Below are 72,089 nucleotides of genomic sequence, written 5' to 3'. Positions count from 1 at the left end.
ATGTCATCCCTGACTTGCCTCGGGACAGCAAGTTGAGGGCCCTCATTGGCTCTCCATCTCTCTGCCTCCAGTGAGTTGCCCCACTGTTTCTCACCAGCCATCAGGTGACTATTAACACCTTCCCCCTTCAAATCAAGTTTATAGCCCTATCAATGAGCCCTGCCAATTCCTGCCCCAGGATTCTTTTCCCCCTCTGGCACAAGTGCATCCCAATAGTTGTTTGTAGCTCTAGTGCCTTATAAACTGAGCTGTGGTTGTAGAATCCAAACCCCTGTTGATGACACCAGCCCCAGATCCATGAATTGAGCTGTTGGCTCTTCCTGTGTGTTTCCTTGTCCATCAATGATGTTAGAGGGATAGAGGAGAACACAACTTGCACTCCTGATCCATTTAGCAGCTGTCCTAAGGTCCTGAAGTCTCTTTTAATTCATTGTGAGCCTGTCATTGTTGTATCATAGCTACTCACTTGAAAGACCAGAAGGTAGTAGTCTGAAGGACTCATGAGGTTGGGAATTTTACTTGCAATGTCTCTTACCTGGGCATCAGGAAGGCAGCAGACCCCTCTATGAAATGGGTTCAGTCTGCATATTGGGCCCTCTGCTCCCTTCAGTAGAGAGTCTCCTATAACAATGACCCTTCGAAGTTTGTTTTTAGGATTGGTTTTGATGGCTGGTCTGAGGCAACCTGTCTTTGCTGCAGTTTCTGGGCTTTTGAGTCCTCAGTCTTCCTGACCACCTGTTCCTCCTGCAGAGCATCATATCTATTCTGCAAATAAACTGTAGGCAGCGTGCTGCTAAAAATAGCATGCATGCTCCATTTGCATTTGTTCCATTGGGCAGACACCCTTTCCCATTGATCCTGCTCATGGGGGTTACTACATGGACGCTGAGAGACTTGCCCACTGTTTCTCTACTGGCCTTTGCCTGAGTAGAAACCATGACTTTCAGTAACTTCCCCATCCTCCTCACCGTCTGTGTTTTGTTTTTGTTGTTTTGTTTTGTTCCCTTCCCCCGCCTCTCAGTGAGAAGATGCCACACTGCCACTGCCTCCTCTCTTCACAGCCATGCGCCGGGTTCTGTTTGGTTGTTCCATGGTTTCTGCGGCAGCCCCTCCCCCTGCTACGTCACTGCGCTCATGCATGTTTGCAACCTGAGCACCCCCCCTCTCCTCTCAAGAGCTCTGGAGCGGGTAGCCCGTTGTAGCCTGAAAAGAAGGGAAAGAAAAGCCAAAAACAAGTGCCCCGAGCCGAGCTGGACGCCGCTGCGTCCTCTCTTCACAGCCACGCATCGAGTTCTCAACATGGAGACTCGTGATTGCTTGAAATATTACTTGAAATTCAAATAAACCCAGTGTGTGCTGGTCCACAAACTGGTCTTTTTCCTGTGCAGAACAGACTGGTTTAATAAACTCTAGTGGTGGACCTCATGGCACTATGGTACACAGCTGTGAGGATATGCACAGCCACAAAGTTTAAAAAAATTATATATAGAGAGGAGCTGAAGATACTGAGGGTCATGAATGTTAAACAGTCAAGAGTCAGAAGGGACTCAGTGATCACAGTATTCATCCTTCTGCTCTCCATGCAGAAGTTTTCTCTTTAAACTTTATTCCTGCCTACTGTCTCTCCTCATCTTAAAGAGGACCTCCAATGCTGCAAACCTCAATCTCTGCACAAGCAAGGCAAATTCTTCATTGTCCTGTTTATTAGAATGTTTCTTCCTATGCCTTGTGTGATCCACTTGCTGCAATTTAAAGTGGTTACTTCTTGTCCTGTTCTTTGGAGATGTTTTTGTGTGTGTAAACTCACCTTTTCTTCCTTCAATACTTTAGAATGAGAACCACCAGTGCTCTGGTCCCATGTATCCAGATAACTAATCATCATCATCACTGCTGTCTGGTGTTTTATTATTGTCAGAATCCTTTGTGATGTGCAGTGCTCAACAGTGGAAACAATTCTTTAAGATCTTGCCAGTACTGAGCAGGACTGATGTCATTTGACAAAGATGATTCTACTTACATCCTGTTATGCCATTTTTCTTTCTGATAACTAGCCAAAACTATTCACTCGTGTGGCTACCTGCTTTGTAGAAAGTTTGATATGTAAGTTCCTGCAAACTTATTCACTTCATTTATGGATAGGCCTCTACTAACTGCAGCACAGAACTTCACTGGAGCAGAACTTCCATTTTATGTTTGTACCAGTAGCCTGGATTTTTTTATTCTTTAATTCCATTTGAAATAAACTGCAAAGTGAATTGAGCAGGACTGGTATCAGGTGGTCATAGCTATGGGGAGATATATTTTTATCTGTTACGTAAATGTAAAAACAATTTTTTTCCCTAGATTTATGATAGTGCAAGAATAGAGATAAATGAAGATATTTCAAATGAAACAACCACATTTTGAACTAATATTTGTGAACTAAAGTACCCTACCTGTTCCAAAGGAATTACAGATAGGAGCGTGTGTCCTAGGAGATAGAATGTAACTATTTGTTCCTGAGATGGCAAGACAATTTTCCCCCAGCCATATGAATCCAATGATATATTTTTATTACAGTTGATTTTTTTTTTTACTTTATTTTATTTTGTTTTAATTTGGATAGCAGTGATCAGTCTCTATTTAAACTGAAAAGCAACATTGACAAACCACAAAAAGAAATTAAACAAAAGACATTAATTAACAAGTTAGCATTAAACTGAACATTAGACATGATAGAAATTGAAAAATCCTTCTCGTGCTGAATGTTGAAGCTGAAACCTCATCAACATTCAAACCTAAAAATTTGCAGAGCATCTTCTAATCTCTACTCGCCAATGGTCAATACAATATGCAAGTTAAAACAGAATCTTGTGCTTTATGAATTTTCAGTTTCAAGTACAGAAAAGAAATGATAAAAGGAGTAATGAACTAAGGAAGAGCTGGGAAGAATTTAGATTAAAAGATAAATCTGCCTTCTGCTAAACTACGACTGATTCACAAGGAAGAAAATTTAGTGTTTTGTAAATGATAATACAACACTGAACAAAACTTTTGTGAAGGCGTTTTACTTAAATAATTATTTGTTACCAAATAGTGTGGGAGTTGGGTGATTGGAGGATTTAATGAGACATTTTCATGTGACTGTCTTTAACCATATGTGACAGATTGTGCAAATCATTTCAGTAATGCACATTGTAAGCTAATAACAGACAATGCTACTCTCAAATTAAGGTCACAATTTCTGTTAAACTGGCAGATAATATCAGGGCTGAAAGTCTGAAGTGTTGTGCTAGTTTGAAGCAGGCTAGAATGTTTTGGTACAAGAACTAGATAACGGGCAGTGAAATGAAAACAATTGATGTCAACTTCTCTCACAGTCTCGCTGAGAACTCTGGGAAGAAGAAAGACTTTTTCTCCATTTTGTTTACTCACTCTTGCTTTTGCCTTAGACCTGGTCACATCTCATTAACCCTGCTCCCACTAACCTTGCTCCCTAACCTCTTGGCTGCACCTCTCTTCTTCCTGAGAACTGGGGTAAGGTTGAGAGGGCCGGGGGGAGGTGTTGGGGTGGTTTGAGAGTCCCTCCCGGGGACTCAGGTTTCTGGGAGGGGAGTTGTGCTTTTGTTTTGTTTATCCTTTGTATATTTCTGTATATAATTGTATATAACTGTATATATTGTAAATAGCTGCTTGTAAATTCTGCTAGCTGTAAATAAATTGCTTCATCTATATTCCCAGGGTCCGTCTGAGTTAGCTGGGGCAAATTCAAAAGTGTGGGGGGGCGGGGTAACCCCCAAACCATCATATTTTTTTAATTGGCGCCCAACGTGGGGCTGAAGATTTTTTTGAGTGATTAGCTCTGGGAATTAAGATGAAGCTAATCAAGCAGCTATTGTATTTGGTTGGTGCATTGCTCTGGTCTGGTTTTGTTTTCTTGGCATTTAGTTGGTTAAAAGGTCAAATTGTTGCTTATTTCATTGATGTGGCTTATAATAAGGCTAAAGCTAAGGTTTCAGATATGTTCTGGAGCTGGGGTGATTTTATTCTTGGTTATGCTGGTTTTAATATCTCTGAGAATATTACCAAGGACATTACAGGAGCTCTGGTCAATAATGTGACAATTAATGGAAATTCTGCTTTAAATATGGCTCTAATGAGAGTTATTCAGCCTAAGACAGGAATTCCAACTGTTTGTTTAGGTACATGCTCGTGTAAAACTGTTTTTCTTCTCACAGTTTTTAATATTTGCCTCATGATTTTGATATTCATATTAATTTTGGCATTATTGGTGAAAAATTCAAAACCAGCTTCTGTAAGAACTAGGAAAAATTCTGTGTCTCAGAAGCAGTCTCTTTCACAGCAAAACAAGGGAACACAGTTATCGGCTTCCGCCTTGCCAGCCTCTGCCCCTCCTTCTCCAAGTGCTGGGAACATGGCCAATGTTCCCGCCGGTAACATAAACAATAACGATAATGGGCAGAGTTCGGCAGGAGCCCTAGGAGGACAGGCAGGTACCCAAAATCAGAATGTCCCTAGCAAAAATGATAACACAGCAGGGTTGGAAGGCATCCCAGGAGGACAGGCAAATAATCCCACTAATGATAATTCCACTAATGCTGGTAACACTAGCCCAGTCAGTCCAAATCCTAATGACACCAGCTCAGCCAATTCGAACCCCCAGCCAGCAGACCAGAACCAAAATCCTCCTGTTAAAAGCAAGGCAGATTTGTACTCACAAGCTCCAGGTCAGACCCCCAGTAATACAAATGCTCCAAGTCAGACCTCCAATAATTCAAATGCTCCAGGTCAGACTCCTAAGGATTCAAACCCTCCAGGTCAGACACCTAAAGATTCAAATCCTCCAGCAGACACATCCAAGTCTGTTGCTGCTCAGGCCCTTCTGGCACCTGCTAAGGCAAAAGCTAAGACAAAGAGTGGTTCACAGGAGGATGTAAGACAGGGGACCTCTGGTGATCAGCAGCAAGAGGAGGAGGAGGAGATAGTTAGTCTGCGAGACCTTGTAGATGTGCTGAGACAACAATACTCAAGTGAGAGGAGTGCTGTGAGGTTAGCTGCCAAGAGAGAGGATGGTTCTAATGAGTTTAAGAGTGCTATGAGGAAGGTTCTGTTAGGCCCAGTACCACCAGATCAACAACAGGAGGAAGAGGAGGAAGATGACATCCAAGGCTCCAAGGATCCACTCAGAGAGGTCAGGGAAGTTAGGAAGGAATACACAAGAGAATCAGGTGAGCCAATCCTAAGCTGGCTAGTGAGATGCCGTGGCATTGGTGCTAATGCCCTGCAGGTAGGAGACAAGTCTGCCAAGCAGCTGGGACCACTCACTAAGGAGAGTGGAGTGGACAAACACCTAGCAAGTCCTCTTGGTAGGGTTAGCTTGTGGACACGCCTTTTGTTGGCTGTGGCTATGAGATATCCTTCCTGAGATGATTTGCCATGGGCTGCCAAGAAGTGGAACACCGTTGAGCAGGGAATTAAGCTTCTGAAGGAGTTTGCTGTGAAGGAAGTACTTTATGGAGATCATGGTACTCATGAGCCTGATGATATTCCTTTGGGAACAGGTCTCATGAAGAAGCTTCTTAAGCTTGCTCCTTCATCCTATGCTAACATCTTGGCCAGTAAGTTTCTAGCAAGGAGTGATAATGGAAGGTCTTTCACTGTTGGTGAATTCACTGATCAGCTCAGGCAGATAGAGGACAGCTTGTCACATTCTGACCTAGTCTCTGCCATACAAACTATGACCACAGAGATTAAAGATACCATGAAAGAACTAAAGGAGGATCTCAAAAACATTACCAATCTGGTAAAGGATACCATTCCTGCATCATCTGAATGGGTGCATGTTTCAGCCATCAGGAACAGATGCCCACCTCCTGCAAGGCAATTCCAGCCCAGGAGGAGACAAATTCCACCTAGACAGCAGCAATCATGTGCATCACTGTGGATACTTCTGTGTGACACATACGGGGAGAACATGAACAAATGGGATGGTAAACCTACTTCAGCTCTTTCAAAGAGGGTCAGGGAACTGCAGAGTGACAGAAACAGAGGCAATAATGCCAGGAAAGTAGCTGTCACTTCTTCAGCTCCCGAGAGCAACTGCAATTGTTCCAACAGTTGCAGTTCCTGTCACAACAACACCAATCACTGTGTACACCCCACATGCCATGTTCAGCATTAGGGGTGCCCTGCCTCCAGCCAGGAGGAGGAAAGGGATAGTGGAGAGAATCGAATCTATTGGAATGTATTCATTAGGTGGCCTGGCAGTTCAAAAGTTGGGAAATACAGGGCTTTAGTTGACACAGGTGCTCAGTGTACTTTATTGCCATCAAATTGCAAAGGGACAGAGTCCATTTCTATTTTTGGAATCACTGGTGGATCTCAAGAGTTAACTAAGATACAGGCTGAGATCAGTTTAACTAGTAAAGAGTGGAAGACACATACTATTGTAACTGGTCCTGATGCGCCTTGCATTTTGGGAATTGACTTTTTGAGACAAGGTTGTTCCAAAGATCCTAAGGGTCACAAATGGGCTTTTGGAATAGCATCTGTAGAGATTGAGGATGTTAAATTGAAATTGTCTATTAGACCTGAACTTTCAGATGAATCTGCAGTTGTGGGACATCATGACATAGAGGACCTGGAAGTGCCAATTGCAACTCAAACTGTTCATCATAGGCAGTACAGAACTAACCGTGACTCTTTGTTGCCCATTCATCAGCTGATTCGTCAATTGGAGAGTCAGGCTGTCATCGAGAAAGCTCATTCACCTTTCAACAGTCCCATCTGGCCTGTGCGCAAACCTACGGCCGACTGGAGACTCACAGTTGACTTTCGTGCCCTCAACGAGGTGACGCCACCCATGAGTGCAGCTGTGCCGGACATGCTGGAACTCCAGTACGAGCTGGAATCGAAGGAGGCTAAGTGGTATGCAACCATAGACATTGCTAATGCTTTCTTCTCTATTCCTATAGCATAGGAGTGCAGGCCTCAGTTTGCATTCCCCTGGAGAGGAATCCAGTACCAGTTCAATCGTTTGCCTCAGGGGTGGAAACACAGCTCAACCATCTGTCACTCAGTCATCCACAATGCACTGGAGAAAGGTAAAGCTCCAGAGCACATCCAGTACATCGACGACATCATTGTGTGGGGCCAAACTGCTGAGGAAGTCTTCAAGAAAGGTAACAAAATCATTGACATTCTGTTGCAAGCAGGTTTTGCCATTAAGAGAGACAAGGTCAAAGGACCTGCCAGAGAAATTCAGTTTCTGGGAGTGCGGTGGCAGGATGGTCGCCGTTACATTCCTCAGGATGTGATCAACAAAGTCTCTACTATGGCAGTTCCCACCAGTAAGAAGGACACACTTTCTTTTCTTGGTGTGGTGGGATTTTTGAGACTACACATTCCTGGTTTCAGTCAGATTGTCAAACCTCTGCATGATGTGACTCGTAAGAGAAACAATTTCGAGTGAGGACCTGAACAACAAGCAGCCTTTGATCAGATCAAGCGAGAAATAGTCCATGCAGTGGGCCTGGGACCTGTGAGATCTGGTCCGGACATTAAAAACATTCTGTACACGGCTGCCAGTGACAATGCTCCAACTTGGAGTCTTTGGCAGAGAGCTCCAAATGAGACATGTGGTCTTCCACTTGGTTTCTGGGGACGTTGTTACAGAGGTTCAGAGACAAATTACACTGCAACTGAGAAAGAGATTCTAGCAGCCTATGAGGGAGTGAAAGCAGCTTCTGAAGTGATTGGAACTGAGTCACAATTGCTTTTATCTCCTAGACTGCCAGTTCTTAATTGGATGTTCAAGGGCAAAGGTTCATCACCACATCATGCCACAGATGCAACCTGGTCTAAATGGATGGCTTTGATAACCCAACGAGCGCGAATGGGTAATCTTGACCAACCTGGTCTGGTAGAGGTGATCACCAACTGGCCGGAAGGCACAGACTGTTCCAAACCTCCAGAGGAGAAAATAACTCGTGCTGAGGAAGCTCCTCCCTATGGTGATCTTTCTGATCAGGAAAAGAACTATGCTTTGTTCACAGATGGTTCCTGTCGTCTTGTTGGGAACAAGCGAAGATGGAAGTCAGCAGTTTGGAGTCCTACCAGGAGAGTTACCGAAACGAAAGATGGAGAAGGAGAATCCAGTCAGTTTGCTGAGGTAAAAGCTGTTCAACTTGCTCTTGATGTGGCTGAACGTGAAAATTGGCCTATCCTTTACCTCTACACCGACTCATGGATGGTAGCCAATGCTCTATGGGGTTGGCTAAGGGACTGGAAGAAGAATGGTTGGCAGAGGAAAGGAAAGCCTATTTGATGTGCTGATCTATGGCAGGACATTGATGCACGGCTGGAGAAAATTCCAGTGAAGGTGCGGCACGTAGATGCACACATGCCTAAGAGCAGAGCGGCTGAGGAACACCAACATAACCAAGCTGCTAAGATTGCTCAAGTTGATACCAACTCTGAACTTGACATTGACCTTGATTGGAAACACCGAGGTGAGCTGTTCTTAGCTCGGTGGGCCCATGACTCATCTGGACATCAAGGCAGAGATGGATCATACCGATGGGCTCGTGATAGGTCAATTGACTTGTCCATGGATGCTATCACCCAAGTCATCTATGACTGCGACATTTGTGCTGCTATTAAGCAGGCTAAGCGAATGAAACCCTTGTGGTATGGTGAGAGATGGTCAAAGTACAAGTATGGTGAAGCCTGGCAGATTGACTACATCACTTTACCTCGATCTCGTTCTGGCAAGCACTATGTGCTGACGATGGTAGAAGCCAGCACTGGATGGTTGGAAACCTATCCAGTTCCACATGCTACTGCACGTAACACCATTGTTGGTTTGGAGAGACAAATATTGTGGAGACATGGAACTCCGGAGAGAATCGAGTCAGACAATGGTACTCATTTCAAGAAGAATCTTGTGAAAGACTGGGCCAAAGAGCATGGTATTGAATGGATCTATCACATACCCTACTATGCACCAGCTTCAGGGAAGATTGAACGCTACAATGGTTTGCTGAAAACCACCCTAAAAGCCATGGGGGGTGGAACTCTGAAAAACTGGGACAAACATTTAGCACAAGCTACTTGGTTGGTAAATAGTTGAGGTTCAGTAAACAGAGCAGGACCTGCACAGTCAGATTTGGTCCAAACAGTAGACGGTGATAAAGTTCCTGTTGTACGTGAGAAGAATCTGTTAGGGAAAACTGTTTGGGTATTTTCTCCTTCGTGTGAAGGGAAACCTGTCCGAGGGGTGGTATCTGCTGAAGGTCCTGGTCATACCTACTGGGTAATGCAGGAGAATGTTGAAATCCAGTGTATTCCACAGAGAAATTTAACTTTAGCTGAGAGAGTTTAAATTCAAGCTGTTAGGAGTTTTCTGTTCTAGGTAACATCGGCGCCCAACACTGAGAGAATCTATGATAGAATCTACAGTACATGAGCACGAACCCAACATCAGCTGGGAGTCCCTGTTCTGAGCTTTTGAATCACCTACATCTGATTGAAGTGTGAACTGAACTTGTATATATTGTTTTAGTGTAAATATTGGTTTAGATTAGATTCGATAATTCTCAGCGATACTCTGAGGGAAGTAGGCGGGGGGTGGATTGTGCTAGTTTGAAGCAGGCTAGAATGTTTTGGTACAAGAACTAGATAATGGGCAGTGAAATGAAAACAATTGATGTCAACTTCTCTCACAGTCTCGCTGAGAACTCTGGGAAGAAGAAAGACTTTTTCTCCATTTTTGTTTACTCACTCTTGCTTTTGCCTTAGACCTGGTCACATCTCATTAACCTTGCTCCTACTAACCTTGCTCCCTAACCTCTTGGCTGCACCTCTCTTCTTCCTGAGAACTGGGGTAAGGTTGAGAGGGCCGGGGGGAGGTGTTGGGGTGGTTTGAGAGTCCCTCCCGGGGACTCAGGTTTCTGGGAGGGGAGTTGTGCTTTTGTATTGTTTATCCTTTGTATATTTCTGTATATAATTGTATATAACTGTATATATTGTAAATAGCTGCTTGTAAATTCTGCTAGCTGTAAATAAATTGCTTCATCTATATTCCCAGGGTCCGTCTGAGTTAGCTGGGGCAAATTCAAAAGTGTGGGGGGGCGGGGTAACCCCCAAACCATCACAAGTGTTAAGGTGATGGAGGGAAATGCTCTTTAATGCAGAGGTTGTGCATCACTGATAAATCATTGAGTTACAGTGGAAGATTTAGGGTGCACAAGCTTATTAATGTGGAGTCCAGCCTTGCCCCCAGAGCTGGATTAATTTACCATTTGTAGGGAACTCTCATGCTTGTGTCCTGACAAGAAAACAAAGCTGTTGGACAGACACATTAGCCTTGTTAAGGAGGAGATTAGGTTTGAACCTGGGTTTGGGGTGATATGCAATGAGGCCAATGTAAAAGTTATTAAATATTTTATTAAAATATACAGAGAAAACTTCCCCAGACTTATTTACAATTAACCCACACAAATTCTACGATGTGGTCGGTAGAACTGTTTTTGCAGAATGCCTATATAGAATCAAATTATGCAATTTGGAAGAGGTTTTTGGAAATGTTTCTAATTAGAGAATCTTACAGCATAAACTGCCACTGGTAGGGTTAATCCAATTCTTTTAACAAGTTGAATAAAGAAAGTTCAGAGACTCACTGGTCAGAAGTCTTAATATCTGCATTCCAAAAGCATACACAGGAATATATATATATATATATATATATATATATATATATATATATATATATATATATATGGTGAAAGCTGTGTGACTGAGGCTTCATGTGTGTGGCTGCTGCGATGTGGCTTGTTGCCAGTTCAGTCCAAATTGGGGCACACTGTCTGAGGGTGGTTCACAGGCACAAGAGGGACCTTCTGTGGCTCTCAGGAGGTCGTCAGATAGTCAGCTGGCTAGGCAAAAGTAGGGTTCAGGCTCGCAGGCTGGAAATAATCTGACGGGATGCTGTGTAGCAGGGAGTTTGGCAGCTCCCAGGCTGTCATGAAGGGCCCATAGGCCCAAAATAGGCTTATACATGCCTATTCTTGCCTGGACATGTTTTTCTGCTCACACGAGGGGTAAACACATAAAGGAAACACAATAGACCTGGTGCCATAAAGTCTGGCCTGCCTAGGGCCCGTGTTGTGTAACGTGGTTGTGTAAGATGCACACACTTGACTTGTGCCTGCCTACTGCAAGACCTGTGCAAGGCCTGTGGATTTTGCCTATTATGGTATGCTTTGGTTAACTACCAAGCTGATTGGTCATTCTAGTGGCCAAGGGGACATTAATCTCAACCCACATTTGATAAATAGGAAGTACACAGGTAAACAAAGTGCTTTTGCTTGTGCTTGCCAGTTTATGCCTACCTGCCTGTGTGCCTGCTTGCTTGGCTGTTATTTGCCTGTGCTGTCTACTTTTCTCTACAGAGACAGAGTCTCCCATGAGCTCCCAGGCAGCTATGCACACCTACACACCACTGCGGTGAGTTACCAGGACTATAACCTGTATTGCCTGCCTCTACGGAGCTCAGTCTCCTGTGCAGCTGTGCACCCCATTGCACGCTCACTGCCTTATTATTGCCTGGTAAACTCCACTGCCACAGAGTTACCAGGAGTAGACCCTGGATTGTCTGCACAAGATCAGCCTGTGTGGTTAGTGTGACACTGTGCTGAGACTGCATGCCATCCTGCCTCTGCACCCGAAGGTCCTGCCTGAGAATCTCTGGACAGAGCATCCAGAAGAAGCCAGGAGAACAAGGTCAGAGACTGTCCTTTCCCCAGATGCTGGGAAGATTCTCCTTTCCCCTGAAGCTGGGAGGATCCACAGCCTTACTGTCCACAGGCAAAGTTTCCATGAAGATTAGACACTTGTATAGCGTATAGGGTTAACACTCCTGGGGGAGTAACCCTGAACCTGACCCTAGGGGTCTTGGCCCCTCCCCAGGGGTGGGCCACACTCCAGATGATGGTTAGCCCACTCCCCCCACTTCCTGTCCTGTAAAACAGAGGAGCTTCCTGCTCCTCTTCCTCTCTTTCCTTCGCTCCCTCTCGACACACACACTCACACTGCATGCCAGTACATCACGTGGCAGCCACGAGGCAGAGACACCATCACATTGCTCAGGTTGTATCCATCCCTTTTTGTATTTTGCTGTTTTTTCCCTTCCTTATCCTTTGTAAACTCCCCTACCTCCAATACCTTTTCTAAGTTATTGTTAAACTTTTCCTTTTTTTTAACTTCCAAATTGAGTGAAATTGATTTATTTGGGTGTGCTTACCTCTTTCCCTCTCCCTATCTTTGGGAAAGGGAGGGGGAAGAGGGGAGGGCACTCTATAAATTCTATAAATTGTCATTGGGTGTATTAAATTTATTAGAGTCTCTGAGAACCTGCATTTGAACCCAAGACATATAGGCTGTGATGTAGCTCCGGAGAGTGATTGATAATTAATAAGAATGTGTGAGTAAATGCTTTAATGCCTCTGTAATTCTCTACTGCCTTCTGCCATCGAGCAGAAAGAGCTTGGGCCCATCTACTGGACAAATGGCATATTGACCCCAGGTGGCATTTGTCCACAGGGAAATTCCTCTCTCTATTTATTGTTTGAATGTTTGCTAGTTATTAACAAGTTACTGTTTGGTGTTATTCCTAGAATGTCTTCCATAACCATGTAAGAACAAATATTAATATTAAAATTCAGTGGTTGGGGGTGGCAAGAGTTCAGAATATTAAAATTAATAAATTATATATTTTTATAGAATATCTCTCTCTCACGAACTACTTTTCCCCCCTCCGCCATACAGGCCGGCAAGGCAGGCTGGAGCAGCGGGCTGGCTAGGAACACATGATTTGATCGTCCACTGGATCATTACCTGTATTCAGGCCCAATTGTGGTGCAAAGTGTCATAGCACACAGAGCACATAAAGCCATAGCAGCGGCAAGCAAACAAAGATAACAGCAGTAGTCAGTGAACAAGCAGGGGGAGGTGATCACCTTGTTTACCTGTGTTCTTCTATTTATCAGATGAAGGCCAAGATTAATGGTCCTTTGGCAACGATATTATCCAATCGGCTTTGGCAGTTGGCCAAAACATACCAAATTAGGAAGGGTCCGCCGGCCTGGCTCCCCCAAATATGGGAAGAGCATGGCCTTGCACCTGGTAGGCCATAAGCTAGGCATGTGGGCTTACATAACAGCATTACACAACCTGGGCCCTGGGCAGGCCATACTTTATGGTGCCAGGTCCTTTGTGTCCCTTTGTGTCCATTTCCCATGCTTACCTCTGGTATGGCAGATAGGTAAGTATGTCCAGGCAAGGCAGAGCATGTATAAGCCTATTTTGGGCCTGTGGGCCCTCCACGACAAGCCTATCTATAGACTCACAGAATCAAAGAATCATTTCAGTTGAAAAAGACCGTCCAGGTCATCATAGAATCATTTTGGTTGGAAAAGATCATTCAGTCCAATCGTTATCTACTAAAGCTGGTCTTTAACCATATATGTGGTAAAGACAGATCAAGCATAGATAAAATCTACTGCACATGATGAGTACTTGAGTCCTGTCTTTTCCTGAACACTGATAATGCTTCAGCTGGGACTGTTTTGCCTAACTTCAAATGTCTTAATTTAAAGTAGTCTTTTTATATGAACACAGGGAAATAGAATTTGTGAGGATTTAAGAGTCTGTTTTAGGATGGGATAAATACCTTCACTTTAGGTGGTGTCAGAATGAAGGTGCCAGCCTCTTTTCAGCTGTGCCCAGTAACAGGACAAGAAACAACAGGTAGAAACTAGCACACAGGAGGTTCCACCTCAACATGAGGAGACACTTCTTTACATTGAGGGTGACAGCGCACTGGAACAGGCTGCCCAGATGCTCTTTATCTGGAAACTTTCAAAACCTGCCTGTTCCTGTGTGGCCTGGCCCGGGTGATCCTTCTTTTGCAGAGGAGTTGGACTTGATGATCTCTGAAGGTCCCTTCCAACCCCTAACATTCTGTGATCTACACTTAATCTTGTACTTTGATCATGAGGTATAAAAGCAGGCCATAGTCAGGAACTCAGTTGAAAATTGTGTGGGTTTGACACAACAAAACTTGTTCTATCTCTTGCCATATAGTGTTGTCTTAATGGCTGAAAGCCTGAAAGCATAGTCCAAATCCTTGCTGGGTTAAAGCGCAGACTGCAGTCCATGGCTATGGGAAATAGACACAGTATTTCACCAGGATTGCTAAGAAAATGACACCCAAGGTACTGGTCTGCTCTCACATGTAAACTTGCTATTAGCAAAATGAGAGTAAAATTGATAACTCAGTAAATCTTCTCATTGCTGAGTGATGAAGCAGCTCGCTACAGTCTACTTTTTTTACCCGTTTGTTCATTTTATCAGATAAACTGACAGAGATATTGCAACAAACCAGCAATATTTTGAACATGAGAAATGAACACATACCAAGATAGATTTGGTCCTTCTTTCATAAGTGTTGCACTTAATGTTCCGTGATTTTTCTCTCTTTAAGCAGTGCAACACCTATCATCCCACTATTGTACTTGAGTGTTAACTCCAATGCATGTTACAGCAAGTGGTGCTTGGTCTGATGATATTAACTAGCTATTACTATGCTGGGTTTAGCATGCTGAAACAGGAAATCTGATTTCCAATCTCTTAGAAAATATTTACTATGACATTTCTTTGAGTCACATCCTGATTTTTGGTCTCCTTTTTGAGATTCACTGATTACATTTGCTGTTACTGTAGGTGTCAAAAATAGAACTTCATGTGAGCTCACTTCAAGACTCCCTGTACTGATTATGTCACACATTTGTGCACTCTACTTAGAGCAAGTCAGCTGGATAAACTGAGTTGTATCCCAGGCAGAAGTCATTCAAAGTTTTATTGAAATAAAAATTGAATATGAAAACTAAAGAACCAGCCCCAGGTTAATAACAGCAGGGCTAACTAGTCTTCAGTGGACTTAAACTTAAATTTTCTTAGTTCAAACCTTTGCCAAAGAACTACACTCAGTGATCTTTAGTTATATGAGAAGACTTCTCCTTGAATTATTTTAAACTAAAATAAGAGTAACATAAATGATTAAAGCAATGGGTATTTATGAGCTGCTAGTATTCAAAGAAACCATGTCTCTGCTATCTAGCTACATTTTAGAGGCTTTCTAAATGCTCTACTTGTATTGACTATAATGAATTTTCAGGCAAAAATAATCTAGTAGATGAGACAAAAAATGAAGCTATCAATGAAAGGCTGTTGCAAACATAGATGGAAAATGATTGTTTCAGAGAAAGGTTCAAGAAACTTGAAACATATCTATGCTGTAATTGTTCTCAAGGGAAATTATAAATGCTATGAGCACTTTTGACTTCAGAATTAAATTAGAGAGACTGAATTAAAGTAGAGTAGATAAAGGGACTGTCTTTGCTTTGCCATAGTACTGCAGCTCATCAGTTTTGCTCTATACTCTCCACACAATGTACTACTAACTTCCATTAAAGCATGGTGGCAGCTTTAAATTAATTTTAAGAAGCTGTCCACCAAAGAACATGGAGAGCCTATCTAGCCCAATATCATCTCTCCAGGAATGGTGTAAGGGGATACATAGAGGTTCGTAGAGCATAGGATAAACCTGTATGATATATATATGATATTCTGCCATCTTTTTAAGAGTTTGGGATTGTTTGAGCCTCTTGTGATTGGACTGTTCCATAACTCTGAATGGATGTATCTCTTAACTACGTGCCCAGTCTCTCCTTGAAATTCTTCGAACTTGAGGCTTCATCTTTTTTTTATAAAGGAGTTTTCTAGTTCTAGAATTCTCTGAGTGAAAACTAATATAATTTCCTGTCTTATTGTATATTTTCATAGGTGTGAACATTAGAACTGCACACACACTATTAAAAGACTGGCCAAACTGTGGATTTATAGATTTAGAGTCCCATTTTCTTTTTTGCTTATTATTCTCATCTTAACAATGCTTAACACTTGATTTGTTTTTTCCAGCACCTGAACCGATGTTTTCATGAGACTACTTGTCATAACTTCAAGGTATCACTGCTGAATTCTAATGGCCAGGTTCAGAAATTTTTATGTGGTGAGGATTGTTATTCCTTATATGCAACATTATGAATTCTAAAAATATTTATTTACATTGACTTTTACCTACCATTTTAGTATTCAGCCACCTAATTTTCTAAAGTTCCTCTGTAATTTTCCACAATCTATTCCCTTCCCTGCTACCTTGGATAACTCATGTCATCAACAATCTTTTGTTATTTCATGTTTGTCTCATTTTCCACACAATATATGCATACGTTTACCAGCACATCTCTTAGCACAGATTTTTGTTGAAATCTAATGATGACTTTGACCCCTTGTGAGAATTACTCACTTGCTACTGCATTTTATGTCTATTTTTAAAAAAACACTTGTTTTGCCTTCACACACACCCCCCACACCCCACCCCCCCCCCCAGCCCCCAGCGCACACACACTTTTGCTCTTACATTGCTTAGTGTTCCTGTTCCTTGTAAATATGACCATGTAGGGTAGCTGTGATGAACCCCATCCTAATCTTTAAAAGTCAGTATCATCAAATGGTGGAAAATTACCAATTTTAAGAAAGGTCAAAGCTGCTCTCTCTCCCTATTCTATTTAAATTTGTAAGAAAATTAGATTCTACGAGGTACTAAACAATTAAGAATATTTTTATTCAACAGGAAACTGCTTTCTGAACATTTGAAATGAAGATATTTGCTTTTAGAGGAAATACAGGTGTCTCTTGTGGATTCATTCTTGCATTTTTGCCAGTGTTTGTTGATCTGGTTTGTAGATGAAAACACTGGATCTTTTATCTTTAAACCAAAACTTTTTTCCTTATAAATTATGATTGAAATAAGTTCTAAGTATGAAGATGGCAGACAGGTTTCATATACATTTTTCCAGGGGAGCAGAAAGTGAGAAGCAACTTTCTTAAATCTGTAAGTTAAAGAATGTGTATCAATATTCTATTCATTTAGTACTATTTTCACTGACTGCACTAGTCCTTGTGCTCTGTTTCTTTTTGCTTCTTACAGGAGTCAGAGGCATATGTTGGCCACCTGTGATAACAAAGAAAATACATTTCCAAATACAATAATGATTTTGAAAGGAAAAATTGAAAATTCACTGAAGTAGATGTATTTCTGTATAAATAGAAATCATGTATGACATTTCAACTTCAACTTGTTTGAGAGGGTAACTAATAGGGAAAGAAAGCAGGGAACTTGTAAATCAGTGGATTTCAACAACTATTTGCAAAGCTCTGTAGGGTACTGAGGAAATTGATTTCCATTAACAGTCACAAATATTGGTCATTCGTTTCCAAGAGACAGTTAGGGGAGTCTCAGCCCTACCGTAAAGTGTGACATTGTAAATATTTATCTGACTATATCATTAGCCCTTTATAGTCAGAGGATTTAGAGAAGGCCTCTGAAGAGTGATTAAAAGGCTGGAGGATTTAATGCCTCATAGCAATATTAAGGACTATCAAAGCATCTCTGAGTGCTCTGTGCAATAGAGCAGAACTGTTGTGTCAGACCATCTTTGGGAGGAAAGATGGTCAAATCTCTTTGTAGGGAAGTGGAGCAGACTCTGTTTGGATTATACACAGCAGGAGATAGTTTAGATCCTTTCTACAGAGGAATTTTAGAATATTTCATCTGGGAACCATCTTAGAAAACATCAAATTATGGTTGAGGACAATTAACTTCTAAGGAGAAGCATGTGGAGTTTATGCTTAGTTTATGCTTCTTCATCTGGGGTGTGTGTGTCTTCTGTACTCTCTCTTGTCAGATTGCGTTAGCTTGGATTACAGTAAACTTAAACAGTCCATGCAAACAAAAGGCAATTACTTGTACTCGAAGAGCAGCAAATTCAAAAGGACATTCCTAAGTATGCTTTCATTATTTGTCTGGTACCTGCCAAATGTGTTGCCCGTGTCTGTTAGAGAAATATTGGAGTAACAGCCAAGCCATGTTAAGAACTTTAAATAAATACAAAGATTTTTCAGATTAAATGAGCAGTTTAATAAAGCATGTGTGGGACAGCAGCATGATTGCTGTAACAAAATGGAAAGCCAGGTTGAGACTATTCTAAGTTAATTGTGCACTCTCAGGATCTCTGCACCTTCAGTTTAGGTCGTCCTTCCATTCTCTAGAACAATTACTCTGTCTTCCTGAAAAACTCACTGCAGTGTAGTAAAAGTGGATGAAAATGACATATATTTCTCTTCACACACTCTCTTTCCACTTTTAAGTGCCTAAGACAAGTGAATGAGCAGTCAACCTCAGGGGTCAGTAATGGGACAAGCACTGTTTAACATCTTTGTTAGTGGCACAGAATCTGTGCTAGTTTGAATCAGGCTAGAATGTTTTGGTGAGAAGAACTAGGTTACAGGCTGTGAAAGGAAAACAATGGTGATGTCTGCTTCCCTCATAGGCTTGCTGAGATGTATGGGAACAAGAAATAAAAACATAGATAATCACTTCTCCTCTGTTGCTGGTGAGCTCTGAGCTGAATCTCACTCTCTAACCTCACCCTCCTTTTTTTTTTTCTAATCCACTTTGCTTCCTAACCTCCTGGCCAAACCTCCATTCTTCCTTGAGACTGGGGTAAGGTTGAGACAGGTAGGGGGAAGGTGAAGGGGTGGTTGAGAGACCCTCCTGGGGACTCAGGTTTCTGGGAGGGGAGTTGTGTTTCTGTATTACCTTTTATCTTGTGTATTTCTCTATGACTTTATATACTGTAAATATCTGCTTGTATATTGTGCTAGCTGTAAATAAATAGCTTCCTTCATATTTCCAGAGCCATCTGAGTCTAGTCGGGGTGATTTCCAAAGAGGTGGGGGGCGAGTAACACCCAAACCATCACAGAATCATAGAATGTTAGAGGCTGGGAGAGACCATGAAAGATCATCTAGTTCAGCTACCCTGCCAAAGCAGGAACTCCTATACCAGATCACACAGGAACACATCCAGGTGTGTCTTGAATATCTCCAGAGAGGAAGACCCCACAACCTCCTATGGCAGCCTGTTCCAGTGTTCTGTCACTATAAAGTGAAAAAAAAAATTCCTCATGTTGACATGGAGCTTCCTATGTCTTGACTTCCACCCATTGTCCCTTGTCCTGCCATCAGGCATCATTGAGAAGAGACTGGCTCCATCCTCTTGGCACTCACCCTTTACACATTTTTAAACATTAATGAGGTCATCCCTCAGTCTCCTTCTCTCCAAACTAAAGAGTCCCAGCTCCCTCAGTCTCTACTCATAAGGAAGATGTTCCACTCAACCACTTTTCTGGTTCTCCTCTGGACTCTTTCAAGCAGTTTCCACAGACAGTGGGATTGAGTGTGCCTTCAGCAGGTTTACCAACAACACCAAGCTGTGTGGTATGATCAATATACCGGAGAGAAGGGATGCCATTCAGAGGGACCGTGACAGACCTGGCAGGTGGACCTCTACCAGCCTCATAAATTCAACAAAGCCAAGTATAAGATTCTGCACCTGGGCTAGGACAATCCCAACCACAAACATGAACTGGAAGGGGAATGAATAAAGAGTAGTCCTGAGGAGAAGGAATTGGGAATGCTGGTTGATGAGAACCTTAACATGAACAAGCAGCGTGCGCTTGCAGCCCAGGAAGTCAAGCATATCCTGGACTGCATCAAAAGAAATGTGGTCATCAGCTTGAGGCAGGTGATTCTGATTCTCTTCTCTGCTTTTGTAAGACCACATCTGGAGTGCTGTATCCAGCTCTGGAGCTTCCAAGACAAGAAGAACATGGAATTTTTAGAACAGATCCAGAGGGCCATGAAGATGATCAGAGGGCTGGAACCCCTCTCCCATGAAGATAGGCTGAGGGAGTTGAAGTTGTTCAGCCTGGAGATGAGAAGACTCCAGGGAGACCTTACTGAAGCCATCCAGTGTTGAAGGGTGTGGTGGAAGGTACTAATTATATCTAGAATACATATGCATCACATGCCCTAAACACCTGCCTGCATACCCACCTTGGCCCCCCTTCCCTCTTCTTCTTCCTGGGTGGAAGACACGGGAAAGCAGATAAAAGCTTTGGTGCCTCTCAGTCTATCACAGACTTATTTGGCCTTGTTTTGCAGCTTGCTTTGTTTGTGGTAAACACAGGTCACGGATCCTAGGCATGTGCATCTTCCTTTTTTGGAGAAATAATTCAGGATTGGTTCTAGGAGTGGTTTTATCTGTTGCTGTTGGTCAAACATGCTTGTCAAAATGCTTAAAACCTAGCAAACTTATTTGTTTGTTGCAGCTGCTTTCGTTTTGTTTGCTACCCATTTGCCTTACATGCCTCTGCGTGACATGGCACTTTGCATCTCATGTAATTGGGGACTTGCCTACAACCGGCAGCTCTGACCCTGCCTGATCGAGGGACTGAAAACGGCTTGCCCTTAGTCTGGGATACAGCTGCCCACTTGAGCTTAGGTAAGCCCCAATATAGGTAACAACATAGCAATGGCCTATCAATGAGTTGCAACACTGGGATCTGCCAGCCTGTCATGCCAGCATGCTGTGCCAGCCAGCTGCTCCAGCACGAGGGCTGACTTATTGCAATACACAGCACTTGATCAGTCTGCTCCAGCCTGCAAACCTGGATCCTGCTTTGCACAGGTGGCTGACCACTCCAATGACTTCCTGAGAGCCACAGAAGATTTGTCTTGTGTTTATGGGCCTTCTCAGACGATGTGCCCAATCTGAACTAAACAAGAAGCAAAGCCCCATCACACCACCACCACTTTGAAGTCCACCATGTAGCTGCAACTATATTTTTACCATTCATTCTTTTGCACTGCAAATATTGAGACACTTAACCAGTGAGTATACTAGCTTTCCTTTCTCAAGATTGTGAAAGTTTATGTTTAACCTTTAAACTGTCCAGTTATAAACATTTTCTAAAAGCCTTCCAATGATTTCATTTAAATTTAATCTGACTGTTTATTGCTGTGGTTTGAGCAGGATTGAGCAGAACTGAATGGTCTGAGAAAATAAGGAGAATAGGCACGGTAAGACTTAGGACATTCTGATAAAGAGGCACAGCTGCAGAAAGTGGCCTTGGGAGGCTAGCAGAGAATCTGCTATCTTTAGCTGAGCTCTGCGAGGGGGCCTCAAAGAGGGGGCAGCCTGGTTAGCCCTGGGAACAAGCAAATGTTGTGGCTAGCTGCGCAAAGGGGGATTAAGGGGGGTAGTTGGTCAGGTCTACCTCTATGCTTGTGGACAGCCCATACTCTGCTGTGTGAGCCTATCAGAATTAAGCATGCCCCTGTACTGAATCCACAGTATAAGCACCACACTTATCTTCAATAAATGCATTGACCACCTGTGTACCATATTGGTATGAGCTTGTGTCTTTCCCTCTCCCACATAGCCTAAGTGAGGCCAATTCAACAATATATATACATTCTGCAAAAATAGTTTTACCAACCGTATAATAGAATCTGTGTGTGTTAACTGTTAATAAGTTTGGGGAAATTTTCTTTAAATAATTAAAAAACTATTTAATAATTTTTAGATTGGCCTCACTCCTAACCCAGATTCAAACCCCTCCTTAATGAGAGGATAACTGAAGATGGATGTTTTACAAAGATGTTGTTGTGGAGGGGGATTCTCAATACCTACGCCTATTTGGCGAAGGTGAGAAATTAATTTGGGCTATATAAAATTTTATATAAAAATATATATTTATTAAATTCAATATTTTGAACTCTCACCACCCCCAACCACTGTATATTAATATTCAGTTCAGTGCACGGTTATGAAAACAATTTAGGATAAAATATGTACATGGAATTTGTTATTTAACAAGCAAACATTCAAACTATAAACAGAGAGAGGAGTTTTCCCTGCGGCATAATGCCGTTTGGGATCTTCATGCTATTTGCCCAGCAGAGTGGGCTGAAACTCTTTCTGCTCTATGGCAGAGGCAACTTATATTTACAGAGGTATCAAAGCTTTTACTCACAAGTGTTATTATTAATTATTAATCACCTTCTGGGCCTGCGTCACAGCCTGTGCCTATTGTCCAATTCTCCAGGGTCTCTGCCTGTGGACTCTTTGAGGCTGGAATCTTCCCGGCTTGAGGGGAGATGATAAATCTTCCCAGTCTCTAGGGAAATATTTCTGACCTTTTCTCCTGGAGAGAGACGATCTCTGCCTTGATGCTACTGTCTTATTCTGGATGCTGTGTTCAGGGATATCAGCTTGGCAGGATTTCAGGAGCAGGAGAAGAATATTTGTGCTGTCTCTGGCATGGTTCTTCATGGCTTCAGGCCGTTATAGGCTCCTTTTATATATATTATGTGCAGGCTTAAATGAGCTCTGCATCTAAGATACGCAGGCAGGTAAGCTGCAAATGAATCAAAGCATGAGGTCTGAGCCTCTGAGCATCAGAGCTATGCAATGGCATCTGAGCATGGGGGTCTGAGCAGCTGAGCGCTGCAGGTGAAGGTCAGAGCTATGTCTGAACCAAGCAAGTGAGTCAGAGCAGCAGGGCGCTGCAGTGTGGTCCGAGCTGAGCTGCGGGTAGGGTCAGAGCACGTTGTTTACCTGTGCATCCCTATTTATTGACTGTGGGCTGAGATTAATGGCCTCTTTGGCCACTAGAATGACCAATCAGGTTGGCAGTCAGCCAAACCTTACCATAATAGGCAGAAGCTACTTGCCTGGACTTACCCAATTATGGTGATCACATGGATTTACCCCAGGGAGACACAAGCTGGGTGTGTGTGGCTTACACAACTTGTTTACAACCAGGAGTCCTGGCAGAAAAACATGTCCAGGCAAGGCAAGACATAAGCAAGCCTCTTTTCAGGCCTACAGGCCCTCCACGACTGATGTGTAGTAATAAGGTGAGAGAGAATGGCTTCAAACTGGAAGAAGCTAGAATTAGATTAGACATTTGAAAGAAATTCTTCACTGTGAGGGTGATGAGGAACTGAAACAAGTTTCCCAGAGTGGTTGTGGAGGCTCCAACACTGTAAGTGTTCAAAGCCACCTTGAATGAGGCCTTGCACAACTTATCTAGTAGGAGGTGTGCCAACCCATGGCAGAAGGTTTGGCAGTAGATGACCTTTACAGTTCCTTCTAACCCAAATCATGCTTTGATTTCATGAATCTATAATTCTGCAATCCTGGGAGAAGTATTTGGCCCTTGAAAGGAACCTATATAGATGTCCTCATGCTCCTTAAAAGTGATAGATATCTTTTCTTTAGCAAACACATCTGAATTTCAGTTTAAGACCAAGGTATAAGGATTTTTGGTGGTTCTGTGATCTGTGTTTTCTTTCTGTTATAATCAGGCCATGATGATCAAGTAATTTGTGTTTGAATTCAGTGCCTGAACTCCAATGTCATGCTCTCATTACGGTTTATGGAAAACCAGTTCTCTGAGTGAAGTCACTCCATATATATTCTCCTGAAATAATGGCTGTTGTGTGTCAAAGGCCACTTCTCACCAAGTGGGCTCAGCAATTGAAGGAGCACTTCACCCACTTAACTCTTGATTTATAAATTAGATGGGAAGGGCAACTCCTGATGTATAACAAATATTTAATAAAAATCACCACATCAAAGCACTAAAGTCACACATTATGTCCACAATCAACAAATGTGTGATTTCACTCTCAACAACTACAGAAGATGTTTAATTAAGTCATCATCTGCTACAAATACGCAGCCACAGTTAAGTGAGATTTGATTAGATTGAATGAATCTTTGTAAGGGTCTGTGTTTCTGTGTTTTCTCTCATGTCCTTCTATTGTATCTTGATACCATTCTGATTCTTGATGTTGTAGACTCAGGATTTTCTTTCTTTTACTATTTCTCTGCTCCCCTGCCCCCATAGTCACTCATAGACTCCTAGGCACTCTGCAGAACTATTACTTCTATTCAGTCAGAAGCTTAAGTTTCTTTCCATCTGTTTTCTGCAGTTTTCAAAATGCCTCAGACTAATTCAGTTTTCAGCTTACACAGTGTCAGTTAGGTTACATTAAAATAATGCAGTCTTTCTTTTTTGGTTGCCATTTAGTAATTTTTTTTGGCAAATACCTGTCTGGTCTGCCGTGACCTACAATGTTTTCTGATACAATGTCTCCTACTGATTATATGAAAGGTGTATTTGCAGCTTTTGATGTGCTGCTAAAAGCTTTTAGTCATCTCTTTCTTACAGTCTCTCCTGAAAAGCCTATGATCTCTGGGATGCATTAAGAGGAATGCGGCCAGTATGTCGATGGAAGCTCTCCTCCCCCTCTGTTGCAGTTTTCTGTCAGCTGCTGCAGGAGATGTGGTCAAGGCCCTCACAGATCAGTGTGATCAAAAGCAATGCCACATGGACTCCATACCAATTCAATGTGACTTATGCCAGAGACTCTTTATTGATTGTACTGACTCTCATTAAATAGTCTTTGAGCATAGAGCACACACCTACACATTATCATAATTAGGCAAGGACAACCCAGTCCTCTGCATAAACTCTGCCTTGTTTTTCTCATTAACAAGATGTTCACTATCTATCCTTTCTGAGATAAGGTGGCCAGCAGCTAGTGGGAACCAAGGTCAGTATCCTGCTGTTATTATCCTTCTTCACTTTGCATTCTCACACCCCTCTACTCCTCACCTGAAGTACTTTGTCCAGGTCTGGGCATGCCAGATCAAGTGAGTCCAGCACAGAACCACTAACATGATTAGGGGACTGGATCATCTATCATAGTAGGAAAGACTGAGAGAGCTGTGTCTGTTTAGCTTGGACAAGAGGAGACTAAGGGCGGGGTGGGGGGGAGGAGATGTTATTAATGCTTACAAACATCTAAAGAATGGGTGCCAGGAAGATGGGGCAGACTGTTGTCAGTGGTCCCCAGTGACAGAACAAGAGGTAATGGACATAAACTTAGAGATAGGAAGTTCTGTGTAAACATGAAAAGGAACTTCTTTACTTTGAGGGAGGCAGAACACTGGAACAGGCTGCTCAGAAAGATGTTTTGAGTCTCTGACTCTGTAGATTATCAAGGCCTGCCTGGATGTGTTCCTATGTGATCTGCTTTAGGTGGTCCTGCTCTGACAGCATGGTTAGACAGCATAATCCTCAGCGGTCTCTTCCAATCCCTAACACCTTGTGATTCTTTATGCATTGCTCACTGTACCAGCATTTGGGGTTAAGAAGATCACTGTGGTAGTTGTAACTGATGTTATTCCTTCCTCACAAATGTGTTTCCTCTGAACTATCTCTTTCATATCCAGGGAATGTTTTCCTTCTGAGTAAGTTGATGTTCACAGTCCCAACTTCTCTTCCTTGAGAAGTCTGTACCATGCTTCCTTGCTTCACAGCCATCTCCCACCCTTTAGAATCACAGGCCCTTTCTTGCTCTGCCCTTAGGATTTCTCCAGGGATCAGTCACACTCTTTCTGATGGGCCACAAATAGCTAATAAAAAAGGGATGTTCATGAGATTACTAATGACCAAAATGTGTTAAATAAAACTGTATAGTAATATGATATTTCAGTATATAAAGGGTCAAATAAGGAATGATTAAAAAATGTTCTTTTATTTTTTTCAGATTAAAAAAACTCAAAATTCTTTGCTTTTGGCAGTCATAAAGACAGTACAAAATAAACATAAAATGTTTGATTTTGGCTTTGCTGGTTCTACTCTAAGCCTAAGACTGATAAGTCTGGAAAATAAAAAGACATTTTGGAAAGAGGTTTAGAAATGTGCATCTCTTGTGATGTACTGTTCTGTGTCAATGTAATTCATACAGTATTCTAGTATATAAAGACTTTAATGGAGCTACTCGTGGGAAATAAAAACATCTCCTGTAAGAATCATCTGGAATTGTCTGTTGTCTCTATTTTCTCTCCTCCTGGGAAACTGAAGATGAAGAAGTGACAACAGAGAGAAGGAAGGGATATGCAGCTGCTGTTAATGACTGATGACTAATTATTACTCTTGGAACTGACATAGAATAAATATACTTAGATGTATATTCTCTTCTGACTTGTTTGCCTGGCAGATTCCTTTTTCCTAATTTTTTTTTTAATTGGAAGGAGCTAAGTAACACAAAATCACTAAAATGACTTCTTGTTTCTTGATAGTCATTGAATTAAGTACTATGGCCTCTAGACCTTGAATAGTCACCTGGGATAGGAACTGTTGCTTAATCCCTTCTCCATATGTGTAAACAAGAGAGTAGAATAAGATTTTTTTTTTTTTTTAGCCCACACCATTTAAAAAAAAAAACAAGTTAGGTTATTTATTCACTGCACACAAATTCAAATACACCTTTTGAAACAAAATTTACTCTTCTGGGCAAGCAGAAGGGGAAAGAAGATTTCAATGGTGGGAATTCTGCTTCTCCCTTGAAATCTAATCTCATGGGTAATTCCTGAACCTAAATTGACTCAAGGCAGTGACACAGACTTTCATTTTGTTTCCCTGGAGGATGAAGGAGTGCAGCTAATCTTGCTCATGAGAAGGAGAAATGGAAAAGCCAGGGTAAGGTGATGCAAGGAACCACAAGAACCTTGGATTTACAAATCATCATTTCACTGGGAGAGTTCAAAATGGCAGCTTTGTTTTCCACAGACCTCCAGGAGGGACAGCAGGCCCTGTGTAATGCCTCCTTAGAGGTATGGTATAGCCAAGGAAATTGTCATGCTACCACTGCTTGATTGTGCTGAGCACTGTTTTCAGAAAGCTGAATCAAATCTGTGAGGTCTCTTCCAACCTTGGTGATACTGTGATACTGTGAAATATGTGAGGTGTTGGTTTCTATGAAGTGGTTTAATCTAGGTCAAATTCTCAGTGAAATGGTCTTTACCTCACCACCTTATATTCCTGTCTCACTTGTCATTGAGATACATTCTGGTCTCAGAGGTAGGAAAGTAAGCATGAGGAAACTAGACCTCTAATTCTCAGAGGAAGGAGCTATTCTCTGGATGGGTTACAGCTCTTCTGTTTCCAGACCTAAAGCAGATTGGGGAACTAAGGCTGAGAAACAGCACTGCTACGTCCATGAGCTTGAAAGACCGTGTGGTTTAGACCATTCTAGCACAGTGAAATCCATTAGAATAGCCCCAAATAAGGATGAGACATAAACCTGTATTTTTCAGAAAGATAATATGACATAACATAATCCTTATACCCAGGGATTTTTTGTCTTTTCTAGGAATCCATTCTTGAGAGAGAAACTTCAAAAATACATGGAAAGCAGAATTTTTGCAAACTCACCTTTTTTTCCCTTCCAACACGTTGTGCTCTGTGGCTAATTACATTGGTAACAAGAAAAGTTGCAGGTCAAGAGAGTGTCCAGTCTGTTAGGGTGTACTTCAAAATGGTAGTAACACCACAGGTGAAAACTTTACAGAATCACAGCATTGTCAGAGTTGGAAGGGACCTCAAGGACCATTTAGTTTCACACTCCCTGCCATGGGCAGAGATACTTTCCACTAGATCAGGTTGCCCAGAGCCACATCCAGTCTGGCCTTAAAAACATCCAGGCTTCCGTCACGTCCCTGGGCAACCTGCTTCAGTGTCTCACCACCTTTATGGTGAAGAACTTTACATGGTCTAATCTAAATCTACCCTTCTCTAGCTTGGATCCATTCCTCCTACCCCTATCACTACCTGACACACTAAGAAGTCCATCACCAGCATTTTTGTAGGCTCCCTTCAAATATTGGAAGGGCACAATAAGGTCTCCTCAGAGCCTTCTCTTCTCCACACTGAACAACGCCAACTCTCTCAGTTTGTCCTCATAAGAGAGGTGCTCCAGCCCTCTGATCATCCTTGTGGCCCTTCTCTGGACAAGGAATGTACATGGAAAAAAGGTCATAATTGGAACTGGATGTTGAGGGATAAGGATAGGAGTGGTGGTGGTGACAGAAAGGTAGTGTGTCAGTCAGCTAAACACAGCACGATTGTTGTGGAGGCAGGGAATTAATGTCGCTGAGTCACGAATTTATATAAAAATAGAGTTATATTAGTTTTCCAAAAACCCACCCCCAAAGCTATATACAGAAATTAATTTAGTTTTAATTATCAGATTCAGCTCGTTTGAGAAAATCTACAGGATGCCATAGATAATTTGACTATTTGGGAAGTCAGAAGTTGGAAAAGGCTTTAACTATTATTTTATAGCATTCAGCCTAAGGATATCCTTGGGAGGAAAAAAAAATAAAGAGGAATTTGCAGATGACGCTAAGCTGGGGGCAGATGTGGCTGGGTTGGAAGGGCAGAAGGGCTCTGCAGCGGGACCTTGGCCGCCTGGACAGATGGACAGAGTCCAATGGATGGCATTCAATAGCTCCAAGTGCCAGATGCTGCACTTTGGCCACAACAACCCCATGCAGAGATACAGGCTGGGGTTGGAGTGGCTGGAGAGCAGCCAAACAGAAAGGGATCTGGGGGGTGCTGATCGATACCCACCTGAATATGAGCCAGCAGTGTGCCCAGGTGGCCAAGAGAGCCAATGGCATCCTGGCCTGCCTCAGGAATGGTGTGGTCAGCAGAAGCAGGGAGGTCATTCTGCCCCTGTACTCTGCACTGGTTAGACCACACCTTGAGTACTGTGTTCAGTTCTGGGCCCCCCAGTTTAGGAGGGACATTGAGATGCTTGAGCATGTCCAGAGAGGTGCAACGAGGCTGATGAGAGGCCTTGAGCACGGGCCCTACGGGGGAGGCTGGGGGAGCTGGGATTGTTTGGCGTGGAGAGGAGGAGGCTCAGGGGTGACCCTATTGCGGTCTACAACTACCTGAAGGGTGGTTGGGGCTGGGAGGAGGTTGCCCTCTTCTCTCTGGTGGCCAGCACCAGAACGAGATGACACAGCCTCAGGCTGTGCCAGGGGAAATTTAGGCTCGAGGTGAGGAGAAAGTTCTTCACTGAGAAAGTCATTGGATACTGGAATGGGCTGCCCGGGGAGGTGGTGGAGTCGCCATCCCTGGAGCTGTTCAAGGCAGGATTGGACGTGGCACCTGGTGCCATGGTCTAGCCTTGAGCTCTCTGGTAAAGGGTTGGACTTGATGATCTATGAGGTCTCTTCCAAGCCTGATGATACTGTGATACTGAGCCAAAATAAAGTCACAGTCAGGCTGGCTGAAAAGGGTGGTCTAGCTGCTTGCCCACTTGGGTTCTCTTTCAGAAGTCATAGGACAGTCATTAAAACCTTAATAGGCGCTAATGGGTGAAGCCATCTTTTGGAGCAGAGCACTCCAGGTGGGGGGGGGGGAGAAGTCTCAGGCAGGCCTGAACGCTCAGGCAGGCACTATCTCTAAGGCAGGAACCCCAAGAGCGGGAAGTCCCCCAGTATTTATACCCTTCCTAGACAAAGAGCAGAGTTACCACTTCTCAGGCGCGAAAACTACAGCCAATTACAGCCTGATTCCAGCGTGGACACTGCACAGAGCACCCCTCATGCCAGAAGGGCCCCTTGCTCTCCCCCCTTCATGCCTGCAGGGCAGGGGGGGGAGAAACAGGTCTCTTCTCGCCTTTCCCTCTCACATTCAGACCACAGAGGGAGAGGAATCCAGGGGTATACAGGACTCCAGGACAATGACATCTTAAGCAGCCTATTGATCTCCTATTCAGAATTCATGCAGGGTGACTCCTTGTCATAAAACATTCATCAGCCAAAATCAGTAAGACATGTGGAGCACTGAATCTTGCTGCTTCAAAGTCATACTTGAAAACAACAACAAAAAAATCTCTGCTACTCAAATGTCACTAGGGCATCAGCTTGGTTAGGATCAATCTCAGCAATTTCAATAATAAAAGTTTGCTTCCTGTTTTTCCAAGGGGAAATCCATCTAGAAAGTGACAGGAATTGGATTCAGCTTTCTGGCAGGGAATCTATATTCTGCCCCTCTCTGTTTACAAAGGAGGTTCAAAAAGAAAAATAAACCTAGATAACATGAAACATTTGTTGAGTTACAGCTTATCTCATGTTGTGAATTTACCAGCACTTAACAGTTCCATGGTAAGATGCGTGGGGACTAAGAAATACATCACAAAAAACTTAGATGATACTGTCTTTAGAGACATAACATCCATAACATGATGCATATCAAATTGCTCTTCAGCCGTTTCTTTGTCACCAGTTGTGCTAGTTTGAAGCTAACTAGAATGTTTTGGTGAGAAGGACTAGATTACAGGCTGAGGAAGGAAAACAATGGTGATGTCTACTTCCCTCATAGGCTTCCTGAGATGTATAAGAACAAGAAATAAAAACATAGATAATCACTTCTCCTCTGCTGCTGGTGAGCTCCAAGCTGGATCTCACTGTCTAACCTCACCCTCCATTTTCTTTTCTAATCCACTTTGCTTCCTAACCCCCTGGCCGAACCTCTATTCTTCCTTGGGACTGGAGTAAGGTTGAGAGGGGTAGGGGGAAAGTGAAGGTGTGGTTAAGAGCTCTTCCTGGGGACTCAGGTTTCTGGGAGGGGAGTTGTGTTTCTGTATTACCTTTTTACCTTGTATATTTCTGTATATATGTGTACATACTGTAAATATCTGCTTGTATATTGTGTTAGCTGTAAATATAAGCTTCATTCATATTTCCAGAGCCATCTGAGTCTAGTCTGGGTGATTTCTAAAGTGTGTGGGGGAGTGGAACACCCAAACCATCACATCTTTTATTTTGACATTCCAACATGGGGCAAATTGATTTTGAGTGATTGTTAATTAACTCTGGGAATCAGAATGACGCTAATGAAGTTATTTTACTTATGGGGGCTATTGTGTGGCCTATTCTTAGTTTTCTTTAACTGGATCAAAGACCAAATTGGTTACTTTTTGTTTAATCTAATTTTGAAGAACATAAAAGCTAAACTCACATCCATTTATTGGAGTTGGAGGGATTTTATCCTTGGCTATATTGGATTTAATGTCACTGAGTCTTTCACTAGTAACATTACAGGAAATGGAAGCAGTACTTCTTCTGCTTTATCTACAGCATTAATGAGGGTAATCCTTCCTAAAACTCAGGCAGACCCTTGCTCAGAATTTTATTCACGTCAGATTGTGGCATTTCTGTTGTGTGTGATTTTGGTCTTGTAATTTTGATTTTCATATTAATTCTGGCATTATGTAAGATGAATTTGAGTGTGAGGCCTTTAAGAAGTAAAAAGAAAATGTCTGTGTCCCAGACGAAAGATAAACAATGTACCAATCTAAAAAAAAAAAAAAATATAATAACTCAAGGGTACAGCAAGGGACAGCCACTACACCTCCTCCCCTAGATTCTGAGAAAGCTGCCAATGTTCTTACCAAGAATGATTACGTGGCAGGATGCCCAGGAGTACAGGGAAATACTCAAACCCAAAATGTTCCTTCAACTAGTAACATCAGTACAGCCAGTTCAAATTCCCAGGTAGCAGACGATAACCCTACCTCTAAGACAGATTTGAACTCACAGTCCTCAGGCCAGACCTCCAAAAACTCAATCACACCAGTGGACTCATCAAAGTCTGTCACAGCTCAGGCCATCTTGCTGCCTGCCAAAGCAAAAGCTAAGACACGATATTTGACAAAGAGTGATTCAAAAGAGGATTTATGAGAGGGGGCCTCTGGTGCACAAGAGAAGGAAGAGCAGAAATATAGTCTTTGAGATTTGGTGAATATACTTAGATCCCAGTACTCCAATGAGAGGAGCACCGTGAGGTTGGCTGCCAAGAAAGAGGATGGTTCCAAAGAGTTTAAGAATGCTCTTAGTAAAGTTCTGTTTCTAGGCCAGGGACAACCAGAACAACATGAGGAAGAGGAGAAGGATGACATCCAGGATTCCAACGATCCCCTCAGAAAGGTCAGGGAAGTTAAAAAGGAATACTCAAGGGAATCAGGAGAGCGAATCCTAAGCTGGCTAGTGAGATGCCGTACTATTGGTGCCAATGCCCCACAGGTAGGAGACAAGTCTGCCAAGCAGCTAGGACCACTGACCAAGGAGAGTGGAGTGGACAAATACCTAGCAAGTCCTCTAGGTAAGGTCAGCATGTGGACATGCCTTTTGTTGGCTGTGGCTATGAGATATCCTTCCTGAGATGATCTGCCATGGGCGGCCCAGAAGTGGAACACCATTGATCAGGGAATTAAGCTTCTGAAGGAGTTTGCTGTGAAGGAAGTACTTTATGGAGATCATGGCACACATGAGCATGATGACATTCCTCTTGGAACAGGTTTCATGAAGAAGCTTATTAAGCTTGCTCCTTCATCCTATACTAACATCGTGGCTAGGAAGTTTCTATCAAGGAGTGATAATGGAAGGTCTTTCACTGTTGGTGAATTCACTGACCAGCTAAGGAAGATAGAGGACAGCTTGTCACATTCTGCTATAGACTCTGCTATAAAGACTATGACAACAGAGATAAAGGGAATGAAAGAGGGCATTGAGAATGGCATTAGGAATGGCATGAAAGAACTGAAGAAGGATTTTAAAACCATTTCCAATCTGGTGAAGGATACTATCTCTGCATCATCTGAATGTTTCTGCAATGAGGAATAGACGCCCACCTCCTGCAAGGCAATTCCAGCCCAGGAGGAGATAAATTCCACCTAGACAGCAGCAATCACTGTGGACAATTCTGCATGACCGATATGGTGAAAACATGAACAAGTGGGATGGTCAACCTACTTCAGCTCTGTCAAAGAGAGTCAGGGAACTGCAGAGTGGCAGAAACAGAGGCAGCAATGCCAGAAAGGTAGCTGTCACTTCTTCAGCTCCCGAGAGCAACTGCAATTATTCCAACAATTACCATTTCTCCCACAACACCACCAATCACTGTGTACAGCCCACATGCCATGTCCAGCATTAGGGGTGCCCTGCCTCCAGCCAGGAGGAGGAAAGGGATAGTGGAGAGAACCAAATCTATTGGAATGTATTCATAAGGTGGCCTGGCATTTCAAAAGTTGGGAAATACAGGGCTTTAGTTGGCACAGGTGCTCAGTGTACTTTATTGCCATCAAATTGTAAAGGGACAGAGTCCATATCCATTTCAGGAATCACTGGTGGACCTCAAGAGTTAACTATGTTGCAGGCTGAGATCAGTTTAACTGGTAAAGAGTGGAAGACACATACTATTGTAACTGGTCCTGATGCGCCTTGTGTTCTGGGAATTGACTTTCTGAGACAAGGTTGTTTCAAAGATCCTAAGGGTCACAAATGGGCTTTTGGAATAGCATCCTTAGAGACTGAGGATGGTAAATTGAAATCGTCCATTAGACCTGAACTTTCAGATGAATCTGCAATTGTGGGACATCATGACATAGAGGATCTGGAAGTGACAATTGCTACTCAAACTGTGCACCACAGGCAGTACAGAATTAACTGTGACTCTTTGTTGCCTATTCATCAGCTGATTCATTAACTGGAGAGTCAGGCTGTCATCGAGAAAGCTCATTCACCTTTCAACAGTCCCATCTGGCCTGTGTGTAAACTGAATGGAGACTGGAGACTGACAGTGGATTTTTGTGCCCTCAACGAGGTGTCTCCACTCAGGTTTCCTGGAGGGGAGTTGTGGTTTTGTATTACCTTTTTACCTTGCATATTTCTGTATATAAGTGTATATACTGTAAATATCTGCTTGTATATTGTGTTAGCTGTAAATATAAGCTGCATTCATATTTCCAGAGCCATCTGAGTCTAGTCTGGGTGATTTCTAACGTGTGTGGGGGGTGGGCAACACCCAAACCATCACACCAGTGTTCAACTGTAACATCAAATATAGAAAGATCTGGAACTGTGCTTCAAAATTCACCAAGAATCAAGTCAGTGGCTTTGGCTGTTTATGCTGTTCTCAGAGACACATATGTCCTGTTCATCTAGAGGGAGGAATAATAAGTAGGCACAAATGCATAGCCTCAGCCTTTTCCACCTGGAGAAGACATTTCATACGGATTTCAACATGTTACACATTTTCTACAATTTCCTCACCTCTTTTACACCATGTTGTCCTAGAAATCTAGAAGACACTAACAGAAAATCTTTCCCTTGGTCATTTAGTCCTGTCTGCTGCTCCTGAACAGGAGCACTTTACCGAAACTATTATTGGGAAGTCCTTATCTCACAGGTGGGACAGGTAGACTTTCACAATTTTCTTCTGCTTCCAAGAGCTTCCCTATCATTATATTGAAGAATGTTTTTCTATTACCTAGCTTAAATCTCCCTTGTTCCCCTCCAAGCTCAATACTTCCTGACATTCATCAAGTGGCTTTGGGAAATGAAATTGTCCACTAAATCTACCTTTTGTGTATTTGAATACCACTGTCATGTATCTCATTACTCTCTTTTACACTAAACAGTGCTAATGCTTTTAAAATCTCTGCTGGGGTCATATTTCCCATATGTTTGTGCTTCAATAAAGGTCACTGGCATCTATAGCATAAAAGTCCTATAGCATAAAAGGTTAATTCTCCTCTTGCTTGAAACTGAGCCAAATGATTACCATCACCTCATTCAGCAAGGAGAGCATGGCTTTCAAAAGCCAATATGAAACCTGAGTGTTTGTTTAATTTCTAATAATTTCCAAAGTAAGTGATGATGTTATAGATGAATAGCTTAGAAATGCACTAATCAGACAGCCAAAGTGACAACCAGGGATTCAAATGAGAATATGCAGCATTAACTGATGAGCTCAGAAAGCATCTGTTGTCCCAACAGCATCCCTCTTTGGCAGAAAAAGAAGCCCAGAAAAAAATGGAAAAGGAAGCATTAAATGTAGACATCAGTGAAAATTTTGCATTTTGACTCCAATAGGACATGAATAGCCCTACTGCAGGAGATCAGACTTGGAATGGTATCATGAGGAATCTTGCTCTGTAGTTATGTCTACACTGCACAGTGCCTGAGATGGCTATTGTCGTGGAACGCAGTTTCGCGGCAGAATTTATGGGGGAAATACGCGAGGCGTTGACTATTTTATCAGTGATTTATTGCAAAAATGCGAATTCCCTCTTCCCGAAACTACACCACCCTTGTGAATTCTTTCGATCGAGGTCAAAGTAACATTTCCGAAAATGGCAAATTAAAGAGTCTATGATGTTTAAAGAGAGTTCTTTTGAGTCTCTGGGGCTTTGAGTTAACAGTTTGTCAGCTACTCACAGTCTGTAGCTTGGTAGGGAGTCCTTTTCTCCCGGTGAGGGTCCAGGCATGTGCAGGCTTCCTGCCTCTGCGGCTCAGCGTGTCCGCCCGAGGCGAGGCTAGATCGGCAAGCAGTTTGCTGTTGTTAGAAGTTCGAGGAAGGACAGGAGCGAGGGTGAGGTCCAGAAGGACGGGAAAAAAAAAAAAACAGAAAGGCTGGAAAAACCCAGAAGGCAAGGGCAAGGGCGCACACACATCCTGGCCTGTCCACCGTTTTTATAATGTTCAAATAGGACTTGCCCACCAGTTCGGACCACTTTTACGTTGTTCACATACATTGGTAAAAAACAGTAAACAACTTATACAATTGGACAACATTACCTAAACAATATAAAGACCACTCCTCAAGCCAGCCCTCCTGCAGGTGTGGGGCAGGCTTGAGAAAGTCGTTTCTACTAACCAAAACAATACCCTGTTGTCTGGAAAGCAAGGCCACTCTCATCCCACTTTGACGCCAAGTAAAAGGAAAACATGGCCAGTGTTTACCCTCTACTTGCCTTAGGCCGAAACCTTCACATGGGACTGAAAGATTGTTTTGGGTTTTTCGATGCTTTCTGCTTGAATGTGAGACATTAGAAACTACACAATATAGCAAAAGCTGAGAGAGCTTTTGCTACTCTCCATGACAGCTATAAACAGTGCAAATTGAAAAGCCATTGAGGAACAAAAACGTCTTGCTTACGTAAAGCTCCAGATGATTACAAACAACCTTCTTCCTGATATCAAAATAAACCTGTTCAGAGCTCTGGTGTCTCATCTATTACTTACATGTTGATTTTAGTATCTGTTGTTTATTAGGATAAAGTGTTAGTATTGTCTGGACAAGCGATGACCCAAACTTTTGTAGTGCAATTCATTAAGCTGTTGATTCTCATCCCTATTCACAGGAAACATACATGAGGCTTGTATTCTACATTCTTCCCTGCTTTACTTTTCCAAGAATGCTGACGCCATTTCTGACTGTTTTTGCAGGGTGTTCTTGTAGGTGACATTCTAATTTATGCTTCTGAAAGAGGCAGGGGGGAATTAAGAGACATAATGGAAAGTTTGTTAAGTGTAATCAACAGCAAGGATAAATGCTATTAGAGATGTCTGCATATTAATCTGCCTTTGCTTTTGAGCTATTGCAGCTGCTGTGACAAAAACAAAGGTTATAGATTTAGAATCATAAGCTTTGCCTCTCTGACTTAGTATAGTACTATAGATTTTTAATCAATAAAGTGAACTCAAATGGTCTGATCTCCTGGATGCACAATGAGTAACACAGACATTTTAATTCTATGCTGTGAAATAGAGTATAATGCTTGTGACTCTTTGGGAGTTACATGCCCCACATGCACACAATGAAATCTCCCAGACTAGATTCAGATGGCAAGTTGAGGAATGAAGCTTTATAGTTATAGCTTAGCACAACATACAAGTAGATATTTACAATATTTATAAATACATACAAATATATACAGAAATATACAAGTTAAAAGTAATACAGAAACACAATACCCTCCCAGAAATCAGACTGCTAGGAGACTCCCAACCCAAATCTCCTTCCCCCTCTCCCATCTTTCCCTCTTTTCAGAAATAGCCAGATCTATCCCCATATATCTCATGTGATAAATCTGGAAAGATCTGAGGTGAAATGTCAAAAAGATGCCAAGAAGGTTAGGGGAAATAAAGGGTTAGGTTAGATTAGAGTCAAGGCAGAGGCAACAATACTCAGACCGCCAGAGAGAAGGAACAGAACTGTTGTTTTTTTCTTTCTTACAGCTACGGATTTCTCAAAGAAAAATATTCCAATTAGCCTCAAACTAGCACAATCCACCCTTCTATATCACTCAGCGTTTTTCTGAGAACTATCTGTCTAATCTAAAACAATATTTACAATAGTGAATATTACAAGTTCAGTTCACACCATGTTCCAGCTATATTTGATGTAAGTAATTCAAAAGCTCAGAAAACAGCAGTGTATCTCCTTGCAGATGAGACGAGAATAGGGACTCCTAGGTGATGTTGGGTTTGTGCTCACATACTGTAGATTCTCTCATAGATTCTGTCTTTGGATGCCAGGTAGTACCTAGAACAGAAAAATCCTAACAGCTTGTATTATATACTCTGTGTTTGAACTCTTTCAGCTAAAGTTAGATTTCCCTGTGGAATACAGTGGATTTAACCATTTTCCTGTATTACCCAGTAGGTGTGACCAGGACCTTAAGCAGATACCTCTCCTTGGACAGGTTTCCCTTTGCCCAAAGGAGAAAATACCCTAACAGTTTTCCCTAACAGATTCTTTTCACATACAACACCGTCTACTTTTTGCACCAAATCTGGTTGTGCAGGTCCTGCTTTGTTTACTGAACCTCTACTATTTACCAACCAGGTAGATTGTGTTAAATGTTTGACCCAGTTTTTCAGAGTTCCACCCCCCATGGCCTTTAGGGAGGTTTTCAGCAAACCATTGAAGAGTTCAATCTTCCCTGAAGCTGGTGCATAGTAGGGCATGTGGTAGATCCACTCAGTACCCTGTTCTTTGGCCCAGTGTTTTGCAAGATTGTTCTTGAAATGTGTTCCGTTCTCTGATTTGATTTTCTCTGGAGTTCCATGTCTCCACATGATCTGTCTCTCCAAGCCAAGAATGATGTTACGTGCAGTAGCACATGGAAGTGGACAGGTTTCCAGCCATCCGGCACTATCACCTACCGTTTTTAGCACATACTGCTTGCCAGAATGAGATTGAAGTAAAGTGATGTAGTCAATCTGTCAGGCTTCTCCATACTTGTACGTTGACCATCTCTCACCATACCACAAGGGCTTGATTCGCTTAGCCTTCTTAGTAGCAGCACAAAAGTCACAGCCATGGATGACTTGGGTGATATCATCAATGGATAAGTGTGAGAGTCTAAATCCTCTCTCTTGTTCATCAACATAGATAAAGATTGCATTGTCTCTCCCTAATCAACAAAGGTAAAGATTTCCTTTGTTAAACTCCGGGACTCAGACTAGGTGCTTGGCCTAAAGCTCAGGGATGCAAATCAACAGACAATGCCTTGGAAACTCCTGGACCTCAGCCTGGCTGGAATGCCCAGCATGCATACATCTTATCTCAGCTATCTCAAAGAGAAAAGGCTGTTGTGTATTCAGGGTATGTACAGGTACAGCCAGGGAGGGGGCTGGTCCTCTCCCCAGTGGCGCCGGACCCCTGCAAATGCATGAGAATACACAGAAAGATTTCCTGGGAGCTGCAGCTGGACATCAAGCAGAAAACTGCAGGTGTTGCACCCTAGATGAATGACTTTTCGGCCACCAATATGGTTAGATAATTGTTCTCTGTTTATTTCCATGTTACAGTGAGTTATATGCTCACTTGCAAGAGGCATGCACAGCTAGCTTAGTTTGAGATTGGTACATGTGGAAAGTACAGACTGGCTTAAGGTTATGTGTGAGGTACAGATAGGTCAACTCATATAAACAATCTGTAGGGCCAGCCCCCTGCAGCTGGCCAACTCTGCCTCCTGCAGCTGCATGTGAGGGGTGCCACCCACCGCCTGGTTTCCTGCCTCCAAGATGGATTCAAGGACACTTTGCAGCACGGGTTGCTCATTGTTTCTCAGTTCATGTCTTCTGTTAGCAAGAAATCCCTCCACAATTCCCTCATTTTCTTTTGAGCAACCCAGGCCCAATCTCCAGCTCTACACAGGCTGTGCTCAACACAGGAGTAAATAATACAGCTACAAATCAGTAATACTAAAATCAGAAACAGAATGAACTTGTTAGAGCTTTTGCTAGTAACATTAGTTTGGCAAACTAACATCCCAAGCTTAGCTAAGAATCCCAAAAGATTTTCCTGCTGCTACCTCTGATGCTAAGTGACAGTAAGTTGTTTGTTCAAAAGACCAAAAGATCCAGACGAACATCACAGTCACAGGAGAGTGCATGTGCACCACGTCTTGGGCAATCCGTGTTGTAGAATCGCAGATGTATCTAGTTGTCCATTATTCTTCCTCAGAATCCCATTGTTCTGGATTCACTTTAAAATTTTCATGAATCTTGATGTTTTCACTACACTCCTTTGCTATGACCTGTGTCTGTCTATTGTGCTTAAGAGCTACTAATTTCTGAATATTATACAAAAGGTATGCCCTAGATGTTGCTTTCAGGCTTTCTATTGGGCCTTTTCGTAGGGCCCTTTGCAGAAAGAAAGCAAGCACATCGCCATCTTTGCCAATAAGTGGGTTTGGCCCCTACAACAGGTGAAACTGATCTCTGTTTTGCTGTTATCCACTCATTAAAACAGAATTGCTGAAAATTCGTGAAAATATTCAAATCCGTTAACCATGATCAAAACCTTATGACCTATACACACACAACCATCACATCAGTACACCTTTCAAGTTCTTGACACAATATTTGCCATCTGAGCAAGACTTCTGCTCACTGCAAGAAAACAGGCTGGTCAAAACAAGCTGATCTCCATCAAAAAGTCTGTGAACACAAATTAACAAACAGATACAAAGCCAGATAAAAACACATTTATTCCCTAGGCTAACAAATCCTTTGACCTTGTCTGTATGATGTGACTAGAGAAATTTCAGTTTTTTTCTTCTTCTCTCCTTGCTCTCTTTCCTCTCTATCCTTTTTTCTCCCTCTTATTTTTTTTTACATGATCCCAGTGCTATCCAGATGCACAGAAAATAAAAACAAGAAAAAACATCCCACAATATCCTTATATCCTAAAATCCCACAATTGTCATATTACAAACTCTTAGCCTTAACTATATTATCTATCAGGTTAAAAATCTATCAGCTGAAGGAGATTTGAGAAAAAGTAAAGAAAGTTCAAGGAGATAATGCCATGGTATTCTTAGAACCGCCACAGAACAATTAATCATTAACCTATACAGTTACAAAACTATTTCTTTCCTTAATATTCCACTATAATGGCTACCAATCACTTAACACAGTCCACTTCAATCACCTAAGTCTCACCACACTGCTAAAATTATCCCAAAACTCTAGTGCAATGAATAACCATTGAACATCTTATCCAGTAGACTCCTAAACTTCACAATTCATTACAGTCAAAAGCTATTAAAAATGTGGGACTGTCTCCTTTAAGAACTAAGTTGTGCTTCTGCAGAACCTGCAAGGAGATAAGGAGGGGAAGGGAGGCAGGAGGGAATGGGCCCTGCTGAGCTCTGGCAGGCGGGGAGGGGGAGGAGGGAGGGGAGAGTTGCTGGCCTCTGCCTCTCCAACAGCCAGGCAGGGTGAGGTGCGGGTCTTCCCATGGCTCCCAAGTAGTGCCTCCCTGCTTTCCCAGCCCCCTGTACTTTATGGCTTTTCTCACCACATTGACTATTTCCTGATGGCTGTTTCTTCCCCTCTCCCTTATCATATCTTTCCTGTCACATATCTCAGTGTTAGATCTATAACTTCACCAGATATGGTCTTCCGATGTTTACCCTAAAAAAACCAACTTCTGTTTCTGCTAGACCTCCATTGTTGTAGGTCATGGCCAGAAAGAGCTTTGCCATGCTGTTTAAGAAGCTCTTTCATAAGGAAAAAAAAAAAAGCATCTCTTGCACACTCAGAGGGTGGGTGTAAACAGAGCAGTTCAGCAGGCTTTTGTGGCTTTGACATGGTAATGTGGACACCTTTGCTTGGAAAATCTTACATATGCAAATAGCATATACCCTCATGAAATAATAATAATTAAAAAAAACCAATTGCCATTCTTTGAAACTGTCCCGATCAGATACCAGCATACATGGTTCGCCTTTGACACCTCTAAGAAACACATTGTTTTTCTAATTGTTAAGTGCTGTGACTGGAGATGAGGAAAGCAGCTTGATGCTAGCTAAGTTCCATTTATTATGCTTTCAGCATTTGGTTATATACCTTAATATACAAGCTAAAATATCATGCCAAATCCTAATTGGTCATTAAGACAGACCTCAGTACATACCTCATCAAGACAGGCCTTGTAGGTTAGCGACTAGATAAGCAAGGATTAACAAAAAAAAAGGTGAGTTCATGCTTTACATTGTTTTGTCTGTTGCAACATTCTCTAAGGTCATTTTGACCCTCTATTTTACTTAACTCAGTATTTTTCTCCTTTATACATTCTGAACCCATGGCTTATGTTCCAGTGTGTCAAGATCAAGCAGCTATACAGCACTAAAAGTCCTAGCATTCCCAACAGTTAAGTAGTCATGACACTAACCTTCCGAAGTTTACATTGGATTCTTCTGTGCTGGGCATTATTTTATTGTGATGGAAAGAGATTTTCACTTTCATGATATATAAATATGTCTACAAAGCTGTGAAGTGATATATGTCTATTTAATTGATGAGTCAGATTCAGATTGGAGCACTCAGGGAAGCCAAGTCTTTCACAGTGATATGAAAGATGCATGTAATCATCAGATTGCCCATATCCAGGAAAGGTGCTGATCCTGTGGACTTCCCTCTAATCTCTAGTCAAGTTTTGGGAATGTTTTCTGTGATAACAACTCCACCTGCAGGTTCAGGCAAGGACAGAGTAGTGTACTTCTTTTGCTGCTTATCAACCTGTTATTTGTTCCTCTCCTAAAATGAACAATTTCCTGCACTCCTGGTCATACCTCTGAAAATTAGTTCCACTCTGAATAATCCACAGACCATCAGGTAGCACATTTGGATGCTGTTCCATGCCCTGGACTCTGGCTGATGTGTCTTGTCTTGACACAGACATCCTTATTATGGCTTTTCTCTCTCTTCAGGGATTTTTTTTTATCTTAGGCATTTGCATACATGAAGAAATGCAATTCAACCTTGCTTGTAGTGAAAACATTTTGTCATCATGTGGAAAATAGTGAGAGTTTTTGTTTTCAGATAAAAGATTCTGTTCTGCTGCCACAGAAGTTACAACAATCACTTGTCGGTGAAAGGTTGTGGCCAGAGTAATGACATCATACCAGTGTGGTTAAAGTCATTCTCCCTTTATTGCAGTGATACACCGTGTTTTATGCCAAACTTAGAAGAGGCGTATTCAGCTAGCTTAATTCAGATTGGTACATGTGGAAGGCACAGATATGTTTAAGGCTATGCGTAAGGCACAGATAGGTTAAGGCTTAAACAAACATTTATGGAGCCAGCCTCTTGCAGTCAGCAGATCCTGCCCCCTTGCAGCTGGACATCGGGGCTGTTACATCTCCTTAGTTCCTGCCTCCAAGATTAGCTCCAAGGACAATCTTCACAGCATGGGTTGCTCATGTTTATCAAATCATGTCCTCTGTCATCAAGAAATGCTTCCACAATCACTGACTGTCTGTACTAGGTTTAGCAGAAGTCAGACAACATATGCCTTTTATTCCTTCACCAGGATGAATAGTGACCAAGGAAAAACTTTATTACTCTCAAAAACTTTTCTGATCCCTCTTACAGGCAGCATTAATGTTATTTTTGGGAAGTATTAACTCTTCTGCAGAGCAGAGGGTTCATTAAATGAAAGTAACAGCAACATTTTCAGCTGCTTCACTGTTATAGTTTCTATTGTTGCAAGCAGCTGCTAGAAACTAGAAAAAAAAAAGAAGGGAAAATGAAGCAAATAAAGCATAGATAACACATCTTGAGCTGGAGATAAAGTGTAACACATCTCTTTTATGACTTTTAAGTAGTTGGTAGTCTACCACTAAGTTAATAATCATCCTGGAATGGCAGCAGAGTCACTGAGAAGGACAGAGGGAGCTAAGATTTATGAAGGAGATGATAAACTGGAAATGACAGTCTCACAAAAAAAGGGAAATGCTGTATTGAGGTTGTATTAATAAAATTATCATTTATTACAAGCAGAAAGGGGGAATTTATTCCACTGCCATTGCAAACTTACCTAGAATGAGTTTAGGGGTAAAATGTGTTTGGGTTTATTTTTGTTTTTTAATTTTTTTTAAACAGAGATCTCAAGTTGTTAAAAAGTGAGAGGGAAGTCAAGCAAAACAGTAAAAAAGGTTAGAAAATGAGTCATGTGGAAAGAAGAGTGGCTGGAAGGAACAGAGCTGAAGTGAGACCAAATATAAAGCACAGCAGGGATCTCTTCTGTATTTGCTGGAAGACTGCAATAAACTGTGAAAGTGGGAGTATTTCTCAGTAGTATGGATTCTTAACTGCACAAATTTGTGATTTTAGGATGTGCAGCAGGGAGTGACTGTAGTAACCTAGAAAATCCATTTAGCTTTTTGATGTCTTTAAGTAGCAAAAATTGTGTTCCTAATTTTTATTCCTGGTATTTGGAAGACCAACAGCCCCTTATTTAGGTTACCTCAGAACATCAGAACAAATCAAATCACAAGGCAAACAAGGAGAAAAAATACCCAGGAGTTTCAGAAAAAGACTGACTTTTGAGTCCCTACCTGCTTTACCCTGGAGAGGTTTCTCTAACAGAATGGTTACAAATTCCAAAAAATCTCAAGTTAGACAACCAAAGATGCATCAAGTGACTTTTGAAATCCTTAGATAAGGCAATTTGCTTCTCAGAATGGTCTACAAGTATAATTCTATCTTCCTGGGTGGAGTCATTAATTGATGTATAGAAGCCAGGGATGGAAAAGAATTTGCATATCTGACACAAGGTAAAATGTTGCCTTCATTAGAAATACTTTCACCTTTTCAAGGGAGTTGCATAAACATAAGATATACACAGTGGCATATAGATATATAGGGAGCATGGCAGATATGCAGCCTTTAGGAAAAACCAGGAGTGTAGTACCTCATTTTTGTGATCTCTTTCCAGAGCTTATCCTCATACCTTGATGTTTCTCATATTTATTATTATTTTTGTTTTTCATTGTTCACTTTCTTCTGATTTAATACTTCAGCAGCTCAGTGGCAGAGGGAATAAAAGTTTGAAGAGGACATTCAATGAACAAGGCAACATGGAGAAGTTGACATGAATATAACTGACAGTTACTATTTCTAATGAACTCTCTTTGAAATTGAACACAAGTGTCACAGACGGACCTGCATGAAATTTTAAATGCCAGTCCATGGGAAAATTCTGGATTCTCAGCACTTTTATCATTACCCAATACTGAGGAAAAAAAAATATTTGGGTTTCTCTTTGTATTTTCTTGACACTCCAGAAGAAGGTTGGTAGGTGGATGCCTTTAATGAAGCTTCTGTTATTAGAGAAACACTGGTTGTATTTTTCCAGACTTGATAACTTGCCCTTTAGTAGCTGTGCTGTGGCCATCTGAGCTTTACCTTCTACAGAGCTAATTCAGGGACACTGCTGTCTTCAGCTTCCTTATTTGCCCTCCACACAGGAACTTGATCAAGAGGTGTGGGGTTTCCTGTTGGTTGAGATTGACAGCTGCAGTAGCAAGGTACCAAGTAAATGCATTGCCTTTGGTCCTTGAGGGTTAGTCAGCAGTCAAGATGTTGTGACACCTGTCAAATGGATTTTCACTTTCGGTATGACTAAAAAGCAAAACCTCTCATCCATTTTCAGTTATATTGGGGATTTCTCAGGTTTCAAGGTCATGAAAAGAGTGATGTTCATTCCTCCAAGGTTTTAAAATAGTTTTGACTGCTTTTTGACTTTATATGGATCTGATGCCCTCTCTTTCCTTATCTATCAAGAGATTAATTGAGGTTATTCATGCATCAGTAGCATTCTGTTGGAAATGTCACAGATATGACTTACTGAATTGAGGACTGGATATGTCCCCTTGGATCATCAAGTTTAGCCAGGGTAATAACAGCCTTCATACCATTAAACACAGAAGTGGAGCATTCTCAAAAATATTATTGTGGAAACAGTAGTAGAAATGTATGAAGATTCCCAAATTTCCATTGGAATACTTTTATAGGACATTGAGAAGCTGAAGTTAGTACAAAGATTAGTACATATAGATGCTAGCATATAGGTTCTATAATGCTGGGATTGCACCTGGGATAAAATGACTCTTGGTTCACCAATTTGGTTAGATGGTCATTCTCCGTTTTATTTCCATGTTACAGTGAGTTATATGCTTACTTGGAAGAAGCATGCACAGCTAACTTAGTTTAGGATTGGTACATGTGGAAGGTACACGGTTGATCCAGGGTTACAGGCATGGTACAGGTAGGTCACAATCCCCCAGGGTCAGCCCCCTACGGCTGTCTGACCCTGCCCCCTTGCAGCTGGCACTCCACCTCCTGCAGCTGCATATGGGGTGCTATTATTTACTGCCTAGCTTCCCACCTTCAAGGACACTTCCCAGCCCGGGTTGCTCATATTTATCATTTCATGTCCTGTTAGCAAAAATCTCTCCACACTATATCACCTTGAAGAAGACATTAAATGATCGCTCACTGGGATAGGTTGCGTCAGGGAAGAACAAGGGAGAGAGGGAGAAGGGAGTTAAAAAATCATCCTCTTTGTAGTGCTCAACAATAGTTTTGAAGACTTTTCTTTTTTTGTAAATACTATTGCATACTCTTCTGTGCCTGCACATTATTTCTCCCTGTTAGTGGCTTAGAAACACAGCTTTATTGTTTATCTTGAAGTAAGAAGACTCATTCTCCTAATCCTGTAAATACTCAGAACAAAAGAGATGGTCCTCACCCCACAAATATCTTTGTTTTCTATTGCTTGCAAACTATTTCTTTTTGAGCAAGTAAAATTATATATTGTTAGGTAATAATGTAGTTTAGCAATTTCTATGTGACTTTCCAGCACATGCCACTCATGTGGTTTCTTTGACCTTGGAATTTATTAACCATCAAGAATTGCATTGCAATACAACCTTCTTGTTTCACCTACACTTAGTCAGCAGCCATGTTGCTAATGATAGCATTTTAAAGTGGATTCAAACTTGTTCTTGCGACCAGTTCTTCTGTCTGCTCTGATTTAATGCTTTTGGAGTGGATGAAGAGGAGTGTCTTGTTTGATGCATTCCATCAGCAATATCAGCCAAACAGAGACAATCCTTGAAGCATTTGGGCAGTACAACCACAGAGTAGATTCTCATCAGCTTCAGTATTCACTGCCATTTGCAAGAAACAAGATGTGTGGAAGGATTTCTTGCTGAACAGGACATGAGTTGATAAGCAATAAGCAAACCCGTGCTGCAAAGTGTCCTTGAGTCCATCTCAGAAGCAGGAAGCCAAGCAGTGGATGCCACCCTCCACACACAGCTGCAGGAGGCAGAGTCTGCCAACTGCAGGGGATGGACTTTACAGGTTGTTGATATAGATTGACCTTTCTGTATTTCACACATAACCCTGGACCAATCTGTACTTTCCACATGTACCAATCTCAAACTAAGTTAGTTATGCATGCCTCTTCCAAGTAGCATATAAACCGCTTTATTGCCTCAACAAAGTGTACTGTACTACATGCAGCTAACTGAGGCTGAGTTGGCTCAGTGAGTACCCCAATCCCACCTCCGCTGGACTCTCACAACTGCAAAGGTGCATTAGTGTATAAGCAAAATCCTGTAGTGTAACCTTCAAAGAGATAATGGAGTAAGATCTTTTGCTGTTACCACAGTTCAATGTTTAGTGTTGCAATGGAGCAATTACCCCAAAATCTGACCTCAAGGGATGAAGAGGCTGTGACTGTGGAACCTGCTTGGCTCCTGTAACAGGTGATTGAAGTCTTCATGAGCTCAGCCTGGCCCTGATGTGTATCTCCCTCTATTCTTGTCCTTCACTGGTGCTGAGCATGTCTTCCAGAAATACCTCAGGTAGTGCAGGATCATCAGCCAGAGGAACAAAGCCTGTGAGGAGGAGCAAACTTCCATCTCTTTTGGGAAGTGGTAGAGACAGATGGAAACCAATGCTTGATAAGACTGTCACCTTCTGCTGGAGATTGATTCCCAGTACTCTGACAACTGTGAGAACCTGAAGGAAGATGAATCCCAGGGCATCCACTACTGTATAGCTGTTGTTGGGTGTCTCAGATGGTCTCTCTCCTTCAAGATTGCTAAAGATTCAAGTCCTCTGACTCTTAAAAATCTTCCACTTTACAAAAGTGCCTACTCTGTCTCTGTGTAAAACAAGTGCTGGTGTACAAATTAGGTATAAATCAGCCATTCCAGTCCAATGACTTGCTACCCCGGTAGGCACAAGTCGTACCATGAGTTGCGAGAGCACAGAGTATAAAAATCCTAGACTTAAAGGTAATACCTAAAAATGAAGCAATAAATACAAGAGGAAGAAACAGCATGACTAAATCTGGAGAAGTATAAATCATGCTGTGGAATGAAGTGCAGCGATTCACTTTCTGTGCTGTATGCTTCTGTCCTGCAGACAACCTGACAGTGCAGCAGAAAAGAAAGGCAACACACCAGATATAAACACTCACGTAATAACCGACATGAGCAGTGTCAATGGGAACAGGTCTCCACCCGATTGAACAAATGCAAATGGAACAAGTGCGCTACTTTAAGAAGCACACTGCCTACAGTGCATATGCAGAATAGGTATGAGACTCTGCAGCAGGAACAGACCATTAGCAAGGATGAGGACTCAAAAAAACTATAAAATACACCAAAACCAGGTTGCTTCAGGCCAGCCATCAAAACCAATCCTGAAAAGAAACCTCAAGGGGTCATTGTTATAGGAGACTTCCTACTGAAGGGAGCAGAGGGCCCAGTATGCAGACTGAACCCACTTCATAGAGCTGGTGCCCAGCTAAGGGACATTGTAGGTAAAATTCCCAACCTTATGAGTCTTTCAGACTACTACCCACTTCTGGTCTTTCAAGAGGGTAGTGAGGATGCAACAATGACAGGCTCACGATCAATTAAAAGAGACTTCAGACCTTAAGGCAACTGCTAAAGAGATCAGGAGCTCAAGTTGTGTTCTCTTCTATCCCTCTAACATCAGTGATGGATGAGGGAGCATGTAGGAAGAGCCAACAGCTCAATTCATGGATCTGGGGCTGGTGTCATCAACAGGGGTTTGGATTCTACAATAACCACTCAGTTTACAAGGCACTAGAGCTGCAAACAACTATTGGGATGCACTTGTGCCAGAGGGGGAAAAGAATCCTGGGGCAGGAATTGGCAGGGCTCATTGATAGGGCTATAAAATTGATTTGAAGGGGGAAGGGGTTAATAGTCACCTAGTGGCTGGTGAGAAACAGTGGGGCAACTCACTGGAGGCAGAGAGATGGAGAGCCAATGAGGGCCCTCAACTTGCTGCCCTGAGGCAAGTCAGGGATGACATAGCAGGACAATCTGAGGAAATCAAGGGGACTTGGCACAAGAGGATGACAGGGCCAGCCCAGCTGAAGTGCCTCTATGCAAATGCACAGAGCTTGGGCGACAAACAGGATGAATTAAGGGCCACTGTGCTGCTGGGATGCCATGACAGTAGCTATTACTGAAACTTGGTGGGATGATTCCCATGACTGGAATATAGGGATAGATGGGCACAAGCTCTTTTAGGAATGATAGGCAGGGAAGGAGAGGAGGAGGCATTGTCCTCTGTATCATTGACCAGCTACAATCAGTGGAGCTCCACCTGGGGAAAGATGACAAGAGTGTATGGGTTAAAACTAAAGGGAAGACAGGGGAGGGTGATGTTACAGTAGGGTTCTAGGGGTCTGCTACAGGCCAGCAGAACCAAGCAGATGAAGCCCTATACAGGCAAATAGAAGCAGCTTCCAGGTCACAAGCCCTGGTCCTCATGGGGGATTTCAACCACCCTGACATCTGCTGGAGAGACAACACAGCAAGACATCAGCAATCCAGGATGTTCCTGGATTGCATAGGTGACAACTTCCTCTTCCAAATGGTAGTGGAAACAACAAGAAAAGGTTCTATGCTGGACCTTGTTCTCACCAACAAGAAAGGGCTGGTGACCAGTGTGAGGCTCAGGGACAGCCCAGGATGCAGTGACCATGAAGAAGTTGAATTTAAGATCCTCAGGGCAAACATGAGGATGTATTCTAAGCTTACAACCCTAGACTTAAGGTGTGCAGACTTCACACCTTAAGAGGGAAGAGGGGCCCAGGGCAGCTGGTCAGCATTCAAGGATCACCTACTCTGTGTCCAGGAGCAATGTACACCAACAAAGAGGAAAGCAGGGATGAATGCTAGGAGGCCTGCCTGGCCTAGCAAGGAGCTCCTGGACATGCTATCACACAAAAAGAAACTCTAGAAGGAGTGGAATATAAGGAAGCTACCTGAGCAGCTAGAGGTCTGCTTAGGAAAGCCAAGGCACAGTTTGAATTGAATCTAGCCAGGAAGGTCAAAGGGAACATCATGAATTTCTACAGGTATATTAATGGTAAAAAGAAGACTAGGGAAGGTGTGGGCTCCCTCAGAAAGAAAATAGGTGAAATGATCACAAGTGGCATGGAAAAGGCTGAGGTTCTCAATGACTTTTCTTTACCTCAGGCTTCACTTCAAAAGCCTTCAGCCACACTCTGGGAGTCATGGAAGTTAATGGCAGGGACTGGAAGGATGAACTGCCCATCATAAGTGAAGATCAGGTTCACAATCACCTGAGGAACCCAAAAGTGTTCAAGTCCATGGGACTGGATGGGATACACCCATGGGTACTGAGAAAACTGGTGGATGAGGTCGCTAAACTCCTCTCTATTTATCTCAGTTCTAGTTTAAATTTTCCATAGACTCAAATATAGTTAATAGAACCAATAACAATTTATAGGATGCCTTTCTCTCTTCCCCCCTCACCCTTTTTCAAAGAAAAGGAGTTAGATGTAGAGAGGAAAAGGTAAAACACACCCAAATAAATAGTCTCACTTAAATTTGGAAGTTAAAAGAGAAAACTTTAATAATGAACAAATGGTATTTGAGGTAGAGGAGTTACAAAGAGGTACAGGGAAGGGAAAACAAGATACAATATATATGTACAACCAGATTGATGGCAGTGGGTTTTGTCTGCCTTGTAGACTGGTGGCCACACGGTAAAACAAAGAGCAGCAGGAACAGGAGAGTGATGTTGTCAGACAGGGAGGCAGGGCAAGAGAAAACAAAACAGGAAGTTCCTCTGTTTTTATAGGGAGATAGATGAGAAGTGGGAGTGGGCTAAATACTAGCCTGGAGTAAGATTTGGACCCACCCCAGGGAGGAGGCAGGGTTGTGATGGTTTGGGTGTTCCCCACCCCTCCACACTTTAGAAATACCCAGACTAGACTCACCTGGCTCTGGGAATATAAATGAAGCTATTTATTTACAGATAGCTCAATATACAAGCAGCTATTTACAGTATGTACAGTTATATACAGAAATATACAAGGTAAAAGTAATACAGAAACACAACTCCCCTCCCAGAATACTCTGAGCAAAGTAGACAAGGGGTGGATTGTGCTAGTTTGAAGCAAGCTAGAATGTTTTGGTACAAGAACTAGATAACAGGCAGTGAAATGAAAACAATTGATGTCAACTTCTCTCACAGTCTCGCTGAGAGCTCTGGGAAGAAGAAGTAAACATTCTCCATTTTGTTTTTTTTTCCTTCTGCCTTTGCCTTCAGACCTGGTCACATCTCATTAACCTTGCTCCTACTAACCTTGCTCCCTAACCTCTTGGCTGCACCTCTTTTCTTCCTGAGAACTGGGGTAAGGTTGAGAGGGGCCGGGGGAGGTGTTGGGGTGGTTTGAAAGCCCCTCCTGGGGACTCAGGTTTCTGGGAGGGGAGTTGTGCTTCTGTATTGTTTATCCTTTGTGTATTTCTGTATATAATTGTATATAACTGTATATATTGTAAATAGCTGCTTGTAAATTCTGCTAGCTGTAAATAAATTGCTTCATCTATATTCCCAGAGGCCGTCTGAGTTAGCTGTGTACCTACAAAGTGTGGGGGGGTGGGTAAGAGCCCAAACCATCACACCTAAGTCCCCAGGAGGGGCTCTCAACCACCCCTCACCTTCCCCCTACCCCTCTCAACCTTACCCCAGTCCCAAGGAAGAATTGAGGCTTGGTCAGAGGTTAAGAAAGCAAAGTGGGTTAGGCCAAATGGAAGGTGAGGTTAGGGAGTAAGATTTTGCTCAGCCAGCAGCCCAAGCGAGAATGAGAGAAAAAAATGGCGAGAGTGTTATCTAATGTTTTCATTTCTCCTTTCCATATTCCTTAGCAAGATGGTGAGTGAAGTAGACATCACCATTGTTTTCTTTCTACAGCCTATGATCTAGTTCTTCTCATCAAAACATTCTAGCCTACTTCAAACTAGCACAATCCACCCCTGTCTACTTCACTCAGAGTATTGCTGAGAACTATCTGGTCTAAACTAAAACAATATTTACACTAATAAATATCACAAGTTCCCTTCACACTTCATTGCAGCTATCTCAGATGTAGATGATTCAAAAGCTCAGAACAGTTTGTCTCCTCACAGATGAGACAAGAACAGGGACTCCCAGGTGACGCTGGGTTCATACTCATGTAGTGCAGATTCTCTCATAGATTCTTTCATTGGATGCTGATGGTACCTAGAACAGAAAACTCCTAACAGCTTGTATTATACACTCTGAATTTAAACTCTCTCAGCTAAGATTAAATTTCTCTGTGTAGTACACTGGATTTCACCATTCTCCTGCATTACCCAGTAGGTATGACCAGGACCTTCATCAGACACCACCCCTCGGACAGGTTTCCCTTCACACGAAGGAGAAAATACCCAAACAGTTTTCCCTAAAAGATTCTCTTCATGTACAATAGGAACTTTATCACCGTCTACTGTTTGGACCAAGTCTGACTGTGCAGATCCTGCTCTGTTTATTATTTACCAACCAGGTAGCTTGTGCTAAATGTTTGACCCAGTTTCTCAGAGTTCCACCCCGCATGGCTTCTAGGGTGGTTTTCAGCAAACCATTGTAGCGTTCAATCTTTCCTGAAGCTGGTGCATACTAGAGCATGTGTTAGATCCACTCAATACCGTGCTCTTTGGCCCAGTTTTTCACAAGATTGTTCTTGAAATGAGTGCCATTGTCTGACTCGATTCTTTCTGGAGTTCCATGTCTCCACATGATCTGTCTCTTCAAACCAACAATGGTGTTACGTGCAGGAGCATGTGGAACTGGATAGGTTTCTAGCCATCCGGTGCTGGCCTCTACCATCGTTAGCACATACTGCTTGCCAGAACAAGATCGAGGTAAAGTGATGTAGTCCATCTGCCAGGCTTCACCATACTTGTACTTTGACCATCTCTCAGCACACCGTAAGGGCTTCATTCTCATAGCCTGTTTAATAGCAGCACAAATGTCACAGTCATGGATGACTTGAGTGATAGCATCCATGGATAAGTAAATTGATCTATCGCGAGCCCATCGGTATGTTGTATCTCTGCCTTGATGTCCAGATGAATCACAGGTCCAGGGAGCTAAGAACAATTCATCTCGGTGTTTCCAGTCAAGGTCAAGATCAGAGTTTGTATCAACTTGAGAAATCTTAGCAGCTTGGTCTGCCTTCTGGTTGTGTATTGTGCTAGCTGTAAATAAATAGCTTCATTTATATTCCCAGAGCCAGCTGAGTCTAGTCTGGGTGATTTCTAAAGTGTGAGGGGGTGGGTAATACCCAAACCATCACATCTCATTAGCAAAGGTCCATTATCTACCCCTTCTGAGATAAGGTGGCCAGCTGCATGTGAGAACCAAGGTCTGTTATTACAAGGATCTGCCTGTTGTCATTTCTCTCCACTTCGTTCCCACAGCTGTCCTGCACCTACATGTTGGGAAGAGGGATTTCTCTATTCCTCCCTTATTAGGGGGAGGTGAGAAATTGATTTGAGGCGGTATTAATTTTTTATAAAATTATTTATTAAAATTTATATTTACAAATTCGTGCCACCCCCAAACACTGAATAGTTCTTTTGTGCAAATTTATGAAGATAATTAGGATATGATATATTTACAGGGATTTGAATCAAATTATCAACTATAGACAAAGAGAGATTTCCCTTAGGCTTGATGCCTCTTAACAACTATGCTGTCTGCCCAGTAGGGGCTGAAACTGTGTCTGCTCTAAGGCAGAAGTAACTTATTTTACAAAGGAATCAAAGCTTACTTAGATGTGTTGCCCTTAAATATTAATCACCCTCTCGGGATTGTGTTATAGCATGTGCCCAGTGTGTCTGAGTCTTTGTGAGGCTGGAATCTTCCCGGCTTGTGAGGAGGAATGATAAGTGTTCCCAGTCTCTCGGGTAAACAGGGTTTCTCTAACCTTCTCCTGGTGTGAGGTGTTCTCTGCCTTGATGCTGCTGGTTTTCTGGATGCTGCATGTCCAGGGATGGTCAGCTGGCAGGATTCCAGGAACAGGAGAAGGATTTGTCCGTGCAGCTTCTAGCACAGTCTTCTGTACAGCTAGCAGGCTGTGTTCGTGGGTTTGCAGACAATCTAGAAGGTCTGCTGTCCTGGATCTCCAGGCTAAAGCAGCGGGCATGCAATGTGTGCCTGGCTGCAGGGAGATTGATCTCCGTAGATAAATTGAGATAGCAGGCCAGTATGCACGGCTGCTCTAGGCTTAGGGGCTATTGGCTCCCCATATGTATCAAGTGCAGGCATGAATGTGCTCTGCTTCCAAAGATTCATAGACAGATGAACTGCGAGTTGACACCAATGCAAGAGGGCTGAGCCTCAGTGAGTATGTAAGTAAGTGAGGGCCAGATCCTATGTCTAGGCCTTGCAAACAGGTCAGAGCTGCAATGTGGATCAGAGGGCTGAGTCTGAACAGCTAAGTCTGAACCTCTGAACATGTGGTGCTCCTTTGCACCCCTCTTTATAGACTCTGGGCCGAGATTTGTTACCCTTTTGGCCATCTCAAGTGACCAATCAGGTTTGGCAGTAAGCCAAACCTTATCTTAATAGGCAGGAGCTGTTTGCCTGGATCCTCCCAGATATGGGCGGACCCCAGGGATACACGGACTGGATGTGTGTGTGTTACACAACCTGTTTACTACCATGAGTCCTGACAGAAAAACATGTCCAGGCATGTAGAGGCATAGAGAGGCCTCAGTTTTGGGGCTGCAGCCCCTCCACCACACCCACAACTCTTCTGCATTCTGCATTCCCACACTCTCAAGCAGGAAGGCAGGGCAAAAGAGAATGAAACAGGAAGTTCTTCTGTTTTTATAGAGGGCTAGACAGGAAGTGGGAGTGGGCTAACCACCACACCTGGAATAAGGTTTGGACCCACTCCAGGGGAGGAGTCTGAAGGACCTGGGATAAGGGTCAAGACCACTCCCTCAGAAGTGGGACTTTGTCTCCCATGACATCTGAGTGAGCAAGCTCAGGAAACGTGGCATGGAAGAGCAGACAGTGATGTGGTTAGGAACTGGTTACAAGATAGAGTTCTAAGAGTGGTGATCAATGGTGCTAGGTCCAGCTGGAGAGCTGTAACTAGTGGAGTTCCCTAGGGATCAGTGCTTGGTCCTGTCCCTTTCAACATCTTCATCAATGACATTGATGTCTGCTCAGCAACTTTGCTGACGACACCAAACTGGGAGGCTTAGCTGATACAGCTGAAGGCTGTGTGGCCATCCAGCGAGACCTGGAAAGACTGGAGAGCTGGGCACAGAGGAACCAAATGAGGTTCAACAAGGACAAGTGCAGAGTCCTGCACCTGGGGAGGAATAATAAACTGCACCAGTACAGGTTGGGAGATGATCTGCTGGAAAGCAGCTCGATGGAGAGGAACCTGGGGGTCTAGGTGGATAACAAGTTATCCAATGTGCCTCTGTGGCCAAAAAGGCCAATGGGATCTTGGGATGTATTAAGAAGAGTGTGTCCAGCAGATCAAGGGAGGTTCTCCACCCCCTCTACTCTGCCCTGGTGACACCTGGTGAGTATTGTGTTCAGTTTTGGGCTCCCCAGTTTAAGAGAGACAGGGATCTGTTGGAGAGGGTCCAGTGAGGCCTACAAGGATGATTAGGGGACTGGAGCACATGCCTTGAGGAGAGGCTGATGGGCTTCAGACTTTTTAGTCTGGAGAAGACTGAGAGGGGATTTAATAAATATTTATAAATATCTGTGGGTGTCAGCAGAGGGTGACAGGCTCTTCTCACTTGCTTCCTGCAATAGGACAAGGAGCAATGGGTGTAAGTTACAGCATAAGAGGTTCTGCCTCAACACAAGGGGGCATTTCTTTACTGTAAATGTCACAGAACACTGGAACAGGCTCCCCAGAGAGGCTGTGGATTCTCCATCTCTGGAGACTTTCAAGGCCCATCTAGATACGTTCCTCTGTGACCTGATCTTGATTGTATGGTCCTGCTCTAGCCAGGGGGTGGATGATCTCCTTGGGTCCCTCCCAACCCCTGACATCCTGTGATTCTGTGACTGCTTTTCTGGTCAAAGTATATATGTGAGTTATGTCAGGAAGACAGCTTCTCTCCCTCTAACCTGAAAAACACCTTAAGAGGGATGGGATGCCAACTTTGGTGGGTTAGGAAGTTCTTCCCCCCCATAGTTAAAATTTACCAGACCATCTCAGACAGCTTGGAAGTAAGATAAAGCTATATTTTACAGCAAAGCTAAATTTACAAACATATATACAAAATATATTTACAACTGTGTACAATTTAGAAATAATATAGAAATCTAATCTTCCCCACCCCAGACAAAGGAAAAAACAAAACAGAAAGGGCCAATGCTACCTTCTCTCTCCCCAGATAGAAAACAACCAGAAGACCTCACTTATTATCTGGTCAGTCAAGGTTAGTGGAGGAGATTAGAGTGAGACAAGTGAAGGAACAATGAACAAATCCAATGCCTAAGAGCCTAGAAGAAAGCGTGGATGGATTTCTTTCTAACAGAAGGACATGAATTGATAAACATTGAGCAACCCATGCTGCAGAGTGTCCTTGAGGCAAGGAAACCAGGCGGTGAATAACAGCCCCCAACATGCAGCTGCAAGAAGGCAGGGTCTGCCAGCCACAGGGGGCTGACCCTACAGGTTGTTTATATAAGTTAACCTATCTGTACCTCACACGTAACCTTAAGATAATCTGTACTTTCCACATGTACCAATCTTAAACTAAGTTAGCTATGCACACCTCTTCCAAGTTAGCATATAACTTGCTGTAACACAGAAATAAACGGAGAATGATCATCTAACCACTTTGGTGTCTGTGATTGTGTCCTGGAGTCCTGTACCCCTAAATTCCTCTCCTGCCCGGACTTCGGGGGGAAAGGGGAAAAGCCGCCTGGTTTCCCCCCCCCTCGCCTGCCCTGCAGCCGTGAAGGGGGCGGGGACTGCCCCGTGAAGGGGGCGACTGCCCCGTGAGTTCCCGCGCTGGAGCCAGGCTGGGATTGGCCGTGCGCTTTCGCGCCTAAAGTGTGGTAACTCTGCCCTTTGTCTAGCGAAGGTTATAAATATTGGGGGTCTTCCCGCCTTTGGGGTTCCCGTTTTGGATTTTGCGTGTGCCTGGACGAGTTCGCTCACTCTCCTGTGCCTGGACTGCAGAGAGATAAAGGACTTGCTTTGGTATTAGGCACACCTTTGTCTGCCTAACGACCCTTAACGACCCTTAACGACCCTTAACGACTCCTGCAGCCGCTGGAGGAGGAAGACAGACCGCACGAGCCAGCCTGAGTGAGTTATTTGGCTTAGCTTAATTTAGTAAGAAACCGCTATTAATTAATATCTGAGTCCTTTTCCAAAAACTGACTTCCAAATATATATAGTCAGATTATTAATGGTATCCTCGTAGAATTCTCATGCAACTGAACCTGTTTATCAAACGAAATTAATCTTTGTATATATAGTTGTGGGGGCGGGTTTTGTAAAAATAAAAAATATCTATTTTTGATAAATTCTCGACTCGGCCACGAATTATTACTGCCCTCCGCAACAGATTGTTACTCTCACGGTGCAACATCGGCAAATGGCACCTGATCAGGGGGAACCAGGAATCAGAGAAGACTGAGGTATGCAGACCGGCAGCGGACAGGACCACGATAACAAGCCAGGGTTGGGACACGTCAAAAAGACTGCGGACATTTTGAATCGAAAGTAATGTCATTGGAGACACCGTCTGGAGTGTGCTGCAAAAAGGGGGCTGTAGCCAGACACTCAGACCGTGGCCAGGTACTCTGTAGAAGCAGGTCAGGCTGCAAAAGGGACGCAGCACTGCGTTTTTGGCAAGCATACTCTCTGTGAGAGGGCTTATGCCAGGAACAAGCTCCATGAACTGATCAAATAGGAAGAGAGGGACTTTATGAAGCACATCCGTATGATTTCTAGCCCAGAGAGCTGGAGAGCAGTGGGAAACACACTTTAGGACTCAGTTGCTACTGATGGTAAAGACTTCACAATCGCTCAAAGGCTTGGTTCCACCTGGCGAGATGGAATAAAGTCCTTAATGGACATGAAAGCTGACAGTTCACTATGGTTGCTGTGTGCATGCTCGTTGTGGTTCCTGCTTTTCTCATCAAAACGACTGGTGGTAAGCACTCAGCCAGCAAAAAACCTTCCCAGTTTAAAAAGATTTTTGGCACTGCTCTAAAGCAGCTCACCATTGCAACTGTGCATACCATGACTGATTTACTGAATGCTGCTAATGTCCCACCAATAGCCAACACAACCATCCGCCCATGGGTTCCACTACAGCAACTTTTACGTGCTGTGCTAGATTGAATCTAGCTAGAATGTTTTGGTGAGAAGAACTAGATCATAGGCTGTGAAAGGAAAACAATGGTGATGTCTACTCTCCTCACAGTCTTGCTGAACAAGAAATGTAAACATTAGATAACACACTTGCCATTTTTCACTCACTCTGCATTGGGCTTCTGACTGAGCAACATCTTACTCCCTAACCTCACCTTCCATTTGGCCTAACCCACTTTGCTTCATAACCTCTTGGCTGAACCTCTATTCTTCTTTAGGACTGGGGTAAGGTTGAGAGGGGCAGGCGAAGGTGCAGGGGTGGTTGAGAGCCCCTCCTGGGGACTCAGGTTTCTGGGAAGGGAGTTGTGTTTCTGTATTATCTTTTACCTTGTGTATTTCTGTATATAATTGTATAAACTGTAAATAACTGCTTGTATATTGTGCTAGCTGCAAATAAATAGCTTCATTTATATTCCCAGAGCCAGCTGAGTCTAGTCTGGGTATTTCTAAAGTGGGGGGAGGGCCGGGGAACACCCAAACCATCACATGTGAGATTGCCAGGGTCCAGTTTGCTGTCTGAAAATGCTGCTGCCCGCACTCCCACCGACAGCATTCAATAAAGCTGGAGATTCTTCACTCTTGAAAGAAAAAGGAAAAGGAAAACAAAAAAACAACCAAAGAGACAGATGGGAAAACAGCAGAGGAGAAGAGACAACAGAAGCGATCACACACAGGGACACAGGGAACCAGACACCGGCCCCTTCTCCAGTGACAAGAGCCTCATGATAGCAGTCCCGGATCCAACCTTACCGTCCCCCACACCTCGTAGCTCATCCCCCCCCCAGCAGAACTCACCCCCACAAGTCGAAGAGACACACAGATGATAGAGCTTTCCTAACAGGCTCCAGAAGTTAGAGGGCTGAGCCCAGGTCAGGGCTCTGTTGGACTTCTGCCATGCCTTTTCAGCGTCTTCCAGGGTCCAGAGGGTTGGGAGTGGGTGCAGTGGGGGGGCAGTGGGCCTGTGCAAAAGCCCGTGTTGCCTCAGAGGGCTAGGCTATTTACATATGTAAGCTTCTCTAAGCATAGCTGTCCACATTACCACCAGAAAAGCCTGCTAAACGACTGTTTCCAGCCACCCTCTGTCTGAGCATCTGAGCTTCTCCAAAACTTTTTCTCTCTGTGAGAGATGTACTTTAACAGTTATATTTGTCATGCAAAAGTCTGATTTTCATGTCACCTAGGATGTGGTGAGAATTTCACCCTGAGGGACAAGAGGAGGCTGAGAAAGCAGAGGGATGAGACAGGAGCATCAGGTCTGCTTAGCCATACCAGCCTGCTGGAAATGAGAGACTCACACTCCCCCAACCCGAACGGTGTCACCACCCTCCCCTGCCTGGCTGCTGGAGTGGTGGAGGCCCATTCCCTCTGCCTCCCTCCTTCCCACCTTTTTTTTTCCTTTTTTTTTTCCCCTTGAGTTTACCTTCTGTGGAAACAAGCATTTTGTTCTTAAAGGGATGACACAGGAGAGATAGGCAAGGGAGAAGAGGAGGAGGGGTGGCTCTGTATATTAGGGAGTCACTCCTTACCACTGAGCTTGAGGTGAGGGACGAAGGGATTGAGAGCTTGTGGGTTAAAATCAGAGGGAGGACTAACAAATCTGACATCCTGGTTGGAGTCTGTTATAGACCACCCAACCAGGATGAGGAAATAGACGAGGTATTTTACAAACAATTGGAGGCTGTCTCAAGATCATCAGATCTTGTTCTTGTGGGTGACTTTAACCTGCCAGATATCTGCTGGGAACTTAATTCAGCAGAGAGAAGACAGTCCAGGAGATTTCTAGAGTTCATGGAGGACAGCTTCATGACCCAGCTGTTAAGTGAGCCTACTAGGGGTCAAGCTCAGCTTGACCTGCTGTTCTCCAACAGAGAAGGGCTGGTAGAAGATGTGACAGTGGGAGGCTGCCTGAGGTGTAGTGATCATGAGATAGTGGAGTTTTCAATATGCAGGGATATATAACAGAACCCTCACCTTGGAATTCTGGAGGGTAAACTTCAATTTGTTCAAGAAACTTATTTGCAGAGTCCCCTGGGCAGCAGTCCTTGAGAACAAAGGGATCCAAGATGGTTGGACCTACTTTAAACAGGAGCTCTTGAAAGCACAGGAACTGGCAGTTCCCATGTGCCGAAAGATGAGCCAGCGGGGAAGGCAACCAGCCTAGATGAGCAAACAGCTCCTGAAGGAATTGGGGGAAAAAAAGAGGGTGTATCACCTTTGGAAGGAGGGCAAGGCTTCTCCTGATGTGTTTAAGGATGTAGCCAGATTATGCAGGAGAAAAATTAGAGAGGTTAAGGCCCAGTTAGAACTTAGGCTGGCCGCTTCCGTGAAAGATAATAAAAAGCACTTTTATAAATTTATCAATGCTAAAAAGAAGGGCAAGAAGAGCCTCCACTCCTTACTGGACCAGGAAGGGAACACTATAACTGATGACGAAGAAAAGGCTGAGGTCCTGAATGCCTTCTTCACCTCAGTTTTCAACAGTAAGGAGGGAGGAGTTCAAGGCAAGTGGCCTCTTGAACTGGGAGATGGGGTCGGGGAGCGGTGTGTTCCCCTAGAAATTCATGAAGAATTAGTTCAGGACCTGCTGAGCCACCTGGACACCCACACGTCCAAGGGACCAGATGGCATCCATCCCAGGGTGCTGAGAGAGCTGGCAGCTGAGCTGGCCAAGCTGCTCTCCATCATTTTCCAGCGGTCCCGGCTCACCAGAGAGGTCCCAGGAGACTGGAAACTGGCCAATGTGATCCCATGCACACAAAGGGTCGGATGGAGGAACCCGGGAACTACAGACCCGTCAGCCTGACCTCACTGCCAGGGAAACTGATGGAGCAGGTTATCTTGGGGACAACAACTGCACACCTGAGGGATGGCCAAGGGCTCAGGTCCAGGCAATGTGGGTTTAGGAAGGGCAGATCCTGCCTCTCCAACCTGATCTCCTTCTATGATCAGGTGACCCACTTGGTGGATGTGGGAAGGCCTGTGGATGTGGTCTATCTGGACTTCAGCAAGGCCTTTGACACTGTCCCCCACAGCAAACTGCTGGCTAAGCTGTCAGCCCATCACATGGATGGCAACACTCTATGCTGGGTTAGGAACTGGCTGGAGGGCCGGACCCAGAGAGTGGCTGTGAATGGTGCCACATCCGGCTGGCGGCCAGTCACTAGTGGTGTCCCTCAGGGATCTGTGCTGGGCCCCATCCTCTTTAACATCTTCATAGATGATCTGGATGAGGGCATCGAGTCAGTCATCAGCAAGTTTGCAGATGACACCAAGCTGGGGGCAGATGTGGCTGGGTTGGAGGGCAGAAGGGCTCTGCAGCAGGACCTTGACTGCCTGGACAGATGGGCAGAGTCCAGTGGGATGGTGTTCAATAGCTCCAAGTGCAGGGTGCTGCACTTTGGCCACAACAACCCCATGCAGAGATACAGTCTGGAGTCGGAGTGGCTGGAGATCAGCCAGACAGAGAGGGATCTGGGGGTGCTGATTGATACCCGCCTGAATATGAGCCAGCAGTGTGCCTGGGTGGCCACGAGAGCCAGTGGCATCCTGGCCTGCCTCAGGAATGGTGTGGTCAGCAGGAGCAGGGAGGTCATTCTGCCCCTGTACTCTGCACTGGTTAGACCACACCTTGAGTACTGTGTTCAGTTCTGGGCCCCCCAGTTTAAGAGGGACATTGAGATGCTTGAGCGTGTCCAGAAAAGGGTGACGAGGCTGGTGAGAGACCTTGAGCACAAGCCCTACGAGGAGAGGCTGAGGGAGCTGGGATTGTTTAGCCTGGAGAAGAGGAGGCTCAGGGGAGACCTTATTGCTGTTTACAACTACCTGAGGGGAGGTTGTGGCCAGGAGGAGGTCGCTCTCGTCTCTCTGGTGGCCAGCACCAGAACAAGAGGACACAGCCTCAGCCTGTGCCAGGGGAAATTTAGGCTGGAGGTGAGGAGAAAGTTCTTCACTGAGAGAGTGATTGGCTACTGTAATGGGCTGCCCAGTAAGTGGTGGAGTCGCTGTCCCTGGAGCTGTTCAAGGCAGGATTGGACGTGGCACTTGGTGCCATGGTCTAGCCTTGAGCTCTGTGGTGAAGGGCTGGACTCAATGATCTATGAGGTCTCTTCCAACCTTGATGATACTGTGATACTGTGATTTGTGATAGCTGTTTTGTGAACTAAAACCCTGATAATGTTTTTAGCCTTAATTGTAATATATTTTTTAGAGTTTATGAGTTTACTGGATGAGACGTTAAATGGTTATTAACTGTGCTAGAGTTTCAGGATAATTTTAGCAGTGTGGTGAGACTTAAGTAATTCCAGTAGGGGGTGTTCAGTAATTGGTAGCTGTTATAATGGAATGTTATGGTAAGAAATTTTTTTGTAACTGTATAGGTTAATCCTTATTTCTCCTGTGCTGATTCTAAGGATACCATAGTACCACATTTCTTGAATTTTCTTTGATTTTTCTCAAATTTCCAGTTGATAGACTTTTGAGTTGTTTGATAATATAGTTAATGTTAAGAGTTTTAATATGACAATTGTAGGATTTTAGGATATAGGGATATTGTAAGATAATTTTTCTTGTTTGTTTTTTTTCCTGTGTATCTAGGTAGCACTAGGATCATATAGAAAAAAAACACACAAAAAAAAAAAAGAAGGGCAAAAAAGAGAGAAGGGATAGAGAAGAAAGAAAGAAGGAGAGAAGAAAAATTTTGAAATTTCTCTAGTCACATCATACAGGCAATGCCAGTGGATTTGTTAGCCTAGAGAATGAATGTGTTTTTGTCTGGTTTTGTATCTGTTTGCGTGTTTGTTCATTTATGTTTGCAGGCTTTTGATGGATACCAACTGCTTATGACTAGCCTGCTTGGTCAGTTATGGGAATGCAGAATGCAGAAGAGTTTTGAGGTGCAGGTGGAGAGCCATGGGAAAGGATGTGAGGAGAAATAAACATCAGGCAGATCCTTGTAATAACAGACCTTGGTTCTCACATGCAGCTGACCACCTTATCTCAGAAGGGGTAGATAATGGACCTTCGTTAACAAGAATAACAAGGCGCATACTTAAGCAGATGTGGTGGGTTGTCCCTGACTAATTATGCTAATGGATAGGCATGCGCTCTACTGGCTGAGTATATATATGTTCCGGGCTGTGCGTAATAAATTGGCTTCTGCATAATTCACATTGAATCGTTATGAAGACCCTTGTGGCTGGCCCAAACCATATTGGTTTATGGGCTTATTTATTGTGGTCCTGCCAGCAAGCAGAAATAGCAGGCAGAGTGGCCTGCAACAGTCAGTGAGCAGAAGTCTCAGACGGCAGATACTGTGGCAAGAACTTGAAAGGAGTACTGATGTAATGATTGTGTGTGTATAGGCCATAGGTTTGATCATGATTAATGAATTTGGATATTTTCACGAGCTTTCAGCAATTCTGTTTTAATGAATGGGCAACTGCAAAATAGAGATCAGTTTAGCTTCTGTTATACGGGCCAAACCCACTTATTGGCAAAGGTGGCAATGTGCTTGTTATCTTTTTGCAAAGGGCCCTACAAAAAGATGAGAAACACTGCCATAATTTTTTAAACAAATAGAGGAACTGTGGGAATTAGGCCTAATAGAAAGTCTAGAAGCAACATCTAGGGCATATATTTGTATCATATTCAGAAATCAGTAGCTCTTAAGCACAATAGACAGATGCAAGTCATAGCAAAGGAGTGTGGTGAAAATATCAAGATTTCTGAAAACTATAGAGTGAATCCAGAACAATGGGAGCCTGAGAAAGAATATTGAACAACTAGATAAATCCGCGATTCTGCAACACTGATTACCACACAGAGCCCAATGAGAACGTGGCGCACATGCATTCTCCTGTGACTGTGATGATCACCTGGATCTTTTGATTTTCTGAACACATGACTTACTGTCGCTTGCTTAGCACCAGAGGTAGCAGCAGGAGAAGCTTTGAGGTTGTTAGTAAAGCTTGGGTTGTTAGCTTGCCAAATTAAGGCTACTAGCAAAGCTCTAAGAGGTTCATTCTCTTACTGATTTTACTATTATTGATTTGTAGCTGTATTATTTTCTCCTGTGTTGAACAGAGCCTGTGTAGAGCTGGAGATCAAGCCTGAGTTGCTCAAAAAGAGAAAGAGGGAATTGTGGACGGATTTCTTGCTAACAGAGGACATGAATTGCTAAACAATGAGAAACCCATGCTACAGAGTGTCCTTGAGGCAAGGAAACCAGGCGGTGAATAACAGCCCCCAACATGCAGCTGCAAGAAGGCAGGGTCTGCCAGCCACAGGGGGCTGACCCTACAGGTTGTTTATATAAGTTAACCTATCTGTACCTCACACGTAACCTTAAGATAATCTGTACTTTCCACATGTACCAATCTTAAACTAAGTTAGCTATGCACACCTCTTCCAAGTTAGCATATAACTTGCTGTAACACAGAAATAAACGGAGAATGATCATCTAACCACATCAGTGTCTACAATTGTTACTCTTGCGGTGCAACATTGGCAAGAACAAATTGTTTATACTTTGTTTTTTTGTACCTCTTAGCAAACCAATGAATGATACAGACTTTATAATTGTTATTCTTTCACAACCAATGCCCTGCTCATTCAGATTCTGTACCAATATCTCTTTTTAGAATATTCCAATAAGCCTTTAACAACCACACCAATAAAGCTTAGCTTCCTGTTTAGTGAACTAAGACGCAGCCTAAATAGTATGGTTACTCTTGAATAGTAATTTTGATCAGTTCCCTACAAATCTACCACAGCCGGAATGAATTTGGAAGCAAGGGACACCTTAATGATGATTGCTTGAGAAGTTGGTATGGGCAGTGAACAGTTTTCAGAACCCATAAATTATTAAGACAGTGATACATCAGTGACTGAATGAATAATGTAGTGATCAACGTGGTTTATTTAAATTTAGCTTAACCTTTTCTTCCATGAGGGAGCAAGAGAAGAATAATTGACTCAATGAAATTTTAGTCTTAGAAATGTTGATCTGTAGCTGGGTTTGACACAGATTAGGTTTCTCTTTCTCACAAAGATGAGGAAAGGAATCTAAGTTTGAATTCTCTGTACTAATAGTGACTGTAATAAGTCTACAAATTATGCAAGGTAGAAGGTTCTGTGGAGCAAGGTTCTCAGCTAAACCTAGGGGATTAGTCTGGTGTTCCTATTTTTTTAAGCACTGTGTATGTAAAATGGAGATACAGTTTTTCTTAATGCAACACATTGACCCTCTCCCCCACCCAAAAAAAAAAAAAAACAAAACCCAACAAACCAAAAAACCCAAACCCCAAAAACCAACAAACAAGCTCAAAAGGAGATGGAGAAAGAATGTTTTGGATCAGGTCTCCACTGTACATGATAAAAGAATAATACATGGCATAACTTTAATTAAGCCACAAATTAACATAAATAATATAACTGTTGCAATTGACTGGAAGAAATTAGTGTTTCATAGGTTACCTGAATTGTCAAGAAGCAGATTTCCTTGTGGTTATTTGAGCTGTCTGTGAGCATTACAATTCCTTGCTTGTTATTTTGTGAAAGTGTAAAAAAAGAGTTCAGTTTGCAAATTTTTCCCCCCATTTTTAGAAGAAAGTAGCACAAGTCTGTTGGACAACTCAGCTCAGAGACCACTTTAAATTAGCAAAGCCAAATAGCCACACTGATCATGCATGTGAGGACAGTGATAAAAAAGCTAGGTTTTGAAGAGTACAGTTCAATAAGATGAAACATTTTCCCAGGGCCAAGGTCATTCTTGGAAATGGAATTTAGTTACATTGCAACACTATGCAGAGTAACATTCAGATAGATCTACAAAGAGAGTCCATGGAGATCGGAACAATATTGGAACACAAATGGTTTCCAGTTTCCAACTCCTGAAGTCACTTAAAAATATTATTCTCTTATTTGTTTGATGAAATGTTATCTTCTATTCAACATTCTGCCAAGGTTTACAGGATCAGCTTTAGAAACTATCTTTTGTATTTTTGCAGCTGGATACTGCACATTGGACTGCTCCCCTGACCGAAGAGGTTGGGGACAGCTAAGGGTTTCCCACAGTGGCAGAGTGTTCCAGTGAGTTCTTTGGGGATCAGGAAACTCTCTCACACATGAGTACCCTCCTCTGGGTACAGTTTCAATACTTTATTGTAGCTCAAATACTAAAACCATACAGAGAAAGGTATCCTGGAAACTACAATGCTTGTAGCTCACATATTGAAATTATAGAGAGAAAGGTATATGACAAGGAATGCAGAGTAACTCTATTGATCAAATAGCACTTATACTCACCCTTTCCAACTGACCAACTACCATCACCATCCTGTGATGCATAGATTGCAGGGCTGGCAGGCACTTATCTTGTTAAAGTAGGTGTCCCCATCGGGGATTGCACTATCATGTTGGTAAGACTGGTGCTGCTCCAACCCAGCCACCTAGGCTCTTGGTATATATGTGTTCAGAATTCTGTGAGGTATGGCCAGGATGTGCCAGAAGGCCAAACAATGGAGAATGGACCTCCTCCTTTATTTTGGAATCTGTTGCATACCATCTTTCCCTAATGTTTGTTTGCAAGCCTTGCTTCCCCCTGATCTTATCTCTAGTAACCTAGTGATTATCGGCCTGTTGTTAACTCCTGATCAAACACATACCAATTCTTCCCTCTTATACAGAGGTGCAGCTGAGTGCAGCACTGTTTTTGGTTCATGTAGGAGAATTTGTTCATGACCTTGTATTGGTGAGGACTCGGGCTCTGAGAGAGAGTTGAGCTATTTTGCCCATCATTTTTATAAGTAGGAGAACTGAAATGCAGCTTACCAAGGGATACTGCATTTAGAAGCGCTTAGCAAAAATTTTTCATATGCTTCTAGTTAGGTGTCAGTGTATATTTATAAAATGCTGGATACATATTCATGTAGGTTTATTACCTGGAAAAGGAGGAGGCTGAATCTGGGATATAAGTTTTAGGCATACCCTGACTAAGAAATTTGTGGCAGGGTCAAAACCACAACCCGAAGTGATATCTCAGCTATTCTTCACAGAAGATAAAACCCGTTTCATATAGGTGTGGTGGAAGGTCCAAATTATGCCTAGAACACATATCCATCACATGCCCTAAACTCCTGCCCAAATACTCATTTTGTCCCTCCCTTCCCACTTCTTCCTGGGTGGAAGAAGAGGGAAAGGAGACAAAAGCTTTGGCACTTCTCAGTCTATCACTGACCCCATATTTGGCCTTGTTTTTCAACTTGCTTTGTTTTGTAATAATCATAGGTCACGATCCTAGGCATGTGCATCTTCCTTTTTTTGAGAAATAATTCCGGATTGGTTCTAGGAGTGGTTTTACCTGTTGCTATTGGTCAAAGTTACTCACCAAAATGCTTAAAATCCTAGCAAACTTGCTTGTTTTCTGTTGCTACTTTTGTTTTGTTTGCTACTTGTTTGCCTTACATGCCTCTGTGTGCCACGACACTTTGCATCGCGTGTAAGTGGGGACTTGCCTATGACTGGCAGCCTGACCCTGCCTGATCAAGCCCAAATACCCAGCAATGACCTAGCAACGAGTTTCAACATTGGGACTTGCCAGCCCACAGCTCCGGCTTGCCATGCCAGGCCGAGGGCCGACTCCTTGCTATACACAGCACTCAATCTGATTGCTCCAGCCTGCAAACCTGGACTCTGCTTTGCCCAGGTGGCTGACCACCCAATGACTTCCTGAGAGCCACAGAAGACCTCTCTCATGTCTGTGGGCCTTCTCAGATGGCGTGCTCAATTTGGACTGAGAAAGCAGCAAAGACCCATTGCATCATTACCAAGTGAACTCCACCACCTGGCTTTCAATATATATTTTCCTGTGGGGCACAAATATTGAGACTTTTGACCAGTGAATACCCTAACTCTCTTTACTTAAGTTTGTAAAGGTTTATGCTTAACATTTCAGAGGCAGTTTGTGCTGACAGTCTCTCTAGTTTCTAAAGATTTTTCCTAAATCATTTGGCTCTCTCTATATATACACATTCTGCAAAACAGTTCTACAAACTGCATCATAGAATATGTGTGTCTAAATTGTAAATAAGTTTGAGGAAGTTTTCTTTGTATAGTTAATAAACTATTTAATATTTTTTTACATTGTAAATACATTTAATACATTAATTGTATTAAATGTATTTACAATGTAAATGTATTAATGTAATAACGTAATAATAAATGTAATAATACATTTATTAATACAATAAATGTATTAATAAATTTAATAATTATTTTACATTGTAAAATAATAATTTTACATTTTTTACAATTCACTCCTAACCCAGATTCAAACAGCTCCTTAACAGTAGGAATACAAATGTATGTCAGGAATGTAAACATATGCATAAGAATACAAATATGATGTCAAAAGAGACACTGTGTACCTCCAGAAGTAGGGTCCCTGCCCTCTAATTATTCTCCTAACAGAGACTAATAATTTACTCTTCTTTTTAGGGATCTCATTGCATTAAGTGGACGTTAAGAGATACATCCTGACTTTGAGGAAGCCATGGTTTGTTAGGATCAATTGCACGGGTAATGTAAACGATAGGACAGATAGATAAAAGTATTTAGACTGGAACAGAGATGACCCTTTCTGGTATTTAATTTAATTTATCTCTGATCTTGGATGGGACCTCAAGGATGACTAGAAAGTTGCTTATAATGCAGGACTTTTTGGCTGTAGGCATAAGAAAGGGAGAAGACCTAAAGTGTCATTTTCCTTAGACCTCTGCCTTGATTACAGGGTCATGCTGCTACTCTAAGAGTACTATACCACTTTTCAAAGATGTAGGGTAATTCTGTTCAAAGGCAGATAAAGGAAAAATGCTGTAAGGGAGAGAGAGAAGCACAAAAGGGGGGGAAGCAAACCTAAGTGGGAATTATAAATTAAATATTATTATGTAAGGCCAGTAACAGGTTTTCACTATAATTAAGATGGATTACTTTAATAATCTTTAAGGGCTTGATTCAGAACTGCATTAAAATACCCCCATTTATGTGGGGCTTCTACACTCATTGACTCTGTGAGGAAATCACAGGTGTTTAAGGCAGGAAAAATTCAGAGATTTTATATTTCTTCAAGCAATTTCCTCAGGTTTGGAGAGCTGTGTGGCTGCCTCATATTTATGTGCTTAGGAGAGTGCCTGATCCTTGATAGCAACCTTGGAAAGTAATTACCTTTTGCATATTTTACACCTGAACATATATATAGGGCATGGCAATTTGGCTAGGGGTAAAAAAAAAACCAAAACACACAAACCCTTTTGTGCACAGAAGGTATGCTGTTTTGATTAATGAACTACAGAACTAACTTTCTTCCCACTAGAGATGTCAGATGTGCTTTAAAAATATACTCACTTCCCTTGCAAACACATAGGTATTGGAAAAATATTTCACGTTAAAAGTGAGGCCAGGACTGTTTAGGAAACCAGAAGGCAAAATTTCCATTTTCAGGAGAACATTTTAATGTGAAAGTGAGAAAAATACTAAAGAATGATGAAACTTTGAAGGAAGATAATGATATTTCACTGTAAAGTTATAATGTGCACTTTCATTTTAGTCATATCTATCCTGTGCTTTGATTTTTTTTGTAAGAGGAAGATGGTGGGACTATCACAACATCTGATGGACTACCCCTACCTTTATGCTGTAGCTTAATTTCCAAATATTTGGAATCCAAATGATTTCTCAGCTTAAGGACGAAGACCTCCTTGGTGAATATGATTACAATCATAGAATCATAGAATTGACCAGGTTGGAAGAGACCTCCAAGATCATCCAGTCCAACCTATCATCCAGCCCTATCCAATCAACTAGACCACAGCACTAAGTGCCTCTTCCAGTCTTTTCTTGAACATCTCCAAGGATAGCAACTCCACCACCTCCCTGGGCACCCTGTTCCAATGGCAGATCACTCTCTCAGTGAAGGACTTTCTCCTAATATCAAGCCCATACCTTCCCAGGCACAATTTGAGACTATGTCCCCTTATTCTGTTGCTGGTTGCCTGGCAGAAGAGACCAACCCCCACCTGGCCACAACCACCCTTCAGGTAGCTGTAGACAGCAATGAGGTCATCCCTGAGCTGCCACTTCTCCAGGCTGCACAACCCCAGCTCCCTCAGTGTCAAGGTCTGGACGCTGGTGAGACACGAGATTGGGGTACTGATGAATCGACTCAGCAGCTTGCTATGCATCAGTACCCTTTATTGAGGTAGCGAAGCCTCTCATATAGTGCTTGATGCAAGCTAAGTTCCGTTTATTGTACTTTCAGACCTTGGCTATATACTATTAACATATAAGCTAAAGATCATGTCAAATCCTAATTGATCAACAAGACAGACCTCGTACCTTAGCAACTAGATAAGCAAGAATTAACAAAAAACACAAGTTCTTGCTTTACATTGTTTCATCTGTTGCAACATCCTCTCATTTCCTCATTTCAACCATCTATTTTACTTAGTGCTTTTCCACTTATACATTCTGGACCCTTGGGTTATGTTCCAGTGTGTCAAGATCAAGCAGCTGTACAGCACTAAAAGTGTTACATTCCCAACATTCAGAGCTGCAAATATCTTACCTGGCATTGCATCCCAGAGTTACGATCATAGACACCAATGTGGTTAGATAATCATTCTCCATTTATTTCCCTGTTACAGAGAGTTGTATGCAACTTGGAAGAGGCCTGCATAGCTAATTTTGGTTAAGATTAGTAGATGTAGAAGGCACAGATAGGCTTAAGGTTATGTGTGAGGTACAGATACGTTAACTCACATAAACAACCTGCAGGGTCAGCCCCCTGCAGCTGGCAGACCCTGCCTCCTTGCAGCTGCATGTGGGGGGCTGCCACTCACTGCCTGGTTTCCTGTCTCCGAGATGGATCCTAGGACACTTCACAGCATGAGTTGCTCATGTTTATCAATTTGTGTCCTCTGTTAGCAAGAAATTCATCCACAATTCCCCCTTTTGCTTTTTGAGCAACCCAAACCTGGCCAAACACTTTAGTCAAGCTTTTTCTAACACAAGCAAAGATAATACAAGCTCATAGCAAGATTATAATTATGATAAGAAAAAGCCGTAAGCCCTTTCATCTCAGACCACTTAATGGCTTATCTATATGTGATGAGATGTTGAGACCCTGATGTAAATTTTCAAGCACAAAATATGTCTGGTTCCATCCCTGGGAGGTTTTCCCTATGCTCTGTGATCCTAACAATTCCAATTCTTGGGCACCCCAAGGTAAAGGAGACATTCAAGCCTTCAATTAATTTTTCAGTGCACTCAGAAGCATTTGCAATTACAGTACAATTATTACAGCATCACAGTATCATCAAGGTTGGAAGAGACCTCATAGATCATCAAGTCCAACCCTTCACCACAGAGCTCAAGGCTAGACCATGGCACCAAGTGCCACATCCAATCTTGCCTTGAACAGCTCCAGGGACAGCGACTCCACCACCTCCCTGGGCAGCCCATTCCAGTAGCCAATCACTCTCTCAGTGAAGAACTTTCTCCTCACCTCGAGCCTAAATCTCCCCTGGCACAGCCTGAGGCTGTGTCCTCTCGTTCTGCTGCTGGCCACCAGAGAGAAGAGAGCAACCTCCTCCTGGCCACAACCTCCCCTCAGGTAGTTGTAGACAGCAATAAGGTCTCCCCTGAGCCTCCTCTTCTCCAGGCTAAACAATCCCAGCTCCCTCAGCCTCTCCTCGTAGGGCTGTGCTCAAGGTCTCTCATCAGCCTCGTCACCCTTCTCTGGACACGCTCAAGCATCTCAATGTCCCTCTTAAACTGGGGGGCCCAGAACTGAACACAGTACTCAAGGTGTGGTCTAACCAGTGCAGAGTACAGGGGCAGAATGACCTCCCTGCTCCTGCTGACCACACCATTCCTGAGGCAGGCCAGGATGCCACTGGCTCTCTTGGCCACCTGGGCACACTGCTGGCTCATATTCAGGTGGGTATCAATCAGTACCCCCAGATCCCTCTCTGTCTGGCTGATCTCCAGCCACTCCGACCCCAGCCTGTATCTCTGCATGGGGTTGATGTGGCCAAAGGGCAGCAGCCGGCACTTGGAGCTATTGAATGCCATCCCATTGGACTCTGCCCATCTGTCCAGGCAGTCAAGGTCCCGCTGCAGAGCCCTTCTGCCATCCAATCCAGCCACATCTGCCCCCAGCTTGGTGTCATCTCCAAACTTGCTGATGACTGACTCCATGCCCTCATCCAGATCATCTATGAAGATGTTAAA

Source organism: Pogoniulus pusillus, chromosome 2 (assembly GCF_015220805.1).
Source record: "Pogoniulus pusillus isolate bPogPus1 chromosome 2, bPogPus1.pri, whole genome shotgun sequence".
NCBI classification, from domain to species: Eukaryota; Metazoa; Chordata; class Aves; order Piciformes; family Lybiidae; genus Pogoniulus; species Pogoniulus pusillus.
Note: the sequence above shows the minus strand (reverse complement) of the source record.